This window comes from Pseudophryne corroboree, chromosome 6, assembly GCF_028390025.1.
Source record: "Pseudophryne corroboree isolate aPseCor3 chromosome 6, aPseCor3.hap2, whole genome shotgun sequence".
Taxonomy (NCBI): domain Eukaryota; kingdom Metazoa; phylum Chordata; class Amphibia; order Anura; family Myobatrachidae; genus Pseudophryne; species Pseudophryne corroboree.
In genome coordinates, this window is record NC_086449.1 from 632,679,626 (window position 1) to 632,751,714 (window position 72,089).

Sequence of the window (72,089 nt, forward strand, 5' to 3'; positions counted from 1 at the left end):
CAGCGTTGGCAATGCAGGTGGCAGGTAAACAGGTAACTGGCGCACAATTGAAGCAGGCTGGTTATGGCTTCTAAATAACAGTCTCAGGTAACCAGCGTTAGCAATACAGGTAGCAGGTAAGCAGGTAACTGTTGCACAATTGAAGCAGGCTGGTTATGGCTTCTAAATAATAGTCTCAGGTAACCAGCGTCAGCAATACAGGTAGTAGGTAAGCAGGAACTTGTGCACAATTAAAGCAGGCTGGTTATGGCTTGTTAACAACAGTCTCAGGTAACCAGCGTTCCTTAGTAGCGGATAAATGCATTAACATTAGCTTTCACACTGCTGGACGGAGCTTGCATAAAAAGAACTATCAGTACCAGCATTCCTTAATAGCAGATAAATGCATTAACATTAGCTTTCACACTGCTGGGCGGAGCTTGCATAAAAAGAACTATCAGTACCAGCATTCCTTAATAGCAGATAAATGCATTAACATTAGCTTTCACACTGCTGGGCGGAGCTTGCATAAAAAGAACTATCAGTACCAGCATTCCTTAATAGCAGATAAATGCATTAACATTAGCTTTCACACTGCTGGGCGGAGCTTGCATAAAAAAGAACTATCAGTACCAGCATTCCTTAATAGCGGATAAATGCTTTAACATTAACTTTCACACTGCTGGGCGGAGCTTGCATAAAAAGAACTATCAGTATCAGCAATCCTTAATAGCAGATAAATGTATTAACATTAGCTTTCACACTGCTGGGCGGAGCTTGCATAAAAAAAGAACTATCAGTACCAGCATTCCTTAATAGCAGACAAATGCATTAACATTAGCTTTTACACTGCTGGGCGGAGCTTGCATAAAAAAACTATCAGTATCAGCATTCCTTAATAGCAGATAAATGCATTAACATTAGCTTTCACACTGCTGGGCGGAGCTTGCATAAAAAGAACTATCAGTATCAGCAATCCTTAATAGCAGATAAATGCATTAACATTAGCTTTCACACTGCTGGGCGGAGCTTGCATAAAAAGAACTATCAGTACCAGCATTCCTTAATAGCAGACAAATGCATTAACATTAGCTTTTACACTGCTGGGCGGAGCTTGCATAAAAAGAACTATCAGTACCAGCATTCCTTAATAGCAGACAAATGCATTAACATTAGCTTTCACACTGCTGGGCGGAGCTTGCATAAAAAGAACTATCAGTATCAGCAATCCTTAATAGCAGATAAATGCATTAACATTAGCTTTCACACTGCTGGGCGGAGCTTGCATAAAAAGAACTATCAGTACCAGCATTCCTTAATAGCAGACAAATGCATTAACATTAGCTTTTACACTGCTGGGCGGAGCTTGCATAAAAAGAACTATCAGTACCAGCATTCCTTAATAGCAGATAAATGCATTAACATTAGCTTTCACACTGCTGGACGGAGCTTGCATAAAAAAGAACTATCAGTACCAGCATTCCTTAATAGCAGACAAATGCATTAACATTAGCTTTTACACTGCTGGGCGGAGCTTGCATAAAAAAACTATCAGTATCAGCAATCCTTAATAGCGGATAAATGCTTTAACATTAACTTTCACACTGCTGGGCGGAGCTTGCATAAAAAGAACTATCAGTATCAGCAATCCTTAATAGCAGATAAATGCATTAACATTAGCTTTCACACTGCTGGGCGGAGCTTGCATAAAAAGAACTATCAGTACCAGCATTCCTTAATAGCAGATAAATGCATTAACATTAGCTTTCACACTGCTGGGCGGAGCTTGCATCAAAGAACTATCACCGCAGCACTTACCAAGGGGTGTCTACACTCCTACCCCCTACCAAACAATCCCAGATGTGGGTACCAATATATAAGGGCAGTCTACCCCCTTTTACAACATTCCCAAAACAAATATGCGGGGCACATACAAATGAGGGGAGCGCAACCCCTAATTATCTAAACTTTGCGGGGGTACTATCATGAGGGGAGCACACCCCTTTTATTACATAAGATGTTCCCAATTGCAGAGTTTATGCAGCGGAAGGGGTTAAATATCGGACACAGGGGATCTTAGGGGTGTCTACACCCTTTTTTAAATACTATGTCCCCTATTAGCAGAGTTTTTGCAGCGGAGGGCACAACAGGGGCAGAGTAGGGCAGCGGAAGGGCGATCAGGGTCTCACCACCTGCTGCGGCGCTTCTGCCACCTCCGATGCTCCGCTTCTTCATTCCTTCTGCCGGCGATGTCCTCTTCTGCTCCGGTCCCCGCCGTCCTCTCACTGGTCTCCAGCCGCAGGTCCGCGCCGTCCTCTCACTGGTCTCCAGCCGCAGGTCGCTTTTCTCCGTGCAGCAGGCTCCGGTCCGCGCCGTCATCTCTACGCTGGGGTCTTCTCGGGTCCTCGCCGTACTCCAGCCGCCAGGGGTCCTCGCTGGGGTCTTCTTCCCGGGGTCGTCCTTCGCGGTGCCTGCGCGCTTCTCATCTGCCGCTCCTTGGAATCCAGGGGACGGATGTCATCACTGCTCTGCTGGACGGGCTGCGGTTCCTCCGGCCCAGCGCTCCAGTCTCTCAGCAGCGGCGGCTCTTCTCCGCACTCCATCCCCGCTGGCACTGACGCGGCCAGCTCTTCTCCTCAGGCAGGGTCTCCGGCATTCTTCTGGCACTGGTGCTCCGGTCGCTGGTTCTCCCCTCGGCTTCTTCTCTGCGCAGATGGTCCTCACACACTGGCAGGCGGCTCCTGGGGCTACATGGCGACACCTTCCCCAGGTAATCTTCCCATTCCTCCAGGGCTCCTCTGGCAGCGATCCTCCCAGCGCTGCATACTCCAGTCTTCAGGCTCTGGACACTACATGGCTCCACTTCCCCAGGTACATATTCCCATTCCTCCAGGTCTCTCTCTCCTGTGCTGTGAGGCTTCTTTTAAGGGTCCTGGTGCTCCTCCACCTCCCCTCTCCTCTATGATGACTGGCTCCCGGGGCCCCAGCAACAGACCACCCCCTGGTCACTCTGCCCTACAACCCAGGGGACCCAATCAGCTGGGGACATGTTTCCCAGACTTTTTATGTTGCTGGGTAAGAAGTGACAGGACCAGAGAATTGGCGGCAAAATCCCTGTCCCAATCTGACAGGGTCACATAAAGTTCAGCCCACGATCTACTCTGGGACTTGTAGTTCCACAATGTAAAAAAAAAAAAAAATCACAAGGGGATCTCCATGGTGCAATAGCTTCAGGGTATTACATTCTTCCCCCCTAAAATTATACGTGTCCTCACGTATACACCTTAACACTATACATCGGTTAACATAAGCCTTGAACTGGGTACAGCTCTGTTGGCAACAAGTCATTGTGTCTGGAGCACAGGCCCGCCTGCGATTCTCTGATCCTGTTCGTGACGCCAAAATTCATGTAATGTCCACCCACAAACACATGACATTTACGGTGCCGAAAACTTGAACTAAATTGTGGGGTGCTAGTGTGAATCAGGTTCGGGTGATCAGAGCGGCAGACCTGCTTTACCTCTCAGACACAATGACAACACAAACATAATATAGTATCCAACTCCATTTTATTATCCTAACAAAATTTACAAGAGGCAGGTAAACAGGGAACTGGCGCACAATTGAAGCAGGCTGGTTATGGCTTCTAAATAACAGTCTCAGGTAAACAGCGTCAGCAATACAGGTAGCAGGTAAGCAGGAACTTGTGCACGATTAAAGCAGGCTGGTTATGGCTATTAAACGACAGTCTCAGGTAACCAGCGTTAGCAATACAAGTAGCAGGTAAGCAGGAACTTGTGCACGATTAAAGCAGGCTGGTTATGGCTATTAAACGACAGTCTCAGGTAACCAGCGTCAGCAATACAGGTAGCAGGTAAGCAGGAACTTGTGCACGATTAAAGCAGGCTGGTTATGGCTATTAAACGACAGTCTCAGGTAACCAGCGTTAGCAATACAAGTAGCAGGTAAGCAGGTAACTTGTGCGCAATTAAAGCAGGCTGGTTATGGCTACTAAACAACAGTCTCAGGTAACCAGCGTCAGCAATACAGGTAGCAGGTAAGCAGGAACTTGTGCACGATTAAAGCAGGCTGGTTATGGCTATTAAACGACAGTCTCAGGTAACCAGCGTTAGCAATACAAGTAGCAGGTAAGCAGGAACTTGTGCACGATTAAAGCAGGCTGGTTATGGCTACTAAACAACAGTCTCAGGTAACCAGCGTCAGCAATACAGGTAGCAGGTAAGCAGGAACTTGTGCACGATTAAAGCAGGCTGGTTATGGCTATTAAACGACAGTCTCAGGTAACCAGCGTTAGCAATACAAGTAGCAGGTAAGCAGGTAACTTGTGCACAATTAAAGCAGGCTGGTTATGGCTTCTAAATAATAGTCTCAGGTAACCAGCGTTGGCAATGCAGGTGGCAGGTAAACAGGTAACTGGCGCACAATTGAAGCAGGCTGGTTATGGCTTCTAAATAACAGTCTCAGGTAACCAGCGTTAGCAATACAGGTAGCAGGTAAGCAGGTAACTGTTGCACAATTGAAGCAGGCTGGTTATGGCTTCTAAATAATAGTCTCAGGTAACCAGCGTCAGCAATACAGGTAGTAGGTAAGCAGGAACTTGTGCACAATTAAAGCAGGCTGGTTATGGCTTGTTAACAACAGTCTCAGGTAACCAGCGTTCCTTAGTAGCGGATAAATGCATTAACATTAGCTTTCACACTGCTGGACGGAGCTTGCATAAAAAGAACTATCAGTACCAGCATTCCTTAATAGCAGATAAATGCATTAACATTAGCTTTCACACTGCTGGGCGGAGCTTGCATAAAAAGAACTATCAGTACCAGCATTCCTTAATAGCAGATAAATGCATTAACATTAGCTTTCACACTGCTGGGCGGAGCTTGCATAAAAAGAACTATCAGTACCAGCATTCCTTAATAGCAGATAAATGCATTAACATTAGCTTTCACACTGCTGGGCGGAGCTTGCATAAAAAAGAACTATCAGTACCAGCATTCCTTAATAGCGGATAAATGCTTTAACATTAACTTTCACACTGCTGGGCGGAGCTTGCATAAAAAGAACTATCAGTATCAGCAATCCTTAATAGCAGATAAATGTATTAACATTAGCTTTCACACTGCTGGGCGGAGCTTGCATAAAAAAAGAACTATCAGTACCAGCATTCCTTAATAGCAGACAAATGCATTAACATTAGCTTTTACACTGCTGGGCGGAGCTTGCATAAAAAAACTATCAGTATCAGCATTCCTTAATAGCAGATAAATGCATTAACATTAGCTTTCACACTGCTGGGCGGAGCTTGCATAAAAAGAACTATCAGTATCAGCAATCCTTAATAGCAGATAAATGCATTAACATTAGCTTTCACACTGCTGGGCGGAGCTTGCATAAAAAGAACTATCAGTACCAGCATTCCTTAATAGCAGACAAATGCATTAACATTAGCTTTTACACTGCTGGGCGGAGCTTGCATAAAAAGAACTATCAGTACCAGCATTCCTTAATAGCAGACAAATGCATTAACATTAGCTTTCACACTGCTGGGCGGAGCTTGCATAAAAAGAACTATCAGTATCAGCAATCCTTAATAGCAGATAAATGCATTAACATTAGCTTTCACACTGCTGGGCGGAGCTTGCATAAAAAGAACTATCAGTACCAGCATTCCTTAATAGCAGACAAATGCATTAACATTAGCTTTTACACTGCTGGGCGGAGCTTGCATAAAAAGAACTATCAGTACCAGCATTCCTTAATAGCAGATAAATGCATTAACATTAGCTTTCACACTGCTGGGCGGAGCTTGCATAAAAAGAACTATCAGTACCAGCATTCCTTAATAGCAGATAAATGCATTAACATTAGCTTTCACACTGCTGGACGGAGCTTGCATAAAAAAGAACTATCAGTACCAGCATTCCTTAATAGCAGACAAATGCATTAACATTAGCTTTTACACTGCTGGGCGGAGCTTGCATAAAAAAACTATCAGTATCAGCAATTCTTAATAGCGGATAAATGCTTTAACATTAACTTTCACACTGCTGGGCGGAGCTTGCATAAAAAGAACTATCAGTATCAGCAATCCTTAATAGCAGATAAATGCATTAACATTAGCTTTCACACTGCTGGGCGGAGCTTGCATAAAAAGAACTATCAGTACCAGCATTCCTTAATAGCAGATAAATGCATTAACATTAGCTTTCACACTGCTGGGCGGAGCTTGCATCAAAGAACTATCACCGCAGCACTTACCAAGGGGTGTCTACACTCCTACCCCCTACCAAACAATCCCAGATGTGGGTACCAATATATAAGGGCAGTCTACCCCCTTTTACAACATTCCCAAAACAAATATGCGGGGCACATACAAATGAGGGGAGCGCAACCCCTAATTATCTAAACTTTGCGGGGGTACTATCATGAGGGGAGCACACCCCTTTTATTACATAAGATGTTCCCAATTGCAGAGTTTATGCAGCGGAAGGGGTTAAATATCGGACACAGGGGATCTTAGGGGTGTCTACACCCTTTTTTAAATACTATGTCCCCTATTAGCAGAGTTTTTTGCAGCGGAGGGCACAACAGGGGCAGAGTAGGGCAGCGGAAGGGCGATCAGGGTCTCACCACCTGCTGCGGCGCTTCTGCCACCTCCGATGCTCCGCTTCTTCATTCCTTCTGCCGGCGATGTCCTCTTCTGCTCCGGTCCCCGCCGTCCTCTCACTGGTCTCCAGCCGCAGGTCCGCGCCGTCCTCTCACTGGTCTCCAGCCGCAGGTCGCTTTTCTCCGTGCAGCAGGCTCCGGTACGCGCCGTCATCTCTACGCTGGGGTCTTCTCGGGTCCTCGCCGTACTCCAGCCGCCAGGGGTCCTCGCTGGGGTCTTCTTCCCGGGGTCGTCCTTCGCGGTGCCTGCGCGCTTCTCATCTGCCGCTCCTTGGAATCCAGGGAACGGATGTCATCACTGCTCTGCTGGACGGGCTGCGGTTCCTCCGGCCCAGCGCTCCAGTCTCTCAGCAGCAGCGGCTCTTCTCCGCACTCCATCCCCGCTGGCACTGACGCGGCCAGCTCTTCTCCTCAGGCAGGGTCTCCGGCATTCTTCTGGCACTGGTGCTCCGGTCGCTGGTTCTCCCCTCGGCTTCTTCTCTGCGCAGATGGTCCTCACACACTGGCAGGCGGCTCCTGGGGCTACATGGCGACACCTTCCCCAGGTAATCTTCCCATTCCTCCAGGGGTCCTCTGGCAGCGATCCTCCCAGCGCTGCATACTCCAGTCTTCAGGCTCTGGACACTACATGGCTCCACTTCCCCAGGTACATATTCCCATTCCTCCAGGTCTCTCTCTCCTGTGCTGTGAGGCTTCTTTTAAGGGTCCTGGTGCTCCTCCACCTCCCCTCTCCTCTATGATGACTGGCTCCCGGGGCCCCAGCAACAGACCACCCCCTGGTCACTCTGCCCTACAACCCAGGGGACCCAATCAGCTGGGGACATGTTTCCCAGACTTTTTATGTTGCTGGGTAAGAAGTGACAGGACCAGAGAATTGGCGGCAAAATCCCTGTCCCAATCTGACAGGGTCACATAAAGTTCAGCCCACGATCTACTCTGGGACTTGTAGTTCCACAATGTAAACAAAACAAAAAATCACAAGGGGATCTCCATGGTGCAATAGCTTCAGGGTATTACACATCCAAGTTGGTTAAATTTGTGTAACTAATTTTTATGACCAACAGGTTTTGTTCGTTTTCCAGTGTTTGGGAGAAATGGTCGATTGCCATTTGCTCTCATCCATTGCCAAATTTTCATTCCAACCATCTACAGTAAATCTGGCAGGTTATCTGCCAGATAATTGTATAGTGTGTACCTAGCTCAAGATTTGGGTGGGGTGTGTTCAAACTGAAATCTAATTTGCAGTGTAACAATAAAGCAGCCAGTATTTACCCTGCACAGAAACAATATAACCCACCCAAATCTAACTCTCTCTGCACATGTTATATTTGCTCCACGTGCAGTGCACATGGTTTTGCCCATTAGAGAAAGATTTTGCTTTGGCGATCAGGTCTGAATTACGTGGGTAATTCCGAGTTGATCGCAGCAGCAAATTTTTTAGCAGTTGGGCAAAACCATTTGCACTGCAGGTGTGGCAGATATAACATTTGCAGAGAGAGTTAGATTTGGGTGGGGTGTGTTCAAACTGAAATCTAAATTGCAGTGTAAAAAATAAAGCAGCCAGTATTTACCCTGCACAGAAACAAAATAACCCACCCAAATCTAACTCTCTCTGCACATGTTAAATCTGCCTCCCCTGCAGTGCACATGGTTTTGCCCAACAGCTAACAAAGGGGGTAATTCTGAGTTGATCGCAGCAGGAACTTTGTTAGCAGTTGGGCAAAACCATGTGCACTGCAGGGGAGGCAGATATAACATGTGCAGGGAGAGTTAGATTTGGGTGGGGTGTATTCAAACTGAAATCTAAATTGCAGTGTAAAAATAAAGCAGCCAGTATTTACCCTGCACAGAAACAAAATAGCAAAAAACACCTGCGCTCTGTTGCTATTAAAAGGGGTATATTCCCCCTAGTAGATTAAGTAAAAAATTAATTAATAATCAATATGAAGGACGGTAGGTTTAAGTTGAATTAATATATAATCAATTTAATTAGAATAATGTCTAAAAACATAAGATGTCTTTCACATAAAATCACCTCAATAAATGAATTCATAGGTCAAAGAACATTCACCAAACCCCTTAGGAGAAATATATATATCATACCCCAGGCTAGGATTCCCTCCAGAACATAGGCCCTCATTCCGAGTTGTTCGCTCGGTATTTTTCATCGCATCGCAGTGAAAATACGCTTAGTACGCATGCGCAATGTTCGCACTGCGACTGCGCCAAGTAACTTTACTATGAAGAAAGTATTTTTACTCACGGCTTTTTCTTCGCTCCGGCGATCGTAATGTGATTGACAGGAAATGGGTGTTACTGGGCGGAAACACGGCGTTTCAGGGGCGTGTGGCTGAAAACGCTACCGTTTCCGGAAAAAACGCAGGAGTGGCCGGAGAAACGGTGGGAGTGCCTGGGCGAACGCTGGGTGTGTTTGTGACGTCAACCAGGAACGACAAGCACTGAACTGATCGCACAGGCAGAGTAAGTCTGGAGCTACTCTGAAACTGCTAAGTAGTTAGTAATCGCAATATTGCGAATACATCGGTCGCAAATTTAAGAAGCTAAGATTCACTCCCAGTAGGCGGCGGCTTAGCGTGTGTAACTCTGCTAAATTCGCCTTGCGACCGATCAACTCGGAATGAGGGCCATAGTCCACACTGACGGATATAATTGCAAGTGAGTGGTAGAGTTCAATAAGTCCCTTTTAAGCACAAAGTGCAAGCTTTTCCATGCAGGTTCTCTCCCTAATATAAAGTTTGTTGTTTAACAATATGTTTAGGAATCTATATAGTAGAATGAATATTCCCTCTATACAGCTTAGAGGATGCTTTGTTTAAGCCAAATGCTTATGATTAATGTATTGGGGCATTTAATACTTCCCACCGATGAGATCACTAAACACTGTTTCTTTCATATAACGGAGATTGTACTAATGTATATCTAATTTTTAATGTTCTCCTCTTGTGTATTAAGATTGATTGGGAAGTGCCCATCATGTGAAATTATTAATAATTATGCACTGATTAGATTCATTAATACACATGTAAAATCTTAGGGTTTTTTCTCTATTTACGGGCTTTGTGGCCGATGCGCATGCGCCGGCCCGAGGCTGACTGTGCCGTTGTTATGCCCCGAGCCGCGTTACCATAGTGCGGCGTCTGCGAGCCGATCACGTGCCGAGTCACGTGTATCGGCGCCGTGGGCCGCGCGATGACGCAACGCCCGGACGCCGGTCGTGCGTCAGGTGATGCCGATTGGCGCCGTGGACCGCGCATCAGGGGGCGTGGCTACAGGTGCGTTTCCATGGCGCTGTCTTGCCTACGGCTGGTGCCGGCGCTCCCGCCCCACTCCCTGTTTACTTCAGGTCAGATTGGCCATCTGACCTGTATACTCCAATGGGCTCAATAGAATACGGTCATGTGATGAGGAAGAATCACATGACCGGACTGTGTGTATTTAACTAGATTAAACATATTAGTTAGTTTTTTACCATCTCTCAGATTTCGTTTTTGATTAGGAATATAAGCATCCATATGTGAGACCAAATCTTAGGCTAATGTGATATATCATTTACCATTTTTATTAGGACGGTTAGGTTGTTGAATTAATTGATTCACAGGTGTCTTCAGTTTTATTAATTGTATAGGATATATAAGGAGTCCTGGGTCAGACTCCATCATTCACTCCTGAGGAAGCTGGCTGTCAACACCAGCGAAACGCGTTGAGACGATATTGCTGGACATTTCACAAATCATCCCCTCTTTGGAACTGGAGAATCTTCATTTAAATTTTACCCGGACGGCACCAATTGGACTCTCTCCTCTGGACACTACCACCTACGGTGAGATTAGAGACATCCCTACCTGCATGGAAAAGCTTGCACTTTGTGCTTAAAAGGGACTTATTGAACTCTACCACTCACTTGCAATTATATCCGTCAGTGTGGACTATGTTCTGGAGGGAATCCTAGCCTGGGGTATGATATATATATATTTCTCCTAAGGGATTTGGTGAATGTTCTTTGACCTATGAATTCATTTATTGAGGTGATTTTATGTGAAAGACATCTTATGTTTTTAGACATTATTCTAATTAAATTGATTATATATTAATTCAACTTAAACCTACCGTCCTTCATATTGATTATTAATTAATTTTTTACTTAATCTACTAGGGGGATATACCCCTTTTAATAGCAACAGAGCGCAGGTGTTTTTTGCTTTTTTGTGTTTCCACTTATTGGGGACTACCACCCCCTGCACCAGCGGCTATTGACAGCGCCCTCCATTCTATTCTTCTGTACAGAAACAAACTAACCCACCCAAATCTAACTCTCTCTGCAAATGAGAAGCAGAAAATAGCTACAGATGTTATATCTGCCCCCCCCCCCCCCCACCCCCCTGCAGTGCACATGGTTTTACCCTACTGCTAACAAATTTGATGCTGCGATCAACTCGGAATTACCCCCTAGACCATTAGGTCCTAAGTGTTTCATTTTACAACCACTCCTACAACACACCCAATTGATGGATTACTTTAAACATGGGTTTAGCCACCTCCCAGTCACTGCCTAAGAACACCAAATACATGCCAGAGTCAATGCGGCTCATCATACACCATGCGTGTGGGACTTTTTCTCAACAAAAGCTCGCCATATACCTACAGATTTATTGTAAGATCTGGCTGGTTGGAATAAAAATGTGGTAATGGATGAGAGCAAATGACAACTGACCATCTGCTCCCAAACACTGGAAAACAGACAAAAATTGGCAATCAGACAAATTGGTTACATCCACGTCCGTTTTTGTCAGTTTTACGGCATTTATGAGCAAATGGCCAACTGTCATTTGCGCTCAGACATTACAAGGTTTTCATTCCAACCGTCCAGATCTGACAATAAATCTTTAGGTGTATGGGTATGCATTAGACACATGTGCAGTCCCAAAAATCGCTAGTTACAGCACTGCATTCATCTTAGAATCAGCCCCTCATGTGTAAGTTTGTGCCCATTAGGAAAGCATGTGTATTATACAGAGATTAGCGGTTTCGGTTCCCTGAGAACCGAACCCTACCAAACATCACGTCCCGAGCCCGGAGCCGAGTCCGGCTTGGGACTTCACGCCAGACTCGGAAACCAGAACGAGGCAAAACGTCATCATCCCGCTGTCAGATTCTCAAAGGATTTGGATTTCATATAAGGTGCTGCACGTCTCCGCCATTTTCACTCCGACATTGGAGAGTGTAGTGAGATAACGTGTCTCCGTCCTTACTCAGTGTCTGTGCGGGAAAGTGGGGTGGTGATTCCAGTGCTGTCTTGTGCTGCTCAGTCCAGTGTAGTGGCTTATGCTGCATCAGTCCAGTCACAGTGGTGGTGTCCTCTGTTGCCATATGTCCAATGTAGCTGTATAAGTCCAGTCCAGTGGTGCTGTTTTGTTCTGCATCAGTACAGTGTTAGTGTCTTGTGCTGCATCAGTCCAGTTACAGTGGTGGTGTCCTCTGCTTCCATATGTCCAGTGCTGCTGTATAAGTCCAGTCCAGTGGTGCTGTGTTGTGCTGCATCAGTCGAGTGGTGCTGTGTTGTCCTGCATCAGTCTAGTGGTGGTGTCCCTGTGCTGTTGTATAAGTCCAGTGGTACTGCCATATAAATCCAGTGATATTGCTGCATATGTCCAGTGGTACTGCCATATAATTCCAGTGATACTGCCGTATATGTCCAGTGGTACTGCCATATATATCCAGTGATACTGACGTATATGTCCAGTGGTACTTCTGTATAAATTCAGTGGTACTGCTGTATAAATCCAGTCCATTGATACAGCTGTATAAGTCCAGTTGTACTGCCATATAATTCCAGTGATCCTGCCATATATGTCTCCAGTGGTACTGCTGTATAAAACCAGTCCAGTGATACTTCCGTATATGTCCAGTGGTACTGCCATATAAATCCAGTGCTACTGCAATATAAATCTAGTCCAGTGGTACTACCGTATAATTACAGTGGTACTGCCATATAATTACAGTGGTACTGCCGTATAAATCAAGTGGTACTGCCGTATAAATCCAGTGGTACTGCCGTATAAATCCAGTCCAGTAGTACTGCCATATAAGTCCAGGGGTACTGCTGTATAAGTCCAGAGGTACTGACGTATAAATCCAGTGATACTGCCGTATATGTCCAGTGGTACTGCCGTATAAATTCAGTGATACTGCCGTATATGTCTAGTCCAGTGGTACTGCCGTATAAGTCCAGAGGTACTGCCATATAATTCCAGTGATACTGCCGTATATGTCCAGTGGTACAGCCGCATAAATTCAGTGATACTGCCATATATGTCTAGTCCAGTGGTACTGCCGTATAAGTCCAGTGGTACTGCCGTATAAATCCAGTGGTACTGCCGTATAATCCAGTCCAGTAGTACTGCCATATAAGTCCAGGGGTACTGCTGTATAAGTCCAGAGGTACTGACGTATAAATCCAGTGATACTGCCGTATATGTCCAGTGGTACAGCCAAATAAATCCAGTGATACTGCCGTATATGTCTAGTCCAGTGGTACTGCCGTATAAGTCCAGAGGTACTGCCATATAATTCCAGTGATACTGCCTTATATGTCCAGTGGTACAGCCGCATAAATTCAGTGATACTGCCATATATGTCTAGTCCAGTGGTACTGCCGTATAAGTCCAGTGGTACTGCCGTATAAATCCAGTGGTACTGCCGTATAATCCAGTCCAGTAGTACTGCCATATAAGTCCAGGGGTACTGCTGTATAAGTCCAGAGGTACTGACGTATAAATCCAGTGATACTGCCGTATATGTCCAGTGGTACAGCCGAATAAATCCAGTGATACTGCCGTATATGTCTAGTCCAGTGGTACTGCCGTATAAGTCCAGAGGTACTGCCATATAATTCCAGTGATACTGCCGTATATGTCCAGTGGTACTGCCGCATAAATCCAGTGATACTGCCATATATGTCTAGTCCAGTGGTACTGCCGTATAAGTCCAGTGGTACTGCCGTATATGTCCAGTGATACTGCCGTATATGTCCAGTGATACTGCCGTATAAATCCAGTGGTACTGCCATATAAATCCAGTCCAGTGGTACTGCCGTACAAGTCCAGTCCAGTGGTACTTCTGTATTAGTCCAGTCCAGTGGTGCTGCCATATAAGTTCAGTGATGCTGTCCTGTGCTGTATATTATTTACTCCAAATAAAGGGGTTATTAATATTTAATGGTGTAGAGGTGCGCTCTCCTGTGTTGCATTTTGTTATATAACTCCGAAAAAATAATGGAGAACAAAAATTAGGAGGACAAAGATCAAGAACCACTTCCTCCTACTGCTGCTGCTGCTGCCGCTGCTGTATTTGCTGCTGGGAGTCGATCGTAATCCCAGAGGGGAAGTCGTAAGACCACTTGTACTACTTCAACTAAGCAAATGACTGTCCAACAGTCCTTTGCGAGGAAGATTAAATATGACAGCAGTCATCCTGTTGCAAAGCGGATAACTGAGGCCCTGACAGCTATGTTGGTGTTAGACGTGCGTCCGGTATCCGCCATTAGTGCAGTGAGACTGCAGTGCCAACCCAAGATGGGCCAGGTGTTTGTGCCGCACAGTTGTGTCGCTTAGCTTAGTCATACAGCTACCTCATTGCACCTCTTTTACTTCTTTGCATGATGTGCTGTTTGGGGACTAGTTTTTTTTTAAGTGCTAAGTGCCATCCTGTCTGCCACTGCAGTGCCACTCCTAGATGGGCCAGGTGTTTGTGCCGCACAGTTGTGTCACTTAGCTTAGTCATACAGCTACCTCATTGCACCTCTTTTACTTCTTTGCATGATGTGCTGTTTGGGCCTAGTTTTTTTAAGTGCCATCCTGCCTGCAACTGCAGTGCCACTCGTAGATGGGCCAGGTGTTTGTGCTGCACACTTGTGTCACTTAACTTAGTCATACAGCCACCTCTGTGCAACTTTTAGGCCTAAAAACAATAATGGCCCTCATTCCGAGTTGTTCGCTCGCAATGCAACTTTTAGGCCTAAAAACAATAATGGCCCTCATTCCGAGTTGTTCGCTCGCAAGCTGCTTTTAGCAGCTTTGCACACGCTAAGCTGCCGCCTACTGTGAGTGAATCTTAGCTTATCAAAATTGCGAACGAAAGATTCGCAATATTGCGAAAAGACTTCTCTGTGCAGTTTCTGAGTAGCTCGAGACTTACTCTACCAGTGCGATCAGTTCAGTGCTTGTCGTTCCTGGTTTGACGTCACAAACACACCCAGCGTTCGCTCAGACACTCCTCCGTTTCTCCAGCCACTCCCGCGTTTTTTCCAGAAACGGTAGCGTTTTTTTCACACACTCCCATAAAACGGCCAGTTTCCGCCCAGAAACACCCACTTCCTGTCAATCACATTACGATCACCAGAACGAAGAAAAAACCTCGTAATGCCGTGAGTAAAATACCTAACTGCATAGCAAATTTACTTGGCGCAGTCGCACTGCGGACATTGCGCATGCGCATTAGCAACTAATCGCTCCGTTGCGAGAAAAAAATAACGAGCGAACAACTCAGAATGACCACCATTGTGAGGTGTTCAGAATAGACTGGAAATTACTGGAAATGAATGTTATTGAGGTTAATAATACGGTAGGATCAAAATTACCCCCACATTCTGTGATTTTAGCTATTTTTATGGGGGGGGGGGTTTAAAAAATCATCCAGATCCAAAACCAAAACATGAGCGAGGATCCAGATCCAAAACCAAAACACAAAACACGAAAAGTGCTCGCCGCACATCTCTAATGTATTCCCGTACTGTAACCACTGCTTCTATAAGATGTCACGTGGCATCCTGTAACCATTTATACAGGTCACAGAAATCCTTAAAACCTAAATTAGGAAGTACACAGAATTATCTCACTATGCATTTCATTATTTCCATTATTTGATCCTAAAGAATGAGATGCACCAAATGCATGCTTTTTGGCTCCCTCACAATGTATGTGGTGTGCTGAGGCCGTACTTGAGGCCCAGATTTGTCAAGCTTTGGAGAGTGATAAATTGCATGGTGATAAAGTACCAACCAATCAGCTACTGTAATTTTTACTCCGCCTGTAATATGACAGTTAGGAAGGAGCTGATTGGCTGGTACTTTATCACCGTGCAATTTATCACTCTCCAGGCTTGATAAATTTGGGCCCGAAGCTATGATTATGGACTCCATTGGTTATCAGACTGTCCGGTCACATCTCTAGCTGCATTACCGGCCAACATGACAGTGCTTGCAGCAGTTTGGACTTTAACACACACTGGATAATGCTTGTTAAATGGAATACGTGAATAAGCCAGTGTTTGTCTAACTGACTGTGTGGTTAAAAATAGAAAAGAAATGGTATTAAAAGAGGCTAGATGCTGACTTGGTTTGCTTACCATTATTTGCCCGTGGCAATCTGCAGGAGCTGTCAGCAAAGGATACTAAACTAGATTGTTACACACATGACCTAATCATTTGTGAGATAAACCTGATATTGTACTGTACAAAATTGTGCTGTAAATAGCTCATCATCCTGCCAGAAGATCATTTTTATATAGACTTGAATAATAGCACAAATGAATTAAATCATCTTGCTCAAAATAGGGCCTGCTTCTGGGTCGTATGCGGTGCCGATGTCCACGCAGTTGTGCGATATTCCCTTAAGACTCGTACCATGCATGTGTTATGCTATGTGTGAGCCCAGAGACTGAGACATACTGTATTAGAAATGTATTGGAAATGTGCTGGTCATTCCTAGGCGGTAACTGGGAAATGGTCTGTCTTATGGGCATCTTACGAGCATATCTCTGGTGTGTCGCTGAAGTGTTAACACACACAGAACCATAATCATGCACATGAGAGGCCGTACTCAGACAGATAATCTGCACCTACCATTGGGCTAGATCAAGTTTGGATGGTGTGACCAATGGTGGTATTACAGCATCTACTGGTGCTCAAAATGGGAATCTCAGTCCTTGTGCATTCAGACATGCGCTTGTACACCAAGGGAGGGACTTGGTGTACAAGCGCACGTCTTGTACAACAAGTCCCTTAACATATAGTCACAGACGCACGCTTGTACACCAAGGGAGGGACTTACACTAGCATTAACATATAGTCACAGACGCGCGCTTGTACACCAAGGGAGGGGCTTACACTAGCATTAACGTATAGTCACAGATGCACGCTTGTACACCAAGGGAGAGCTTATACTAGCATTAACATATAGTCACAGACGCACGCTTGTACACCAAGGGAGGGGCTTATACTAGCATTAACATATAGTCACAGACGCGCGCTTGTACACCAAGGGAGGGGCTTATACTAGCATTAACGTATAGTCACAGATGCACGCTTGTACACCAAGGGAGGGCTTATACTAGCATTAACATATAGTCACAGACGCACGCTTGTACACCAAGGGAGGGGCTTATACTAGCATTAACATACAGTCACAGACGCACAGTTGTACACCAAGGGAGGGGCTTATACTAGCATTAACATATAGTCACAGACGCACGCTTGTACACCAAGGGAGGGGCTTATAGTAGCATTAGCATATAGTCACAGACGCACGCTTGTACACCAAGGGAGGAGCTTATACTAGCATTAGCATATAGTCACAGATGCACGCTTGTACACCAAGGGAGGGGCTTATACTAGCATTACCATATAGTCACAGACGCACGCTTGTACACCAAGGGAGGGGCTTATACTGGCATTAGCATATAGTCACAGATGCACACTTGTACACCAAGGGAGGGGCTTATACTAGCATTAGCATATAGTCACAGATGTATGCTAGTATTCCAAGGGAGGGGCTCATACTTGCATTAGCATTTAGTCACAGATGCACACTTGTACGCCAAGGGAAGGATTGACACCAGCATTAGCATATAGTCACAGACGCACGCTTGTACACAAAGGGAGGGGCTTATACTTGCATTAGCATACAGATGTGACTAAGGCAGTGGGTCACTAACACAGTCCCAGTGGCGTAACTACTGCCCCCGCAGTCCTCGCGGTGGCTTGGGGGCGAGGGGCTGCGGGGGCGCCACTGATTTACAGCAGACTGACATGCGGACGAGCGTCCGCATGTCAGTCTGCAGTCTCCTTCCCTCCGCCGCTTGTTGGAGGGACACGGAGGAACAGCGCGCCTCCCTGTGTCCCTCCTGCTGCATCATCTCCTGGGGTCGAGGGTCTAATAGGGGGAAGTGCCGTCCGTGAGCTCTAATTGGCTCACGAACCGGCACTTCCCCCTATTAGACCCGCGGCCGCCGGAGATGATGCAGCAGGAGGGACACAGGAGAGACGAGCTGTGCCCTCCGTGTCCCTCCAAAAAGCGGGGGGGGGGGGGAGGAGAGGAGAGGAATATCTGGCACTGGGGCATTTCTGGCACTGGGGGGAATGTCTGGCACTGGGGGCATATCTGGCACTGGGGGGGGGTATCTGGCACTGGGGCATATATGGCACTGGGGGGGAATATCTGGCACTGGGGGCATATATGGCACTGGGGGGGGATATCTGGCACTGGGGGCATATATGGCACGGGGGGCATATATGGCACTGGGGGGAATATCTGGCACTGGGGGCATATATGGCACTGGGGGGGGGATATCTGGCACTGGGGCATATATGGCACTGGGGGGAATATCTGGCACTGGGGGGGGGGATATCTGGCACTGGGGCATATATGGCACTGGGGGGAATATCTGGCACTGGGGGGGGGATATCTGGCACTGGGGGGAATATCTGGCACTGGGGGCATATATGGCACTGGGGGGGATATCTGGCACTGGGGGCATATATGGCACGGGGGGAATATCTGGCACTGGGGGGGAATATCTGGCACTGGGCTCATATATGGCACGGGGGGGAATATCTGGCACTGGGGGGGAATATCTGGCACTGGGGGCATATTTGGCACTGGGGGGGAATATATGGCACTGGGGGCATATCTGGCACTGGGGGCATATGTGGCACTGGGGGGGAATATCTGGCACTGGGGGCATATGTGGCACTGGGGGGGTATATGTGTACCTGGCACATGGGGACGACGACTATATTTGGCACTGGGGCATGTAAGTACACTGGGGACATATGTGGCACTGGGAGCACAGCCCTAGCAACAAGGACTACCTCCTAGCAACGAGCATGACACCCAGTGCATGAAACACCTGGCAACGAGCATGACACCCAGTGCATGAAACACCTGGCAACGAGCATGACACCCAGTGCATGAAACCCCTGGCAACGAGCATGACACCCTGAGCATGAAAACCCCTGGCACCGTGCATGGAACCAAGAGCATGAAACCCCTGGCAACGAGCATGACACCCAGTGCATGAAACCCCTGACAACGAGCAGGTAATTGAAAAGTAATTAGAAGCCTTACTGTAGGACTTAATGTGTAATGGGCATTACGGTGTGTGGCATAATGTATCACGGACATTGCGGTGTGTGTCATAATGTGTCACAGGCATTACGGTGTATGGTATACTATATCGCGGGCATTGTGATATGTGGTATAATGTCTCAGGGTCATTGCAGTGTGTGGCATAATGTATCACGGACATTGCGGTGTGTGTCATAATGTGTCAGGCATTACGGTGTGTGGTATACTATATCACGGGCATTGTGGTATGTGGTATAATGTCTCAGGGTCATTGCAGTGTGGCATAATACATAACGGGCATTGCGATGTGTGGCATAGGGTATAACGGGCAGGGCATTGCGGTATGTGTCACAGGCATTACGGTGTATGGTATACTATATCACGGGCATTGTGGTATAATGTCTCAAGGTCATTGTAGTGTGTGGCATAATGTGTCACAGGCATTGTATGTGCTATAATGTATCGGGCATTGCAGTGTGTGGCATAATGTATCACGGACATTGCGGTGTGTGTCATAATGTGTCACAGACATTGTATGTGCTATAATGTATCAGGGGCATTGCAGTGTGTAGCATAATGTATAACGGGCATTGCGATTCCTGTCATAATGTGTCACAGGCATTACGGTGTGTGTCATAATGTGTCACAGGCATTACGGTGTGTGGCATAATGTGTCGGGGGCATTACAGTGTGTGCATATTGTGTCGTGCATTATTGTGTGCGGCATAATGTCTAAGGGCCATTGCAGTATGTGGAATAATGTATACTGGGCATTACTATAAGGAGGAAAAATGACAAATAATGTAAGGGGCATGAATCAGGATTATTTCTCTAACGTCCTAGTGGATGCTGGGACTCCGTCAGGACCATGGGGAATAGCGGGCTCCGCAGGAGACAGGGCACATCTAAAAAAGCTTTTAGGTCACATGGTGCGTACTGGCTCCTCCCCCTATGACCCTCCTCCAAGCCTCAGTTAGGTTTTTGTGCCCGTCCGAGAGGGTGCAATCTAGGTGGCTCTCCTAAAGAGCTGTTTAGAAAAGTTTTTTTTTAGGTTTCAATCTCAGTGATTCCTGCTGGCAACAGGATCACTGCATCGAGGGACTTAGGGGAGAGATTTCCAACTCACCTGCGTGCAGGATGGATTGGAGTCTTAGGCTACTGGACACTTAGCTCCAGAGGGAGTCGGAACACAGGTCAGCCTGGGGTTCGTCCCGGAGCCGCGCCGCCGATCCCCCTTACAGACGCTGAAGAGACGGCAGAACGGAGGTCCGGAAAGCAGGCGGCAGAAGACTCCTCAGTCTTCTTGAAGGTAGCGCACAGCACGGCAGCTGTGCGCCATTGTTGTCACACGGCTCACTGACTCAGTCACGGAGGGTGCAGGGCGCTGCTGGGGGCGCCCTGGGCAGCAATATAATTACCTTTAGTGGCAAAATAAATACATCACATATAGCCATTAAGGCTATATGTATGTATTTTAACCCAGGCCAGTTTCTTAAAAACCGGGGAAAAGCCCGCCGAAAAAGGGGCGGAGCTTATTCTCCTCAGCACTCAGCGCCATTTTCCTGCTCAGCTCCGCTGGTGAGGAAGGCTCCCAGGTCTCTCCCCTGCACTGCACTACAGAAACAGGGTAACAAAGAGAAGGGGGGCATAAATTGGCGATATTTATATATTAAGAGCGCATATATAGTAAACAACACCTTCTAGGGTTGTTTATATACATTTATAGCGCTTTTGGTGTGTGCTGGCAAACTCTCCCTCTGTCTCCCCAAAGGGCTAGGGGGTCCTGTCTTCGATTAGAGCATTCCCTGTGTGGCTGCTGTGTGTCGGTACGTGTGTGTCGACATGTATGAGGACGATGTTGGTGTGGAGACAGAGCAATTGCCGATGATGGTAATGTCACCCCCTAGGGAGTCGACACCGGAATGGATGGCTTTAGTTATGGAATTACGTGATAATGTCAGCACATTACAAAAGTCAGTTGACGAAATAAGACGCCCGGCAAACCAGTTAGTACCGGTTCAGGCGTCTCAGACACCGTCAGGGGCTGTAAAACGTCCTTTACCTCAGTCAGTCGACACGGGTACCGACACAGATGAATCTAGTGTCGACGGTGAAGAAACAAACGTATTTTCCAATAGGGCCACACGTTATATGATCACGGCAATGAAGGAGGCTTTGCAGATCTCTGATACTGCTGGTACCTCAAAAAGGGGTATTATGTGGGGGGTGAAAAAACTACCTGTATTTTTTCCAGAATCAGAGGAATTGAATGACGTGTGTGATGAAGCGTGGGTTAACCCCGATAGAAAACTGCTAATTTCCAAGAAGTTATTGGCATTATACCCTTTCCCACCAGAGGTTAGGGCGCGCTGGGAAACACCCCCTAGGGTGGATAAGGCGCTCACACGTTTATCAAAGCAAGTGGCGTTGCCGTCTCCTGATACGGCCGCCCTCAAGGATCCAGCAGATAGGAGGCTGAAAACTACACTGAAGAGTATATACACACATACTGGTGTTATACTGCGACCGGCAATAGCCTCAGCCTGGATGTGCAGTGCTGGGGTAGTGTGGTTGGATTCTCTGACTGAAAATATTGATACCCTGGATAGGGACAGTATTTTATTGACTCTAGAGCAATTAAAGGATGCTTTCCTTTATATGCGAGATGCTCAGAGGGATATTTGTACTCTAGCATCAAGAGTAAGCGCGATGTCCATATCTGCCAGAAGAAGTTTATGGACGCGACAGTGGTCAGGTGATGCGGATTCCAAGAGGCATATGGAAGTATTGCCATATAAAGGAGAGGAATTGTTTGGGGTCGGTCTTTCGGACCTGGTGGCCACGGCAACTGCCGGCAAATCCACTTTTTTACCTCAGACCCCCTCCCAACAGAAAAAGACACCGTCTTTTCAGCCGCAGTCCTTTCGCTCCTATAAAAAGCGACCAAAAGGACAGTCTTATCTGCCGCGAGGCAGAGGAAAGGGTAAGAAAGGGCAGCAAGCAGCCCCTGCCCAGGAACAGAAGCCCGCCCCGGCTTCTACAAAGCCATCAGCATGACGCTGGGGCTTTACAAGCGGACTCAGGAACGGTGGGGGGTCGACTCAAGATTTTCAGCAATCAATGGGTTCACTCACAAGTGGACCCGTGGGTCCTGCAGATAGTATCTCAGGGTTACATGCTGGAGTTCGAAAGGTCTCCCCCTCGCCGGTTCCTAAAGTCTGCTTTACCAACGTCTCCCTCAGAAAGGACGTCGGTTTTGGAAGCCATTCACAAGCTGTATTCTCAGCAGGTGATAGTCAAGGTACCCCTCCTACAACAGGGAAAGGGGTATTATTCCACACTATTTGTGGTACCGAAACCGGACGGTTCGGTAAGGCCTATTCTAAATCTGAAATCCTTGAACCTGTACATAAAGAAATTCAAGTTCAAGATGGAGTCACTCAGAGCAGTGATAGCGAATCTGGAAGAAGGAGACTTCATGGTGTCCTTGGACATAAAAGATGCTTATCTACATGTCCCGATTTACCCCTCACACCAAGGGTATCTCAGGTTCGTGATACAAGACTGTCATTATCAGTTTCAAACGCTGCCGTTTGGGTTGTCCACGGCCCCTCGGGTCTTTACCAAGGTAATGACCGAAATGATGGTTCTTCTACGAAGAAAAGGCGTATTAATTATCCCTTACTTGGACGATCTCCTGATAAGGGCAAAGTCCAGAGAACAGCTGGAAGTCGGTGTAGCGCTAACACAAGTAGTGCTTCAGCAACACGGGTGGATTCTAAATCTTCCAAAATCTCAATTGACCCCGACAACACATCTGCTGTTCCTGGGCATGATTCTGGACACGGTTCAGAAAAAGGTATTTCTCCCGGAAGAGAAAGCAAGGGAGTTATCCGAACTTGTCAAGAACCTCCTAAAACCAGGAACTGTGTCAGTACATCAATGCACAAGAGTCCTGGGAAAGATGGTGGCTTCGTACGAAGCGATTCCATTCGGCAGATTCCATGCACGAACATTTCAGTGGGATCTGCTGGACAAATGGTCCGGATCGCATCTGCACATGCATCAGCGGATAACACTGTCACCGAGAACAAGGTTGTCTCTCCTGTGGTGGTTGCAGACTGCCCATCTGTTAGTGGGCCGCAGATTCGGCATACAGGACTGGGTCCTGGTGACTACGGATGCCAGCCTACGAGGTTGGGGAGCAGTCACAAAGGGAAGAAACTTCCAGGGCGTGTGGTCAAACCTGGAGACGTCTCTTCACATAAATATACTGGAGCTAAGAGCGATCTACAATGCTCTAAGCCTGGCAAAATCGCTGCTTCAGGGTCAGCCGGTGTTGATCCAGTCCGACAACATCACGGCAGTCGCCCACGTAAACCGACAAGGCGGCACGAGAAGCAGGAGTGCAATGGCAGAAGCTGCAAGGATTCTGCGCTGGGCGGAGAATCATGTCGTAGCACTGTCAGCAGTGTTCATCCCGGGAGTGGACAACTGGGAAGCAGATTTCCTCAGCAGACACGACCTTCACCCGGGAGAGTGGGGACTTCATCCAGAAGTTTTCCACATGATTGTGAACCGTTGGGAAAAACCAAAGGTGGACATGATGGCGTCTCGCCTCAACAAAAAATTGGACAGGTATTGCGCCAGGTCAAGAGACCCTCAGGCAATAGCTGTGGACGCTCTGGTAACACCGTGGGTGTACCAGTCAGTGTATGTGTTCCCTCCTCTGCCTCTCATACCAAAGGTACTGAGAATTATACGGAAAAGAGGAGTAAGAACAATACTGGTAGCTCCGGACTGGCCAAGAAGAACTTGGTATCCGGAACTTCAAGAGATGCTCACGGAGGATCCGTGGCCTCTACCTCTAAGAAGGGATCTGCTTCAGCAGGGACCTTGTATGTTCCAAGACTTACCGCGGCTGCGTTTGACGGCATGGCGGTTGAACGCCGGATTCTAAAAGAGAAGGGCATTCCTGAGGAAGTTATTCCTACTTTAATTAAAGCCAGGAAAGAAGTGACCGCACAACATTATCACCGCATTTGGAGAAAATATGTTGCGTGGTGTGAGGCCAAGAAGGCTCCAACGGAAGAATTTCAATTGGGTCGATTCTTACATTTCCTGCAAGCAGGATTGTCTATGGGCCTCAAATTGGGGTCCATTAAAGTTCAAATTTCGGCCTTATCAATTTTCTTCCAGAAGGAATTGGCGTCAGTGCCTGAAGTACAAACTTTTGTCAAAGGTGTACTACATATACAACCCCCAATAGTGCCTCCAGTGGCACCGTGGGATTTGAACGTGGTTCTAAATTTTCTCAAATCTCATTGGTTTGAGCCTTTAAAATCGGTAGATTTAAAATACCTTACATGGAAGGTAACCATGCTGTTGGCCCTGGCTTCAGCCAGGAGAGTTTCGGAGTTGGCAGCTTTGTCATACAAAAGCCCATATCTGATATTCCATTCGGACAGGGCAGAATTGAGGACACGTCCTCAATTTCTCCCTAAGGTGGTTTCGGCATTTCACTTGAACCAGCCTATTGTGGTGCCTGCGGTTACTAGCGACTTGGAGGACTCCAAGTTACTGGACGTTGTCAGAGCATTAAAAATATATATTTCAAGGACAGCTGGAGTCAGAAAATCTGACTCGTTGTTTACATTGTATGCACCCAACAAGTTGGGTGCTCCTGCGTCTAAACAGACGATTGCACGTTGGATATGTAGTACAATCCAACTTGCACATTCTGTGGCAGGCCTGCCACAGCCTAAATCTGTAAAGGCCCATTCCACAAGGAAAGTGGGCTCATCCTGGGCGGCTGCCCGAGGAGTCTCGGCATTACAACTTTGCCGAGCAGCTACGTGGTCAGGGGAGAACACGTTTGTAAAATTTTACAAATTTGATACTCTGGCTAAAGAGGACCTGGAGTTCTCTCATTCGGTGCTGCAGAGTCATCCGCACTCTCCCGCCCGTTTGGGAGCTTTGGTATAATCCCCATGGTCCTGACGGAGTCCCAGCATCCACTAGGACGTTAGAGAAAATAAGAATTTACTTACCGATAATTCTATTTCTCATAGTCCGTAGTGGATGCTGGGCGCCCATCCCAAGTGCGGATTGTCTGCAATGCTTGTACATAGTTATTGTTACAAAAATCGGGTTATTACTGTTGTTGTGAGCCATCTGTTCAGAGGCTACTTCGTTTGTGTTATCATACTGTTAACTGGGTTCAGATCACAAGTTGTACGGTGTGATTGGTGTGGCTGGTATGAGTCTTACCCGGGATTCAAGATCCTTCCTTATTGTGTACGCTCGTCCGGGCACAGTACCTAACTGAGGCTTGGAGGAGGGTCATAGGGGGAGGAGCCAGTACGCACCATGTGACCTAAAAGCTTTTTTAGATGTGCCCTGTCTCCTGCGGAGCCCGCTATTCCCCATGGTCCTGACGGAGTCCCAGCATCCACTACGGACTATGAGAAATAGAATTATCGGTAAGTAAATTCTTATTTTTTCTTTCCTGTGGTGGCCAACGTATGGGCGTGCAGGTTGCAAAACTGGGGTATAAGGTAGTCTTATCCTGCAATACCACGCCCCTTTATGCGAAACCACGCCCACCCCAACAAAACCACGCCCCTTTTTTGGCGCGCGCGCCGAAGGCGCGTGCATATTTATCCCTTTCTTGCTCCCAATTATGGAGCATGAAGGGGGGGGGGAGCGCCAGAGACTTTTTTGGCTTGGGGGAGAAAAATTTCTAGTTACGCCACTGCACAGTCCTCATGGCATTCCAACAGTTGCAGGTTTTAGGTGTATATATATAGGTGCAGTGACGTGCGGTGAGGTCAGGGGCTGGGGAGGTACTGCAGCTAAACCCCCCCCCCCCAGGAAAAAAAATGCAGTCCCCCCACAACGCTAAAACCAGCACCAGGCAGAACCAGCTAGGGGGGGTAATGCCATAGCAGGGGAGACACTCAGTGTGGGGTCCCCCTGCCATGCCATTAAACACCCCCCAAACCAGTCAGCCCAGGGCTGGTATTCCTCGGAAAGTGGGGCCCCCAAAAAATTAAAATGGGGTCCCCCCTCCCGAGCAATAACCAGCACTGGCCTGATAGCCCAGTGCTATGCCCAGCACCCCTGGTGGCGGTGGATGCGGGGTTCATTGTATGCTAATACTGTTCTTTACAGGTGGCCTACAGGTCCCAGCAAGCCTGCCCCAGCATGCTGGCACTTGGAGAACCACAAGTGCCAGCATGCCCGGACATAAATGGCCCACTGGCACCTGTAGTCCACCTGTAAAGAATAGTAATATTGTTCTTTACAGGTGGCCTACAGGTCCCAGCAAGCCTGCCCCAGCATGCTGGCACTTGGAGAACCACAAGTACCAGCATGCCCGAACATAAAGGGCCCGCTGGCACCTGTAGTCCACCTGTAAAGAAAATATTTAAAAAAAAACCACTACACGTACTTTAAAAAAAAACTTTATTAAACAGGGTCTTCACCTGGGGGCGGCGGCCTTAAAGCTCTTTTGCGTGGCCGCCGCCTTCCCAGGGCTTCTGGCGTCTTCACCTGGGGGGTCGCCACCTCCCCAGGGCTTCTGGCGTCTTCCTCCGGCGTCTTCACCTGGGAGGCGGCGGCCTTTAAGCTCTTTTGCATGGTCGCCGCCTTCCCAGGACTTCCAGCATCTTCACCTGGTGGGCGGCGGCTGCTAAGCTCTTTTGCATAGCCGCCGCCCATCCAGGACTTCCGGCGTCTTCGGTCTTCAGGAGCTCTTCTCAGCTCCTCCTCCGCCGTCTGACTGACAGCCGCTGCCTCGTGCTGACTTATATAAGTCAGCGGAGGGGTCGGGGCGATGACGCGGCGAGCCATGATTGGCTCGCGGCGGCCATCTTGAATTTCAAAAATGACGCTGAGGCGCCATTTTTGAAATGGGTACCGCTTCCGCTGCCAAACTCTGCTGAACTGTCCGTACTACCGCGTCCCGCTACCGCCGCCCGCATCTCCGCCGCCAGCACCTCCGCCACCCGGCCCACCGCATCCCGCACCTCCGCCGCCCGCACCTCCGCCGCCACCGACGCCCACACAGTGATTGACAGCGGATCCAGTGACTGATCCGCTGGCCAATCACTGTGGCCTCACTGACAGGGAACGTGCTTTCATAGGTTGAAAGCACGTCCCTGTAGGAAAGCGGCACCTCTAATGGTGCCGCTTTCCCATGCAATTTCAATGGGCTTTTCCTGCCCATTGCTAGGCCCCGCCCGCGCCCGCCCCCTGCTCCCATATCTTTTATCAATCACTACAGGAGGCACCACGATCGGTGCCTCCCAAACTAATTTTACACACTTTAATCATGAGTAAAATAATAAAGAAGACACTTATGTGTCATAAGTATCTTCTTTGTATTATTTTACTCATTAATGACAGGGGAGGCACTGCCTCCCCTGACTGCACGTCCCTGCATAGGTGACTTAATTAGTACCTCAGTCAGTTTGATTATACCATCTATGCACAAGCAGAGACATCCCTAAAACTAGGACTGTTGCCTTGAGGACCGTGTTTGGGAACTACTGGACTATGGTAAAAGACGCTAAAGTGGTTGCAGGAGCGTGCAACTCAGAATCAGACCCTAACAAGAAAAGGGAAGGATTTGTTGTGGAGCAATCAGATAGCAGCATAAGATGCCTTTTTCTGTCTAATGTCCTATTAAGATGTCTTAGATGTAGTCTGTGAGTGCCTATATTCCTGGCTATGTATACCCACAATCTGCATTTAAGCCTGGCAGGGCAATGCAGTCTAATTTCCCCTCACATATTCCACTTTACGTATTTTGCATTTTTAACTAAATATTCAAACTGGAAGAAATCAACATTGCACTGAGCAGAGGAAATTGCAGCACTACTGTGTGATGGCACTAGGCACTAGTTTTACACTTCTTGATGCGTATTAATGTACAGTTATGCAATGCTGTCCTGCCCAGCTGCTTACCATCATGCAGATAATACTTTTGTCCTCAAAACCTTATGAAATGTGTGATCCTTTTGTGAAAAGTGCATGATGGGGTTATTCAGAGATGAACGCAGATGGCTGCATACAATTAGATTGCGGAAGCATTGGATCTAAGGTTGACCCCCGGCAGCACAGCCTGACTGCACTTTCAGGCAGTTAGCTGAGTTTTTTATTTTCAGAGCAGCTGCGTGTGATGTCATGCTTCCCCCCCGAAAATTCTCCTCTTTCGATACATTAAAGTGCCCCAGTTCTTATTATGTAACATTATAGTGCCCTCCAAATTATAATGAGCAGATCAGATTATGACACATTACAGTGCCCTGCAGTTCATACTGTGCAAACTCCAGTTGAAATTATGCCACATTACAGTGCCCCTTACCATTATAACAACTACTACACACTCCTCTCACTAAAAATTTAATTTCACACAATCCAGACTGGATCAGACCCAACTGCTTAGCAAGCAAATCTGTGAAATTGGATCTAGGCCCCCCTAAGCCCCATAGCAATGGCACCCCAGGCACCCTCCGGAGATATGACAGCTATCAGCTCTACCACCTGCCTTCCACGGGTGGTCTTCAGTATACCGGCTGGCGGGATCCCAGCGCACAGTATACCGGCGCCGGAATCCCGACAGCCGGCATACCGACACTTGTTCTCCCTCGTGGGGGTCCACGACCCCCCTGGAGGGAGAATAAAATAGCGTGGCGCGTGTAGCGCGCCACCGTGCCCGCAAGGGGCTCATTTGCGCTCGCCACACTGTCGGTAAGCCGGCGGTCGGGCTCCCGGCGCCGGTATGCTGGTCGCCGGGAGCCCGACCGCCGGCATACCATACCACACCCGCCTTCCACACATGAGCTCTCTGCAATGAGAGGCACCAATATATTCTAAGCCCCTCCCCTTTCACTCAACTGAAAAGTGCAGCCTGGAACTGCTCCAGTATGTTGCCTATCCAGAGGCCAAAGACATTTTTTTCTGAAAATTATTTTTTACAGGCTTTTTTTCAGAAATAGAACATTAGCTAGTGAGCAACTAATAAAGTATTTCCTGAATATAGTCTATATCGATATAGCGAAACACAAACAATTTTGACTCGAAATGGGCTGCATGCAACTACTAGTCAAACATTTGCGGAGCAAATCCATTCAGGTAAGCTAATACTGCATGATTTCCCTCCACAATAACGTGTCACTGATTAGGAATAATAATGACCTTTATACTGGAACTTGTCCCTTCATATGCATACTTGGAAACAAGAGATAGTTGCAGATGCATGAAATGTGGAGATGTTGTACAGATACAGAAAAACGTATTATATACACTGAGCACTGGAAAGAATTGCCTTGATACAATGTAATCCATAAACAAGGCAAATGAGACATGTGCAGTAAGAGTTATGTAATGTCTCTTATCTGCCGCCTTTTGTCTTTCTGTAAGTCATGTAGACTTTTCTTAGCTTCCAAGGGCTTGCATGCAAATGATAATGCTATCACCATGGTGGAAGTCAGGAGTTAAATGATACACCCATCATACAGTAGCTAATGGAAATATCCTGCGTGTTACTTTATGTTTTCTATTATATACTATAATATTTTTGGTTCACATGATCGCATTTTAATGACCCATGGCCACAGTTTCCATGCTCTTAACTGTTGTAAAGATGACTTTTCATGTTTTCCTGGTATTGTTAATACAGCAATCTGTGTCAAAAAGAAGTTTGTTTCATTTAAGGCTTTACTATCACTTTCTTGAATATACTGGAAATGATCATTGTAGAAAGGGACCCCAACTGATGTTTTTTCAGTTAAATGAAAAAGGTATTAAAATGTAATGTAATATACTGAAATGACTCCTACCTGCTCTCCAACCTCTCACTGGTACAAGACCAGTAGCTAACATTGCATATCCAGTTAGTTCAGAATTTGCACTAATTCGTAGCAAGTGGCTTTTTTCCCCCATTTAATAACTTGTATTCAGTAGGTTGGTTGCTATTACTCAGTGCAAATATGGCACCTAAATTCTGTGCTAATAACAGAATCTCTGGGGGTTAGATAATAGGTTCCGAGATTAGGGAACTGACATGATTTTGGCGAGAGCACTTCTAAATTTAAAGTGCCAATCAGTTATAAGGCCGGTTATGATTTATAACTGGTTGCTATTTTAAATTTAATGACAAACTCCACAAACTCATGCTAGTTCCCAAATCTCAGAACCTATTACCTAACTCAGTGGTTCCCAAACTTTTTTGAATCACGGCACCCTAGAGCATCAGACTTTTATTCACGGCCCCCTAAGACAATAGTTTCTTACTGAAAAATTTAGAAAGAAATATAAAATAAAGTAAATTGTCTTTATATGTCATCCTTAGGGTAACTTATGTGGTGAAAGACAAGATTTGCTTCTGATTGTCAATATCTTTTTTGATTGGCAGCCAACAACACTGGTTTTGCTTTTTACATTGACCATGCATAATTTTAATTTGTTCTGGACCACCTACCCGAGGCACCCCTGAAAGTGTCCCGAGGCACCCCAGGGTGCCATGGCACACAGTTTGGGAACCACTGACCTAACCCATTGTGTTGTATTCTGTGTGATGCATTTGTATCGCCAATGTGCATTAATGTTTGTGTACCATGCAGTATTAAGGTGACCCCAAGCAAAATCTCCACCTTTTAACCACCTGCTCCCAAAGCTACCTTTCCCTACCTGTAAACTAAAAAATGAAAAAAATTAAATAAAATCGAACTTAGTCACACCTCCATCATTTCAACTGGGGGAAATCTATCAAAGTTTGAAGAGGTAACATGGCAGGAGCTAATTGGTTAGTACTGTATCTTTCCCTAAACTTTTATAAAGTTAGAATTTAAATAATCCCATAATCACCAGGCCACTCCTATTTTGGCAATCAGAAAAAACATGATGGTTACTGGATAATAATGTGTTAAGACACTATTTAATCAATGCAAAAATATGTAGTTATGGTAGACTTAACGTCGATAACTCTATTTCTCCTAAGTCCACATTATCCACAGGATAAACATTGGGATATGAGGTAGCATCAGTGGATTGGCACCAACGAACAAAGCTTTCGGCCTCCCAGAATGCAACGAGCCAGTCCCCTATATCTCCGCCTCCTGGCTCAGGCAATTCAGTTGTTTTCCAAAGCTCAAGGCAGGAGCATCATAGAGAGCCCTAATCAGGCAAGAAGAACGCACATGCACACCCTTTCCGTACAAGAAGAAAAAGGTTAGTAGGTGAAAGGATCCTCAAATCAGGTGCATCAGGGTGGGATCCCTGTGGTAACTGTGGACTTAGGAGAAATGGAGTTTTCGACGGTAAGTCTACCATAACTACATATGTCTCCTGCAGGGTCCACAGGTAATCCACAGGATAAACACTGGGATGTCCCAAAGCAATTTAGTGGTGGGGACACTCCTGATTCAACAGGAGAATCCTTCGCCCGAATTCAGCCTCCTGAGAGGCAAAGGTATCAAAGGCATAATGTCTAATGAAGTTGTTAATGGAAGACCATGTGGCTGCCTTACATATCTGTTCAGCTGAAGCACCACGTTGTGCTGCCCATGATGGACCTACATTACAAGTAGAGTGGGCAGACACATTAGCCGGAATAGGGAGATCAGCTTGAGAATATGCTTCTGAAATCGTCCTCCGAAACCACCTCGCCAGTGTCTGCTTGTCAGCAGGCCATCATCTCTTGTGAAATCCGTAGAGAGCGAAGAGAGTGTCTGTCTTTCTGATGGCACTGGTATGATCCACGTATATTCTTAAGGCACAGACTACGTCCAATGATGTTTCTCTGCAGAAAGGTCCGGCCCTTGGAAAGCCGGAACTACAATTTCTCTTACGTCCTAGGGGATAAAGGGAATCCATTTAGTACCATGGGGTATAGACGGGTCCACTAGGAGCCATGGGCACTATAGAAGTTTGATAACGTGTGTTGGCTCCTCCCTCTATGCCCCTCCTACCAGACTCAGTTTAGAAAATGTGCCCGGAGGAGCTGGTCACGTGTCTGGAAGCTCCTCAAGAGTTTTCTACATTTATTTTTTAAAAGTTTGTTTTCAGGCTGGACTGGATAGAACCAGCCTGCCTGCTTTGTGGGACTTAGCAGGGGGGAACGGCCCAACCCAACTAAGGTTTAATGGTCCCGTTCCCTGCTGACATGACTCTAGCTCCGAAGGGAACTATTCACAAGCCCCAGCACGGCGAGCGTACATTCCCGCAGCACGCCGCCACCCCTAACAGAGCCAGAAGAGTGGTGAGTACTAAGCCGGCATCCCAGTTAGCAGGTCGCCGGCCATTATGATGGCATGAGGGTATGGCTTCTACGCGGGGTGGACTGAGTTTCCTGACTAAGAACACTGTAGTGTACACAGTACCCAGACTTGCACTACAGCCATAAAAGTGGAATGTTTCCATTTTTATGCACACAGACACATAAGCCAGTATAAAGAAGAGCGAGAAGACCGCGCACCATTGAAGGGGTGGGGCTTCACTATGAGCGGATCCAGCAGCTCACATGTGCCACCTTCCCTACTGCAGCTGACACAGACGCTGACTGACAGGGACGCGCAGCTCCTCCGGAAAGCCTCCAGTTTACCTCAGCGATACCAGGGGGTTATAGCAGGGGGGAGTGGTTTAGTAGTGTACTAAATCCCCAATCTAGGTACTTAGTCTGTGACCCGGCTAAGCTTGGCATTAGCGATAAGGGCGCCGTGTGCTGGTTCCATACTCTCTCTGTGTCTCTCTGGAAGGGCTCTATGTGGGTTAATTGTGCTTTTAACCTTTTCCTGTGTGTGTGCTGTCACTACTGCAGTATTTCAGGCAAAGAGTGTGTTGGTTCATGTAAGGCACAGTGTTCCTCTTCTCCAGGGGGTTCACTAGTGTGTACTCAGTGTAGTATCCCTTCTCAGGCTAGTGGGGCAGAACCAGCATGGCTGGACTCCATCTCTACAAAATTATCTCGTAATGAGAAAGAGATGCAATACTTAAGGCAGTCTATGGATGAGTTAATGAAAAAGGACTCCATACCCAGAGCAGTGTCTCAGTCCTGTACCATTTGTCCGCAAAAACGTACTTTGGCACATATCCTGCATTCTGACTCTGATAATGAAGGGTCAGAAATGGAGGAAGGTGAGGTGGACACAGAGGTTGGGGAGGGTGCTCTGTCACAGGGTGTAGAGGCTCTCATAGATGCTATCAGAGAAATTCTAAATATCCCTGATAAGGTGACAGAGAAGAGTGAGGAACCTTACTTTAATATTAAGAAAAAGTCCTCAGCCATGTTTCCTGTGTCAAAGGAACTAAATACCCTGTTTAAAGAACCATGGGTTAATCCAGATCCTAGGCGGTTGTTATCTTTTTCTTTTTCTCCTGAGGATAGGAAAAAATGGGAAAATCCACCGATAGTGGATGCATCAGTCTCCAGGCTCTCACGTAAAATTGTATTACCTGTCCCTGGTGCAGCCTTCCTAAAAGTGACTGATCGCAATATTGAGACTACACTCAACTCTTTGTATACTGCTGCCGGGGTGGCCCAGAGACCCACTATATATGAGGGCGGATTACAAGAGCCATTGCTAAATGGTTAGGTAATGTGAGGGGTTAGACACCTTACCTCCAGAGGAAATTGTGTTGCTCCTACAACATATACAAGACTCAGTGAACTTTATGGTGGAAGCCATAAAAGGAATAGGTTTGCTTAACGCACGCACTACAGCTATGGCAGTTTCGGCTCGCAGAGTATTATGGCTACGTCAGTGAACTGCTGATGCGGACTCCAAGAAAGGAGTGGAAGGACTACGTTTCACAGGGGAGGCCTTAGTTGGAGATGAACTCGACAAATGGATCTCCCGAGCGACTGCAGGTAAGTCCACATACCTACCTTCTGCAGCTCCGCCAGCAAGGAAGGCCTACTCAGGACCTAATCTACAGTCCTTTCAGACTGCCAAGTTTAGGGCAAGACCAGAGGTTCTTCTACTGCCATCAGAGGTGCTAGAGGTAAACCACGCAAACCAGCGACTGCTGGTTAACAGGAACAGGGCTCAGTTTCTGCTTCCTCAAAATGAGGCCTCCACCCGGAGGTGTTCCGGTGGTTAACACGTCGGTGGGGGTATCCACAAATCGACATGATGGCCTCTCAACTCAACAAGAAGCTCAAGCGGTATTGTTCCAGGTCGAGGGACCCATGAAGGGTTCTGGATAGGCCACGAAGGGCCTGGTATGCAGATCTTCTACTAGAGATGCTGATCGAAGATCCTTGGCCTATGCCTCTTTGAGAGGATCTTCTGCAGCAGGGCCCATTCATCTATCAAGACTTACCATGGCTATGTTTAACGGCATGGAAGTTGAAGGGTTGATTCTAGCCAGGAGAGGGATTCCTGACAAGGTCATCCCAACTATGATCCAAGCCAGAAAGGGGGTAACGTCTAAACATTGCCATCGTATCTGGAAGAAATATGTCTCTTGGTGTGAGAACAGACAATATTCTGTGGTGGAGTTTCATCTGGGACGTTTCCTGCTTTTTCTGCAGTCGGGAGTGAATGTGGGCCTACGCCCTGGCACCCATTAAAGTTCAGATTTTGACCTTGTCTGTTTTCTTTCAGAAACAACTGGCTTCTCTCTCAGAGGTCTAGACGTTCTTGAAAGGTGTTCCGCACTTACAACCTCCCTTTGTGCCTCCTACGGCACTTTGGGATCTCAATTTGGTACTGCAGTTCCTTCAATCGGACTGGTTTGAACCGTTGCAGGAGGTAGACGTAAAGTACCTTACATGGAAGACTGTCACACTGTTGGCCTTGGCTTCAGCAACACGTGTGTCGGAACTGGGGGCATTGTCTCACAAGAGCCCCTACTTAATTTTCCATGAGGACAGAGCTGAACTCAGTACTCGTCAGCAATTTCTTCCTAAGGTGGTGTCCGCGTTTCACATCATCCAACATATTGTGGTTCCGGCTGTTATGGACCCCTCTGCTACTTCAAAGTCTTTGGATGTCGTAAGGGCTTTGAAGGTCTATGTGAAGAGAACAGCTCTTCACAGGAAATCGGACTCGCTGTTCGTTCTTTATGATACCAATAAAATTGGGTGTCCTGCTTCAAAGCAGTCCATTGCACGCTGGATCAGGCTCACTATCCAGCATGGTTATTCCACGGCAGGTTTGCAGATTCCGAAATCTGTTCAAGCCCACTTTACTAGGTCGGCGGGATCCTCTTGGGCGGCTGTCCGGGGGGTGTCTCGGCTTTACAGCTCTGCCAAGCAGCTACTTGGTCGGGTTCGTAAACGTTTGCTAAGTTTTACAAGTACGATACTTTGGCCTCTGAGGACCTTCAGTTATGTCAATCAGTTCTGCAGGAACCTCAGAACCACCCGGTTTAGGAGCTTTGGTACTTCCCCATGGTACTAAATGGATTCCCAGTATCCCCTAGGATGTAAGAGAAAATATGATTTTAATTACCTACCGATATATCCTTTTCTCGTAGTCCGTAAGGTAAACTGGACGCCCCGCCCGGTGCTTCGTTCTTACTGATCTGATACTTGGTTAAGTAATGTTGTTTGGTTCAGCTGGTGCTGTCCCTGTTTGCAAGTTTGGTTAGCATGGCTTTCCTCTTTGTTCTGGTTTTGTTGGTTCGAATTCTCACCCCTTTCTTTTTCTTTGTCCTTCTCTCAAAGTATGTCTGTCTCCTCGGGCACAGTTTCCTAGACTGAGTCTGGTAGGAGGAGCATAGAGGGAGGAGCCAGCACACATAATCAAACTTCTATAGTGCCCATGGCTCCTAGTGGACCCGTCTATACCCCATGGTACTAAATAGATTCCCAGTATCCCCTATGGACTACGAGAAAAGGATTTGCTGGTAGGTAATTACAGTCCTATTTTCTTCAAATTTAGACACCACCTTAGGAATTTAGACACCACCTTAGGAAGATAACCAGATTTGGTTCTGAGAACCGCTCTATCTGAATGAAAAATCAGAAAAGGAAGGCGACATAACAATGCCCCTAAATCTGAAACTCTTCTAGCTGAAGCAATAGCCAGTAGAAAGAGAACTTTAGCTGTCAGCCATTTAAGATCCACTTGCTTCAGTGGTTCAAATTGGGCAACTTTAGGACTAAACTTAAATCTCAAGGCACAGTAGGAGGAACGAAAGGAGGTTGGATGTGAAGCATTCCCTGGAAAAAACTGCAAACATTCTGTAGGTTAGCAATTTATTTTGGAACCATGCAGTCAATGCTGACACCTGCACTCTCAAAGAAGCCACTCTTAGACCTTTGTCCATTCCTGACTGAAGGAATGCTAGGATAAATGCGAGCCAAAGATGGTTTCCTTGCTCTGAGCATTGTTTGAATTGCCTGTTGCGAAAATCCTCTTGCTTTCAGGATGGAAGTCTCAAGAGCCATGCCGTCAAAGACAGTCGATCCAGGTGCTTGTAATAGCAAGGACCCCGAAACAGTAGATCTGGATGTTGAGGGAGTAGAAATGGAGCATCCACCGACAGCCTCTGTTGATCTGTGTACCAATGTCTTCTGTGCCAAGCCGGTGCTATAAGTATCACGGCGCCCTTTCCTTATTTTACCTTTCGCATCACCCTGGGCAACAGGGCGATCGGTGGAAACACATAGGCCAGACAAAAGTCCCATCTTACTGCCAGGGCATCCACAAAGGTCATTTTGGGATCCTTTGTTCTTGACCCATATGCAGGAACTTTGTTGTTCTGACGGGACACCATGAGATCTATCTCCGATAACCCCCACTTTTCTATCAGATTCTGGAAGACCTCAGGGTGTAAAGCCCATTCTTTTGCATGAATGGTGCGTCGACTGAGAAAATCCGCTTCCCAGTTTAGGACTCCCGGAATGAACACTGCGGACAACGCCGGATGATGAAGTTCTGCCCACCTTAACATGTGGCTTACCTCCTTTATTGCTTTTTGGCTGTGAGTTCCTACCTGATGATTGAGGTACGCAACTGCCGTTGCACTGTCCAAGCGAATTTGGACTGGTTTCCCCTGAAGGATGTCCTTTGCCTGAATGAGTGTCATATATATGGCCCGAAGTTCCAATATATTTATTGGCAGGAAACTTTCTTCCTTGGTCCACTGCCCTTGGAAGCAACTTCTTCCTGACACCCCAGCCCTGAAGACTGGCATCCGTTGTCAGAATTTCCCAATCTGATATCCAAAAGGGTCTCCCTTTGTCCAGGTGGGATGTCTGTAGCCACCAGGCTAATGACCTCCTTACTTCCAGAGGAAGGACCATAGTCTGCGGTTTTATTGTCTGATGTAACCCATTCCATTTGGAAGGGATCATACGTTGTAGAGGCCTCGAGTGGAATTGAGCATACTCCACCATGTCGAATGTCGACACCATAGATCTCATCACATGCATTGCTGCGTGAATGGATACCCTCTGACTGTGTAGCAGCTCCTGGATCCTCGACTGAATTTTGGATATTTTGTTCAGAGAAAGAATTACTCTCTGAAGACCCGAATCCAACACAGCCCCCAAATGAGTCATCCGTTATGATGGAACCAGAGATGACTTTGCCCAATTTATGAGCCAAACGTGTCTCTGTAAACAAGCTATTGCAGATGATACTGTAGCAATTCCTCAGATTGTGTCAGGATTAATAAATCGTCGAGGTATGGAAAAATCCTTATCCCCTGTTGACGGAGATAAGCCGCCATTACCACCATAACTTTGGTGAACACTCTGGGAGCTGTGGCCAGTCAAAATGGTAGGGCCTGAAACTGAAAATGTTGCTGGAGGATAGCAAACCTGAGATAGCGCTGATGGGACAGTGCTTTAGGAACATGTAGGTAAGCATCCTGCATATCCAGGGATACCATAAAATCCTCCAGCTCCATGGCCAAAATAATGGAACTTAAAGTCTTCATATTAAAACGAGGCACCCAAATGTACTTGTTCAGCACCTTGAAATTTAGTATAGGCCGGAATGACCTATTTGGCTCCTGGACTAAAAACAGGTTGGAATAAAAACCTTGTCCTCATTGTGCAGGAGGAACTGGAATTATCACTCCTGACTGAAGCAACTTCTGAACTGCCTCTTGCAAAGCCCAGGCCTTCGTTTCCACTGAAGACGGGCTGGTACAAAAAACCTTTGAGGAGGGTGTTTCTTGAAGGCAAACGCATAACCGTGAGTTGCTTCAGCCAGGAGTGATACTGTTTCTTGCAACGAGGCATCTGTGGTGGACTGCTGCCAGATCTTTGCAAAATGAAGAAGTCGGCCTCCTACCCTGGGATCCTCCAGGTGGAGACCCGCACCATCAGGCTACTGGCTTATCTTCTGGCTTGGAATCCGGCCCTCTGGTAGCCCAATGCTTTTTAGTTTTACCAGAGTTGTCAGATTGAGACTGTTTGCCATAACCCTTTCCTTTTGCTTTTCCCCGAGTCCAAAAGGGCAGAAAAGCTGGAAATATAGGCTTGGATTTGTGTGTGGAAGGAAACTTCACTTTCTTGGAGTATGCTTCTGACTCCAAACTACTGTTTAATTCTTTACCAAAAAGAATATCTCCAGTAAAAGACAGACTCCAGAAACTGTTGGGATTCTGAGTCAGCTTTCCATGTACGTAGCCAAACTGCTCTGCGAACTGCTACTGCTGAGGCTGATGCTTGAGAGGCAATTGTACCCATATCCAAGGCTGCTTCTTCCATAAAAATAGCCGCCTGTTCAGATGTGTCCACTTACATCTTTGCTTTTTTACAAATTTGGCACAACATGCAAAACACTGCTAAGCTGTTTTTCAGGTATGTGCAATATGGGATTTTTGCTCTCTAGATGACAATGAAAGATCATCCTCCAATGTATCGGCCCAGGCTGCCACTGCTTTTGCAATCCAGGCTGAAGCCATGGCTGTCCTTATGATTGCCTCAGACAAGGAGAAAATGTTTTTTAACCACTTGCCTGGCATGGCCGCATCAGATGCGATCATGCCTGCAAGTGCTTTTTCTGACCTGGTGGCACAGGATGCGACCAGTCAGATAAACTGTGCGAGCAGCGACAGGGAAGGGAAACTTCCCTCCGCTGCTGCTGTCAGAGGGACCGGAAGGTCCCTCTGCCTCCCAGCACTCTCCCCTACTGATTGCCGTGCTGCCGATCACTGCTGATCGGTCAGCACGGCAGGATCCCCCCCTCCAGCAGCTGCAGACAATGGCAGCCACTGGGGAGTGTAATTTAACCCTCCAAAGCCACCCCCAGACCCCCCCTGTACACCCGGAGGCTGTCCCGGCTGTCAAAATAAAAGCTGCGATGGTCGCGATGTTTCCGATGTTCCGATGGCTACGATATTCCCGATCGATGTTTGAGAGAAAATATTTAAAAGTATTTTTTTTTTTAAATCTTTTTTTTTTAACTAAATCATTTTGGATAGGGTTAAATTCATTAACCTTTTAGGCATAAAAAGGAGAGCTTAGAAAAAGGGAGCATGAAAACAGGGGGGGTATAATAAGAGGGGGGCATAAATATCATATAAAAAAGAAAGTGCTTAGTGGCATATTATTATAAAAACCATTTGATCTCAAAATCTGAATTTAACCCCCCTGGTTTCAATATTCCTAATTTGAAGATTCATTTCATTTCAGCCTTTGCTAGCTGGGTGGCTAGATCTCTTTGTCGACAATGTCCTGATACCCATTTTAAGCCATAGACAAACTTCTATATATGTATTTTATGTGGAGCTAAAGATTGTGCTTTTAAATGGTTATTGATTAAAAGTGTAAAAATTGTACTTCACTATACAATTTTTTCCCCTCTTTTATATTACCTTTCTGGTTATCTGGAGTAAAAACCACTTAAGAGAAAAGCAGACCAGGATAATTCATATAGGACACCATCCAGACAACAGCGCCGATAAGTCATACCCAATTTCTTTTGTTGCATATTGTGGTGAAGTTTGGAGGAATCCTCCTTTTTGTGGTACTAGACAAATGTGGCTGCATATTGGGGGTAATTCTGAGTTGATCACAGCAGGAACTTTGTTAGCAGTTGGGCAAAACCATGTGCACTGCAGGTGTGGCAGATATAACATGTGCAGAGAGAGTTAGATTTGGGTGGGTTATTTTGTTTCTGTGCAGGGTAAATACTGGCTGCTTTATATTTACACTGCAATTTAGATTGCAGATTGAACACACTACACCCAAATCTAACTCTCTCTGCACATGATTTTGCCCAACTGCTAACAAAGTTCCTGCTGCGATCAACTCAGAATTACCCCTATTGTTAATTGAGCACACTTGGGTTCAGTTTCAGGTTTTGCCTTTTCTAGTATCAGGGTTAAATTCATGTTCTTCACCTAATTCACTCATAAAAAAACCCCGACAATTTCGGAGAGGTTTTTGGCAAAATAAATAGTTAAGTGGTTAAAAAAAGCACCTATACGTGACATCATTTAATGCTGTTGAAGGCAGAGGTAATGTACATTTTTGCACCAATAGAATGACATGCGTCACCTCCCATTTTAAACAGTCACCAGCTGGAAGAGGATATTGGGAATTCCATTTATTTGGAATTCTAAACTTCTTACTGGGTGTTACCCAAGCCTCTTGCATAATTTTAGTCAGCTGTTCTGACCCAGGAAATACAGTCCTGACTGTTTTGGGATGTTTAAACACGGGTGCCTTAGATTTTAACAAAGGCTCTGCTGCTACCTCTAAGGATAGAATTACTTCCATAGCACTAATTAGCTCAGGTATGTCCACTGCGCTGAGACCTTCATCCTCATCTCTGTATGCAGACTCAGAGTGTGATGAGTCCCCATCTGAAACATGTGTAGACTGTGAAGATGTTGTTTCATGTCTATGTGATTTACTTTCCAATGACCTTTCAGCCTGTTTTTGTTGAAAGGCCGCAAATTCCTGGACTGGATGTGATAAGCCCCATGGGAAATGTTGCATGTAAGGGTTAATAGGGTAACCTATCCTTGGTATAGGAGCTGGCATTATCCACTCAGCTATACTGGATGTCTGTGCAAAAGTAGCCCATGGGGGTTCAACTTGAACATGTGCCTGCCTTTGATTATTCAGGAGGCTTTGGTGAAAGCTAAAACAGTTTGCACATAATCCATTTTGAACCAGATCCTGAGAGGTTAACCCAGCATTGCAAGACAAACATGAAATGAGTATTGGCGCTGCTGTGGAGAGTGTATCATCTTCTCCCTTGCCTCTCTTAGACATGATAAACAAATCACACACCTGTACAGTGTTAACTACACAATTTGTGACTGAAATCACTTTAAAACTTATTAAAGTGACATACAATCTGATCCCTCCCTGCTTTGCACCAGCATTGAGGATCAGAATACACAGAAACTGACAGAAATAGTAAAGTCAGCAATCACACTAGCAATCAGTCACAGGTTATACATTAGTATAATAAGCAATATGAGCACATATTCAACTACAGATACATTTCAAGTATGTTGGAGAAACATATTACTGCATTACCTTATATAGGACTTTTAAATGTATTCAGTCGCACAGTGAAATAAACAGCAATAGCTTACAGACTCATATGCATCAGGCACTTATCCAACTACTCTTACTTAATAGTAGGTAGAGACTTAGGGAGTCATTCCGAGTTGTTCGCTCGTTGCCGATTTTCGCAACGGAGCGATTAAGGGAAAAATTAGCATGGTTCGCAGTGCGCATGCGGTTAGTATTTTAGCTCAAAACTTAGTAGATTTACTAATGTCCGAATGAAGATTTTTCATCGTTGAAGTGATCGGAGTGTGATTGACAGGAAGTGGGTGTTTCTGGGCGGAAACTGGCCGTTTTCTGGGAGTGTGCGGAAAAACGCAGGCGTGTCAGGGAAAAACGCGGGAATGTCTGGAGAAACGGGGGAGTGGCTGGCCGAACGCTGGGCGTGTGTGTGACGTCAAACTAGGAACGAAAACGGACTGACTGATCGCTATTTGTAAGTCTTGAGCTACTCAGAAACTGCTAAGAAATTTCTATTCACAATTCTGCTAATCTTTCGTTTGCAATTCTGCTAAGCTAAGATACACTCCCAGAGGGCGGCGGCTTAGCGTGTGCAATGCTGCTAAAAGCAGCTAGCAAGCGAACAACTTGGAATCACCCCCTTAGTGCTGTATCACCCGGCTCAGGAGAGTGGGATACAGGGAGATTTCACCCTGCTTCCAGGATTGATCAATATGTTAGTGAATGCTGAGTGGATCCAGATGCTAATAGTGTACACAAATGCCCAGTGAACCTACAGTGAACACAGACGCCCAAGTGAACACCAACGCACCAGTCACACAGCCGCCTATGCTCCGACTGGGTCCTTTTTAGATACACAGCATCTCAGACGGAAGCGGGAAATCAGTTCATGGTGGGAAACTCAGAGTAAACTGGTCATGAACCGGGGGAGGGGTGACCAGGGGAGCGTCTTACTCCTCACTGCTGACATCAACTCAGGGATCGTGGTCTCACACTAATCCCTGGTTCCTATGATCCCTGTGGCCTAGCGCTGGTGTACCCAAGGTGGCAGCCGCATCAGCTACTGTTTGGTAGTCTCCTCCTGAAAACAGTGCGGCTGTGACTTGTGTCTCCCCCAATAAGCAGAAACGACGCCTTACCTTCTCCCCGTGCTCCGGCCACAGCCTGGTAACGTCCGCTGGACTTGCTAGCACATCCGGCACAGACACCTGCTGAAACAGCACTGTACACGTGGGTAAGTGTTGTTGCAACCTGGCGGAGAGTTGTTGGAGTGACTCTTTCTAAGGTGCATGTAAGACGCTTTTTAGAAAACTCACTCAAAAAACAAGGCTATAAAAATAAATTAAATAACAAGCTTATGGCTGCCAAAATCAGCAGTCCAAAGATCGTGGTCTGGCTCCTGCCGCACCAACAAAAAAACTGAATTGCCTGAGCCAGAAGGCAGGGATATAGGGGACTGGCCCGTTGCATTCTGGGAGGCTGAAAGCTTTGATCATTGGTGCCAATCCACGGACGCTACCTCATATCCCGAAGTTTATCCTGTGAATAACCTGTAGACCCTGCAGGATAAAATACTATTAAATAAAAATACATATTTTGTGAAAATAAGAATGTGCTATCGATATGGTACAAAACAGGCTTTCATCTCAGTTTGGTAAATACTGGGAGTTGTTATGTGCAGTCATCTCAATGGCAATTTATGGCGACCCTATGGATATCTGCATTGAACAAATTCTGATCCTCAGTCATGATGGTGTCTGTAGTTGTTGTGATTGTATTCCACCATCTCGCTGCTGGTCTTCCCCTTTTTCATTGTCCTTCAACTTTTGTAAGCATAAAGTCTTTCTCTAGGAATCCTGTTCAGGTGTAGTCTTTGTCATTTGTGCTTCTAGGGAGAGCTTAGGTTTTATCTTATCTATTAGCAACTGATTTGTTCTTCAGGCAGTCCATGGTATAATATTCGTCTCCTGCACTATAAATCAAAAGTCAATAAATCTTCCTAGTTTCTTGACTGTGCAGCTTTCACACCCATATAATGTTATTGGAAAACACCAAAAGGGCAGAGGTGGATTTAGACCTCATGGGGCCCTAAGCAAGATACAGATTTAGGGCCCTCCTTCCTCAAACAATCCAATGCACAGCAATCATTCCTGATTTATGCCCCTTACATTATTTGCTGTTTTTACTCCTTATATTCTATTACAGTATATTACTTTCCGCTTGATTGCACCATGTCCCCTCATATCTTACTACCATTATTACACCACTAATACCCCTTTCACACCGCACAATCTGAGATTATCTCATCTCCCAGCTCTGCACCCCCCCCCCTCCCCCGCTGCTATGGCAACTTGCCCTGCATATTGCCGGGTTGGGGAAGCCAGCAGCAGCGTCCAATGCCGGATCCCACCCGGGAAGGACCCGTTTCCAATTCCCGGGTGGGATCCGGCGTTGGCGGTGTGAAAGGGGGATAAGTAAGTGCATTTTATAACCCCTCACTGAATGTAGCAGGTCCCCATGCCCCATTATTACACCCTCACTGACTGCACTGCATATGAGTGGCCCAGGCTTACTGATTGTAGCAAGTCCCATCGCCTAAAATATTCATTATTATCTTCCCTCACCACATTTAAATCAGCATTTTATATACCCATTATTACACTCTTCAGTCAGTGTCACTGTATTGATTATATATCAGTGCCCCAACAATTGTAGCAGGCAGGCCCTCATTGCCTATACGGAGTAGTACTTAAAATAGAGTATAATAGCATATTGATTTATCAGGCAGTCCCCCCAAGCCCTGTAGCAGGCGAATGTTATAAACTTTACTTAAAATAACACTGTTCACCCGGGATCCGGTCTGAAGATCGACACTGTCTAGTTCGACAATGTTTAGGTCGACATGTTCTAGGTTGACAGGTCAAAAGGTCGACATGACTTTTTTTTAAAAAAATCTTATTTTTTTGAACTTTTTCATACTTAACGATCCACGTGGACAACGATTGGAATGGTAATCTGTGCCGAGTGAAGCGGCAGCGGAGCAAGGCACCTTGCCTGAAGCATGGCGAGTAAAGCGAGCCATGCAAGGGGACACAGGTCACTAATTGGATTTCCCGGTCACTGTACGGAGAAAACGACACAACCCCCCCCATGAAATACTCATGTCGACATTTTGACCTGTCGACCTAGAACCCCTGTCGACTTTCCAACCCTGTCGACCTAGTGCCTGTCGACCTATAGTGGTCGACTCAAACATTGTCGACCTAGAAACTGTCGATGCAATAATCCACACCCATCCATCCCCCACGCCGCCTGATTGGTTTTAGGCAGATGTTATACAAATTAACAAAAACAATGTAGTAAAGTACACCTGGAAGACCTCCCGGCTCCTCTCTCTGTGCATGTGATGTCATACACACGTGTGTCATGACGTGTCACACGCACAATACTGTAAGACTGGAGAAACAGGCGTGTGCTGGAGCCAGCATTCAACAGCTGTTTGATCACTGGCAGCCTGCCGGGAGTATTCAGACAGCCCAGCGCTCTGACATTTCTAGCGGAGGTCACAGTCCGCCAGAAATTCCCTCCATACAGCCTTATCGGCGGGCCCCATGAGACCCACAGGGCCCTAAGCAGCCCCATTGGTTGTCTTGTGGTTCTCTATTGCTAAAAGGGGGAATGTAATATGGTGTGCGAATCAGAAAGTGAGATATTTTGTGAGAGGTCTCCTGTTTTTTTTTAAAGTGACAATCATTTACATAGCAAAGCCAGGTTGATTTTGCTATGCAATTGATAGCTACATAAAAAAAGAGAACTTTCACAAAGGGGGTCATTCTGACCCGATCGCTCGCTGCAGTTTATCGCAGCGCAACGATCGGGTCAGAACTACACATGCGCCAGTGCCGCAGTGCGCCGGCGCATGGCAGAGGCGCCGGCGCGAGGCAGAGGCGGTCGCTGGTTGGGAGGGGGCTGGACGGCGGAATTAAGCCGCCGTTTAGGGGGAGACCTTAAAAATTTAATCTTGGAGGGAATTAACCTTATCTTAACAAATAACTTTTTTGGTTCGAGGATTCTATTTACATGCAAATTAGGGGGACTGCCATGGGCACCACGTTCACCCCAAGTTATGCAAATTTGTTTATGGCCTACTGGGAGAAATTTGCAGTATACGAAGGACATAACTTTGCGGCGAATCTGGTGTCCTGGACACATTACATCAATGACATCCTTTTTATTTGGAGAGGGGATCGTTCAACCCTTGAAGAATTTTCTACATATCTCAACAATGAGAAAAACATTGAACTTTCATTTCAAGTTATTGATCAATCAGTGAATTTTTTGGACCTTACTATCTTTATAGAGGAAAATAACATCATTACTAGAACCTATAATAAACCAACAGACTGTAATTCGTACATTAATTTTGACAGTAACCACAATCGGAATTGGCAGACATCAATCTCTAGCGGCCAATTTAATAGATTAAGATTTAACTGTACGAAGTTGGACGATTATTTGGAACAAGGAACAGAATAAAAAAAAAACAATTCATACAAAAAGGTTATGATAAAAATCAGATTAAAGGTTTACAAAAATTTAGGAACTACGAGAGGAAAATGGTGAAAGTTAATCCAGAAAAATAAAAAAAATTAAAAAAGGATCTTGGGATACCTTTTATCTTGAAGTATATTAGTCAATACAGGGACCTGGAAAAGATTATAAATAAACAATGGAAAATCCTGTTGAAGGACCCCAGCATTAAGGAGTATATAAAAGAAAACCCTACATTTATATATTGGAGATCTGACAACATAAGGAACCATTTAGTAAGGAGTGCCCCTCAAGAGGTTGGGATCCAAAAAAAATTTAAATCAAAAGGATTCTACCGCTGTGGATCATGCGCAATGTGTAAAAATTGTAAAATAACAATCACTAAATATAAGTCAACATGTAAAAATAAGGAATACACTATTAAGGATTTTATTACGTGCCATAGCAGAAACATAGTTTATTTACTTGAATGTTCGTGCCATAAATAATATGTGAGGACAGGAAGGTAATTAAAATAAAGGATGGTGGAACATCTTCGTAATATACGAAAAGGATTAGCTACCCATAATGTATCTGCACATTTTAAAAATATCCATGAATGCCAACCCTCAGACCTGATATCTTTTTGTAGTATCCATATGGTTAAGGGCAGCTGGAGGAAAAACAATCTAGATGAAACACTCACCAGTACAGAAATGAGGGCTATTTTTAATTTGGGTACATTACAGCCAGGGGATTTAAACCTGGATTTTGAGACAAAGTGGTTTTTGTAAGACATTTGATTAGTCCTTCCTTTTACTCTTTGTTCAGCTTGCTTTGAAATGTGTTGTGTGTGATAGATAGGCTTTATGTACATTATATTTTGTTGAGATTTTTTAGTTTTTAGATTTTTTTATTTTTAGTAATGAGTTCTGTATTCACACTATACGTTACTCTTTGCAATGTGATTTACTATATTATATATGAGAATGGTATTATTTGATAATTCTGTATAAATCACAGCTGTTATTGTGGAATACTCATCCCATTTTAATTTTTCTTTGCGCAGCTGTCGTAGATAGCCCTTTTCTTAGAGTAATGCAGTAGTACCCATGTCACTTGCGTTGGGAGTGAGATGCGGTTCACGAGTGGTGGAATGCACACTCATTGTGGCATTTCCGGCAGTAGCCTTAGTGGATGTGATCCGCCTTGGGCATTTTCATTAATATAAAATGTACATTTTATATAGTATGTTATTTCTGAGTCAACGACTGTCTCTATTCTCATTTATACCATTGTGACGATTCCTGCGAAAGTGCTATGCGTTTCAAGGACAGTGGAACGCATATCCGCCTATCAGCACTGCCAGACTGCATCCCTTCCAGCGGAAGTTAGGTGCATTCCATGGATGGTAGAATGCACACCCGTTTTTAGTATTTAGATGAATTTTTAAGTCAGTTTGATGGATGTTTATTATATTCATTACTGGTGTACCGGTGTATGTATTTAAATTGTATAATATTTGATTATGAGTTAATTAATGACCTAGAGGATAATTACTAAACCACTCCCCCAAATAAGGAGGGATCAATAGGGGTATAAATATGATTCTTTAGTAATTTCTCTCTTACACCCTGAGGAAGCCACATCGTCGAAACGCGTTGGTGAAGAGGGTGATGTACCTATTGTTCAACCCTATTGGAGACTTGTTACTTACCATCTTGGGACGAAGTCTGTATGCCCCTTAGCAGGTCAGGTGCTTGTGGAATTTTTGTTTACATCCTTGTCCTTACACCGGGTTGTAATACTAGAGATATATCACAAACAGCATTTTATTCTTTTTAAGCCAAATATATTTTTGTGTACAATAAAACAAGTTGTTTGGAAGCCTGATAGTGATTGGGATCTTCCTTTATTCCTATTATCTATATGCGAGTCCTGAAAAAGTGATTCTTTGAGGCACGCTACATGAGAAAAGAAACCTTGATGTGCAGGTCACAGCGAAATCTTGCTGTAAGTTGGGTACGCCACCCACGTTTGATATCTAAGAGCACTGTCTGGGAACCTTGTAGAAAAGAGAGTAGTCTGTGAAAAACTTTTATTGTGGTGGAATTTAAAAGAAACCTTTATATGTGGTTCCTAATACACTTAGGTGTGAATACGGTACGCCAATCTATTTGAACCTACTAGTGGTAAAGGAAAAGTCCCATATAAATCACAGTCTCCTACCTTGTTGCACTAATTGTACTTCTACACTATATGGTGTCTTTCTTCTTTTTTTGAGGATGCCCTCTTCTGGAATGTTTATGGACCTATGGTACTCTTAGTGAAGATTGAAAAGTTCCTTGTATCTCCAAAAACATTGAGATTAAGGACTTTAATTGAAGTACTATATATTTAAGTTTTGTCCATAGTGAGCGCGAAATCATTTTACTGTGTTCCTATTATCTACAATTGTCCTATCTGTATGTTGGGTGTACATACTTCATAGTTAAGCATTTGCAGCTCCTAGCGTGCGCAGTAATAGATCCCCATTTCTTATTCATTGTCTTACTCTTAGTGTTTTTTATGTTTTGGTTGGAGCCAGGCAGGGTTTAGGCTGCATTATGTTATAGAACTGAACATGGTTATTGGCACCAAATCTCCTGGCTCGTGTTCCCTGTCTACCTCAGGAAATATAGAAATTCTATTTTATTGGCAAGAGTAAATTTTTCCTGGCAGAATCACTTTTTGTTCTATAACCACTGAATAAACGTATAGTCATATATTATTTTCTACAGAGAACCTTATCTTTATCCATTTTCATTTATTAAAAATGAGAACTGCTGATTTAGCAGACAGGAAGGATAAAGATGCCTCCAGCTTTCTTTGTCCATGTTGATCCAGGATGTAGTTATGTGACCGGGGGTAGCAACGGGGGGTAGCAACCTCAAATGAAGATCTCGCGCCCACCGGCAGCAACATTTGAATAGCTGACAGCGCATGCGGGGACCCACGATAACATTTGAATTCCCCCCAATGGATCTTTTGCTATTTTCTTTTGCATTGATACCTCTAATTTTGCCAGATAATGATGTGACTTTTTGAATTTGCATGCACTGACACTTTGGAGGAATTCAAATAGCAGCATTAACCCATTTACAGGGGTTAATGCAGATAAATACAGCTTCATGCTGCAAGCTTCAAGTTTTTTGCTATTCGATTAGCCACTCAAATTAAGCCATGTTACCTTTCCATAGGATATAACGTGGCATCACATCCCATGAACCAATTAAGAGTTTGTAAAAATCCCTATATTAAGGTGAAGATGTCAGGACTTGGTTCAGAACCCATGGAATGCCCAGCTTCTCCTATGAGTAATTAGGCACTTAGAAGTTTTTAATTAGCTGACTTTGAGCAATAATGACATGCCATTTTGGAGTGATATTCTACAAAATGCAAAATAATGGGTTAATTGATACTGGACAGGTATATGGGGGTGTTGTCTTGAAAGGACATCGGTTTTTAGGCTTTCAGGTGGGCGTTATAGGGTGGTGGTGTTTTTTTAAACAAAATTTTAAAAGTGGCTTGACTGACAAAAAAATAAATGAATAAATTAATCTAACAGCAAGCATATTTCTCCACCCCAAATTAATCTAGAGTATTTAATTTGCTGTTTTGTATATTTTTTTTTCAAGGTTACTAAAAAAATGCAAAAATCAGCCATTGCACACCTTTTAAGAGCCCCATTACTTTGCTTTTGGCTACTAATCTACTTCTCTTCTGTTATCCAATACAGTGGTTGAAGTGGGAATTTTGAAGTGGGGGTATGGATAATAACACACATACAGACCCCCCCAGGAAAACACACACACACACACACACACACACACACACACACACACACACACACACACACACACACACACACACACACAAAGACAGACACCAAAAGGAAAAACACAGAAATACAGGCACCCACGTAAAAAAACAAAACCACATTGGCCCCCACAGCAGAAAACCACACACACACACACACACACACACACACACACACACACACACACACACACACACACACACACACACACACACACAAAAAACAAACAAACACTGTCCCCCAATGGGTAAAAACGTACACATAGGCATCGATAGGGAAAAACACACACACACACACACACACACACACACACAGGTCCTCACAGCAAAAAAAAAACCCCACACAACTAGGCTCCCAAATGACAAAAAAAAACCAAAAACCATACACTTAGGCACTGATAGGAAGAAACACAGATACATAGGCACCCACAGAAAAAATATGCATAGGCCTATACAAAAAAACAATAACACATATAGGATCCCATAGGAAACACACACACACACACACACACACACACACACACACACACACACACACAGGATAAAAACACAAATCTAGGCACCTACAGGAAAAACACTCACACACACACCATAGGCACTCTGGATGGTATTACTCACCAGTGGCTTCTGTAACCAGTCAGCAAAGCTGAGAAGACATTATCAAGATCAGCAGGGGTAATCAGGGGCCATCCAGCCACCAGCCCTGAGAGTAGCAGATCTTCTGGCAGGACGCAACATTATATAGGGAGCAGTGGCGGATCTTGCCACGGGCAAGCAGGACTTTTGCCCGGAGGGCGCCGGCGCCATCCGGAGGGCGTCGCACCATGGCAAGATCCTCCACTGTCAGTGTGCGCCGCAGCAGTGTCCCCCCGCTGTGCCCCCCCTCCCGCTGTGAGAAGGGAACCAGACGCTATGCGTCTGGTTTCCCTTCGTGGCGCTGGTCCTCCCCCGCTCTGAAGGGAATCAGACGCTAAGCGTCTAGTTTCCCTTCATGGAGAGGACCTTTGGTGTGCGGTGCGCGATGACGTCATCGCGCACCGCACAGCATTGTGGCATAGACGCTAGGGGTCATAATTGACCTCTAGCGCTTATGCTGTGCTATGGGAGAGACGTCATGACTGACGTCTCTCCCATAGATCCGAGGAGAAGAGCTGCGCCGGTCTGCAGGGTCTGGAAACAGGAGCGGGGTACAGTAAGTATACTTTTTTTTTTCTTTCCTTTCAGCGGCGCTACAAATGGGGGGCGTGACTGACCACGCCCCCATATTAAGCCACGCCCCTAACTTTTGCCCGGGGCGCCGCAAGGGCAAGAACCGGCCCTGATAGGGAGGCAGCACAGCAGGGCTCCAGAACGGGTCCTGTGTAATCATCCGCAGTCCCCCCAATAGCCGCAGCATGAGTGACATTCTGCAACATTTGAAATGGGCAGTGTCACCCCCATTTTGTAGGTGTGGCGAGCCCAGCAGAGGAGTTCTGATAGCCACAACGGTGATCAGTTGCTGTGTCTTTAGAACACAGCACTCGGATCACAGATTCTGGCAGGAGACGTCTTTTTCCTATAGATGCCTTTAGCAGGATTAAAATATTTGTTGTATGGTATTGCACAGCTGCTTCCCTGTGGCTATACAATACTAACCACATTGGAATCAGGCCCAGTTGGCATAATGAAAAGGAGGCATAGCCCAGTGACGTGCGGTGAGCTAAATGGCTCAGGAGGCACTAGCTAGCACCAGAGACAGATATAAACGTAATATATTTTCCAAAGGGTACATCTGGGCATTATACACAGGTGCAGCAGTATAAACCCCTGGAAATTTTGTAAGTTTTGATCTGAGAGGTGCGGAAAAGATTGCAAGGTGAGGCACTGCCTCACCTGCCATAGACTTTTTACTGCAGAGTTTTGGCTTAAAAAATGATTAGAATAACACAAAAAAGATATTTCAAACATATTCTTTGTATTTTACATATACTTAATACAGTAAAAACTCTGGTGCAAACGTTAGTATGAAAGGAAAGGCTCTGCCTCACCTGCCTCACCCCACCACACGTCACTGGCATAGCCACATGGAAAGCCTAGCAGTGGGGATGAGTGAAAGGAGGAAGGTGAGAGAGCTTCTGATAGCTGGTCCAAAGGGAGTGGCCAGCCTCCGTGAATATGAAGCAACCACAGCAATGCTGGTGCCCGCACAGCTCTCCCAGACCAGGGCCCCATGTCACACACAACTGTCCTTGCTACTGTAAATCTGAGGTCCCACTCAGAATGAGTAAGGGACTCAGCAGAATATGAGGAAATAAATGGTGATCTGGAGCATTGGTGCTGCTGGGGCCTCCCTGCCAGCCAGGACCCCTTACAGGTATACGGTTTGTACTCCAGAGTACAGGTGCTGGCGCTGTCTGGAGAAGGTGTCAAAGGGCTACACTGCCCTACTCAGCTCCATGTGTAATCTGTGCACTGCAGTCATCCACACTGTATGGATGGCTATTGGTTGGGTTAACCCTTGATGGTGTACGAAATAGTCAATGGTGGCCCATTATTAGTTTGCACCCATCGATGGCCATCCCTGCTGGGAGGCACGGCGGGCCTTCCAGGGGCCATAGCAGACTGACAGGAGGTGGGGCTAAACATAAAGAAAATTGGATTTTAATTTCCTACCGGTAAATCCTTTTCTCGTAGTCCGTAGAGGATGCTGGGGTCCACATTAGGACCATGGGGTATAGATGGGTCCACCAGGAGCCATTTGCACTTTAAGAGTTTGAGAGTGTGGGCTGGCTCCTTCATCTATGCCCCTCCTACCAGACTCAGTCTAGAAACTGTGCCCGAGGAGACGGACATCTTCGAGAGAAGGATTATACACAGATAGTGGCGAGATTCATACCAGCTCACACATACAAGGCACATCAAGCTAACGAGCTTGAAAAACTTCAGCAACAGCTGAAACATTACTTACCTAGTAATAATGCAGTATATAACTAACAACAAAGTTGTACTGAACCAGATAACAACTGCAGGAAAACGAAGTGCTGGGCGGGCACGCAGCATCCTATACGGACTACGAGAAAAGGATTTACCGGTAGGTAATTAAAATCCTATTCTCTCTTACATCCTAGAGGATGCTGGGGTCCACATTAGTACCATGGGGATGTACCAAAGTCCCAGAACGGGAGGGAGAGCGCGGAGGCTCCTGCAAAACTGATTGACTGAACTTCAGATCATCAGAGGCCAAAGTATTGAACTTGTAGTACTTTGCAAACGTATTCGAGACCAAGTTGCTGCTCGGCAAAGTTGTAATGCCGAGACACCCCGGGCTGCCGCTCAGGAAGACCCCACCTTACGAGTAAAGTGGGCCTTAACAGACTTAGGACACGGCAATCCCGCCGTAGAATACGCATGCTGGATAGTGAACCTGATCCAGCGAGAGATAGTCTGCTTAGAAGCAGGACACCCAATTTTCTTGGGATCATATAGGACAAAGAGAGAGTCCGATTTTCTGTGAGGAGCAGTCCTCTTCACATAGATCTTCAGAGCCCTTACCACATCTAAGGACTTAGATGAAACTGAGGAGTCAGTAGCAACTGGCACCACAATAGGTTGGTTGATATGAAATGCCGACACAACCTTCGGAATAAACTGCTGACGTGTCCGGAGCTCAGCTCTATCTTCATGGAAGATCAAGTAGGGGCTCTTACAAGACAAAGCCCCCAACTGACACACGTCTAGCAGATGCTAAGGCCAACAAAGTGACAGCCTTCCACGTTAGAAACTTGACCTCTACCTCTTGCAGAGGTTCAAACCAGTTAGACTGGAGAAACTGCAACAGCACGTTAAGATCCCATGGCGCCGTAGGCAGTACAAAGAGAGGCTGGATGTGCAGAACTCCCTTCAAAAAGGTCTGAACCTCAGGGAGGGCAGCCAATTGTTTCTGGAAGAAAATGGATAGGGCCGAAATCTGGACCTTCACAGATCCCAACCTCAGGCCCATATACACTCCTGCCTGCAGGAAGAGGAGAAACCGTCCCAGTTGAAACTCCACCGTAGGAAACCTCTTGGACTCACACCAAGACACATTTTTTTCAAATATGATGGTAATGTTTAGACGTTACTCCTTTCCTAGCCTGTATCAGGGTAGAAATAACTTTGTTCAGAATGCCCTTCTGAGCTAGTATCAGGCGGTCAACCTCCATGCCGTCAAACGTAGCCATGGTAAGTCCTGATAGGCGAACGGCCCCTGCTGCAGCAGGTCCTCTCTAAGAGGAAGGGGCCTCGGCTCTTCTTGTAGTAGATCCAGAAGGTCCACGTACCAAGCCCTTCTCGGCCAGTCTGGAGCAATGAGATCACTTGAACCCTTGTTCTCCTTATGAGCTTGAGGATTCTTGGGAGTAGTGGAAACACGTACACCGACTGGAACACCCACGGAGACACCAGGGCGTCCACTGCCACTGCCTGTGGCTCCCTCGACCTGGAACAATAATGCTGAAGCTTCTTGTTGAGACGAGAGGCCATCATGTCTATTTGGGGTAATGCCCAAAGGTCTGTTATGTCTTTGAACACCTCCGGATGGAGACCCCACTCCCCCGGATGGAGATCGTGTCTGCTGAGGAAGTTTGCTTCCCAGTTGTCTACTCCCGGAATGAAGATTGCTGACCGCGCCAACGCGTGTTTTTCTGCCCAAAGGAGAATTCTTGTTACCGCCACCATGGCAGCTCTGCTCTTCGTTCCACCCTGTCGGTTTATGTAAGCCACTGTTATTACGTTGTCCGACTGCACTTGAATGGCCCGATTTCTTAAAAGATGGACTGCCTGAAGAAGACCATTGTATACGGCTCTAAGTTCCAGAATGTTGATTGGAAGGCCGACTTCCAGAATTGACCACCTTCCTTGGAAGGTCTCCCCTTGAGTGACTGCACCCCAGCACCAGAGGCTTGCATCCGTGGTTAGAAGGATCCAGTCCTGAATCCCGAACCTGCGGCCCTCCAGAAGGTGAGTTAGTTGAAGCCACCAGAGGAGCTAAATCCTTGCCTTTGGCAACAGACGAATTCTCAGGTGCATGTGCAGATGAGATCCTAACCACTTGTCCAGGAGATCCAGTTGGAAGGACCAAGCATGAAACCTTCCATACTGAAGAGCCTCGTAAGAGACCACCATCTTTCCCAGAAGGCGAATGCATCCATAGTTTGTATCACCAACGCTTTTTACTCTGGAAGAAACACCCTCTGCACTTCCGTGTCGAGGATCATCCCCAGAAAGGACAACCTCCTGGTTGGTTCCAAGTGTGATTTTGGAAGGTTCAGAATCCAACCGTGGGACACTGAGAAGATCGGTCGTGATAGTTTCTCCCTGGACGATGCCTTTATCAGCAGATCGTCCAGATATGGAATGATGTTCACCCCCTGTCTGCGAAGGAGAACCATCATCTCTGCCATCACCTTGGTGAATACCCTCAGTGCCGTTGAGAGGCCGAATGGCAGGGCCTGGAACTGGAAATGACAGTCCAACAAGGCAAAGCGGAGATACGCCTGATGCGGCAGCCAGATCGGAATGTGGAGAACGCATCCTTGATATCCAGGGATACCAGGAATTCCCCCTCTTCCAGACTTGATATCATCGCTCTTAGAGACTCAATTTTGAACTTGAACTCCTTCAGAAAGAGGTTTAGTGACTAGGTTCAGAATGAGCCTGACCGTACCATCCGGTTTCGGTACCACGAAAAAGTTTGAATAGTAACCCTTGTTGCGCATATGAGGTGGTACGGGCACAATGACTTGTGACTCTACCAACTTCTGGACGGCGGCTTGTAGGACCATCCTGTCTGCCAGCAGAGCTGGTAAACCTGATTTGAAAAATCGGTGAGGGGGGAGATTCTGAAACTCCAGCCTGTTCCCCTGGGACACAACATCTTGCAGCCAGGAATCCAGGCCGGACGACACCCAGACGTGACTGAACTGCCTGAGTCTCGCTCCCACCGGCCCCACCTCCGGGACCAGCAGTCCACCGTCATGCGGAGGACTTTGGTGTACCTGAAATAGGTTTCTGTTCCTGGGAACCTGCCGTAGTGGGTCTCTTGGACTTGGGCCTACCTCCCCGAAAGAAGGTGTTGGATGGCTTGGCCTTTCTGGGCTTCGTAGGCCGAAAGGGCTGTGATGTAGGTGAAGAAAACTGTTTCTTCGGAGCAGGAGCAGCTGAGGGAAGAAAAGGAGACTTACCCGCTGTAGCTGTGGAAATCCACGCATCTAGCGCTTCCCCAAAGAGAGCCTGGCCTGTATACGGTAGGGACTCCACACTTTTCCTGGATTCTGTGTCGGCAGACCATTGACGTAGCCACAGTCCTCGCCACGCTGAAACCGACATGGAAGAAATTCCTGCAGCCATGGAACCCAAATCTTTCATGGATTCCACCAGAAATCCTGCTGAATCCTGAATGTTGCACAAAAATAAGCCAACATCATCCTTATCCATAGTATCCAAATCTTCAAGTAAGGTGCCAGATCACTTTACTATAGCTTTGGCAATCCAAGCACTGGCAATAGTGGGACGCAGTATAGCCCCTGAAGCCGTGTACATGGATTTGAGCGTATTATCAATCTTACGATCAGCCAGCTCCTTCAAGGCGGTAGATCCCGGAACAGGCAACACCACCTTTTTTGAAAGTCTGGATAATGATGCGTCAACAATAGGCGGGTTTTCCCATTTTTTCCTATCCACAATAGGGAAAGGAAATGCCACCTGAACCCTCTTAGGGTTCTGGAATTTTTTCTCAGGGTTTTCCCAAGCCTTTTCAAAAATAGCATTTCATTCTTTTGACGCAGGGAAGGTTAGCAAGGCTTTCTTATTCTCAGTGAAGTAAGCCTCCTCAACCTGCTCAGGTGGTGTATCATTAATATTCAACACATCCCTAATAGCCTCTATCATCAACTGCACCCCTTTAGCAAGAGATGCTGTCCCCCGTACCCCATCATCACCGTCAGAATCTGTATCGGTGTCATCCTGCATAATTTGTGTTAAAAGACGCTTATGGGAGTACACAGTGGGGGGACCTGAGGTAACAGAACTGGGCCAGACTGCCATATTCTGCAGCACATGGGTAGCAGATTCATTTTGTGCAACCCTCTGTGAAATCTGAGAAATCATATTTTTGATAGAGGATAACCATTCCGGTTCCCTTGCTGGAATCTGTGCTAAATCAGTGCAATCCTGATTACATGGAATGGGATCATCTTTAGAGGACAAATCCTCTGCAGCATATGACACAGAGTCCCTGGACATTGCTATTGGTGACCACAAACACTCCACACACACACAGGGGATACAGAGTTTCTCCCCAAAAATGGCAAGAGTGACACAGAGATTGGAGCCAGCCCACACACAGCGCTTTTATACATATAAGGGAGCGCTTATTAGCGCTGGCTGTGTACCTTAATAGGTTACACAGCCGTTTTGCAGCCTCCCCCCCATTCTACAACCCCCTGGTACCGTGAGATAGCTGAAGATTGCTGTGGAGGGACTTGCTTCTTTCCTGGACAGCGCTGTGCAGGCAGGAAAATGGCGCTGAACGCTGCTGGTTCTGCTCTGAGAAGCTCCGCCCCCAAAATGGCGCTGTCTTAACGCACTTCATAGGATTATACTGGCCTGAGGACTGATGCTGGTTGAGATCCGGGGACCCCAACAGGCTGAGTGACCAGTGTAGGGTGCAGGCGCTGGCTCAGGGCGCCCCTCACAGCGCCGCACAATGGGGGTCATTCCGAGTTGTTCGCTCGTTATTTTTTTGTCGCAACGGAGCGATTAGTCGCTAATGCGCATGCGCAATGTCCGCAGTGCGACTGCGCCAAGTAAATTTGCTATGCAGTTAGGAATTTTACTCACGGCATTAAGAGGTTTTTTCTTCGTTCTGGTGATCGTAATGTGATTGACAGGAAGTGGGTGTTTCTGGGCGGAAACTGTCCGTTTTATGGGAGTGTGTGAAAAAACGCTACCGTTTCTGGGAAAAACGCGGGAGTGGCTGGAGAAACGGAGGAGTGTCTGGGCGAACGCTGGGTGTGTTTGTGACGTCAAACCAGGAACGACAAGCACTGTACTGATCGCACTGGCAGAGTAAGTCTCGAGCTACTCAGAAACTGCACAGAGAAGTCTTTTCGCAATATTGCGAATCTTTCGTTCGCAATTTTGATAAGCTAAGATTCACTCCCAGTAGGCGGCGGCTTAGCGTGTGCAAAGCTGCTAAAAGCAGCTTGCGAGCGAACAACTCGGAATGACCCCCAATGTACCGCTGAGCCTCCCGGAGCGCAGTTAATACTGCACTCCTACCCTGATGCCGCCATCTTCACACCGGCACCCCGCTTGCTAGGGGGGGTCGGTGTCTCACTCGCCACAATCTTCAGCTCTGCAAGGGGGTGGCGGCATGCTGCTGGGGTGAGCGATCCCCTGTGGCGGGGAACAATCTATCCCCTCTGGAGCTCAGTGTCCAGTCAGCGGAGACAGTGGCTCAGACCCCGCAGGGCATACACTGCTCCCCCCCCAAGTCCCTTGCTGCAGGGAGGCTGTTGCCAGCAGCCTCCCTGTAAAACAATAAACTCTAAAAAATAACTTTTACTAAGGAAACTCTGGAGAGCTCCACTAGCTGTGACCGGCTCCTCCGGGCACATTTTCTAAACTGAGTCTGGTAGGAGGGGCATAGAGGGAGGAGCCAGCCCACACTCTCAAACTCTTAAAGTGTCAATGGCTCCTGGTGGACAGTCTATACCCCATGGTACTAATGTGGACCCCAGCATCTTCTAGGACGTAAGAGAAAATGAAAACATCACCACTTTCCCTGCCATCGATGTCAGAGAAATTAATGGTCGATGGCCATCTGTACAACACTGCACACAGGTACTGATTCACCCCCATGTTGGGTAAGCATATTCAATAGTTATATATAATCGTTATGGTAGACTTACCGTTGATAACTTTATTTCTCCTAAGTCCACAGGATAACATTGGGATATGAGGTAGCGACAGCGGATTGGCACCAAACGATCAAAGTTTTCGGCCTCCAGGAATGTTATGGGCCCGTCCCTATATCCCCACCTCTTGGCTCAGGCAATTCAGAGGCTTTCCAAAGCTCAAAGCAGAAGCATCATAGAGAGCCCTAATCAGGTGAGAAGAACACACATGTACAACCTTCTATACAAGAAGGAAGAGGTTAGTAAGTGAAAGGATCCTCAAATCAAGTGCGTCAGGGTGGGATCCCTGTGGACTTAGGAGAAATAGAGTTATCAACGGGAAGTCTGCAAAAACGATTATTTCTCCTGCAGGGTCCACAGGTTATCTGTAGGAAAACATTTGGATGTCCCAAAGCAATTTAGTGGTGGGGACGCTGCTGATTGGACAGGAGAATCCTTCGCCCCAAATTCAGCGTCCTGAGAGGCAAAGGTATCAAAGGCAAAACGTCTAATGAATGTGTTAAGGGAAGACCATGTGGCTGCCTTACATATCTGTTCTGCTGAAGCACCACGTTGTGCTACCCATGATGGACCTACCTTATGAGAAGAGTGAGCAGAGACATTGGGGGTCATTCAGAGTTGATCGCTAGCTGCATTTGTTCGCAGCGCAGCGATCAGGCTAAAAAACCGCAGTTCTGCGCCTGAGTATGCGGCGCAATACGCACGCGCGTCGTACGGGCACAACAAATGATGTAGTTTTGCACAGGGTATAGCGATGCATTTCAGTCGCACTGGTTGCCGCAGAGTGAGTGACATGAAGTGGGCGTTTCTGGGTGGCAACTGACCGTTTTAAGGGAGTGTTTGGGAAAACGCAGGCGTGCCAGAAAAAATGCAGGCATGGCTGGGTGAACGCTGGGCGGGTGTTTGACGTCAAATCTGGTACTGAATAGGCTGAAGTGATCGCAAGCGCTGCTGAGTAGGTTTTGAGCTACTCTGAAACTACACACATTTATTTTGCATGCGCTCTGCGATACATTCGTTCGCACTTCTGCTAAGCTAAAATACACTCCCAGTGGGCGGCGGCATAGCGTTTGCATGGCTGCTAAAAACTGCTAGCAAGCGATCAACTCGGAATGACCCCCATTAGCCGGAATAGGGAGATCAGCTTGAGAATATGCTTCTGAAATGGTCATTCAAAGCTACCTCGCCAGTGTCTGCTTGTCAGCAGGCCATCCTCTCTTTCCTCTCTTGTGATATCCGTAGAGAAAGTATAGAGTGTCTGTTTTTCTGATGGCACTGGTATGATTCACGTAGATCCTTAAAGCACGGACTACGTCCAACAATGCATTCCTGCAGAAAGGTCCGGCCCTACAATTACTTTGTTAAGGTGGAATTTAGACACCACCTTAAGAAGATGCCCAGATTTTTGTTCTGAGAACCGCTCTATCTGGATTAAAAAAAAAAAAGTCAGAAAAGGAGGGCGACATAACAATGCCCCTAAATCTGAGACTCTTCTAGCTGAAGCAATAGCCAGTAGAAAGAGAACTTTAGCCGTCAACCATTTAAAATCCACTTGTTTTAGTGGTTCAAATGGGGCAACTTGAAGGGCTTTAGAACTAAACTTAAGTCTCAAGGCACTGTAGGAGAAACAAAAAGAGGTTGAAAGTGCGCACATCCTGTAGGTTAGTAATTTTCTTTGGGAACCATACAGTCAATTCTGACACTTGCACTCTCAAGGAAGCCAGCCTTAGACCTTTGTCCATTCCTGACTGAAGGAATGCGAGGATTCTGGAAACTCTGAAAGACTTAGGATCAAATTTCCGGTCACTGCACCATTGAATATAGGCTTGCCATATTCGGTGATAAATACGAGCTGTGGAAGGTTTCCTTGCTCTGAGCATTGTTTGAATTACCTGTTGTGAGAATCCTCTTGCTTTCAGGATGGAAGTCTCAAGAGCCACACCGTCAAAGACAGTCAATCCAGGTGCTTGTGATAGAAAGGATCCCGAGACAGTAGATCTGGACATTGAGGGAGTCGGAATGGAGCATCCATCGACAGCCTCTGCAGATCTGTGTACCAACGTTTTCTGGGCCAAGCCGGAGCTTTTAGTATCGCCCTTTCCTTCCTTTACCTTTCGCATCACCCTGGGTAACATGGCGATTGGTGGAAACACATAGGCCGGATGAAAGTCCCATCTCACTGACAGGGCATCTACAAAGAACACTTTGGGATGCTTTATTCTTGACCCGTATGCGGGAACTTTGTTGTTCTGACGGGACGCCATGGGATCTATCTCCGGTAACCCCCACTTTTCTACCAGGATTTGGAAGACCTCGGGCTGTAAAGCGCATTTGTTTGCATGAATGGCGTTTTGACTGAGAAAATCTGCTTCCCAGTTTAGGACTCCCGGAATGAACACTGCGGACAAGGGAGGTCAATCCGAGTTGATCGCACGCTGCCGATTTTCGCTGCAATCAGGTCTCGACTGCGCATGCACCGCAATGCGCAGGCGCGTCGTTCGGGTACAATGTGGATAGTTGCCGAGCCATGGATTTAGAATCCATACGCAGAGCCGATCGCAAGAAGATTGACAGAAAGAGGGCGTTTACGTGTGGCAACTGACCGTTTTCTGGGAGTGGTAGGGAAAATGCAGGCAGGTCCGGGCGCTTGGAGGGCGGGTGTGTGACGTCATTTCCGGCACCAAAAAGACTGAAGTGATCGCAAGGGCAGTATGGATTGTGTAATGGTTAGCATTACTGCCTCACATTACTGAGATCATGGGTTCGATTCCCACCATGGCCCTAACTGTGTGGAGTTTGTATATTCTCCCCGTACTTGCGTGGGTTTCCTCCGGGTACTCCGGTTTCCTCCCACAATCCAAAAATATACTGGTAGGTTAATTGGATCCCAACAAAATTAACCCTAGCCTGTATGTGTGTGCGTGTACATGTGGTAGGGAAAAATAGATTGTAAGCTCCACTGGGGCAGGGACTGATGTGAATGGCCAAATATTCTCTGTAAAGCGCTGCGGAATATGTATGCGCTATATAAATAACTGGTAATAAATAAATAAATAATAATAATAATAATAATAATAATAAAAGGGATGAGTAAGTTCAGACCTACTCTGAAACTGCACAAAATGTTTTTGTAGTGCTCGGCTGCACAGGCATTCGCACACTTGCAAAACAAAAAATACACTCCCCCGTAGGCGGCGACTATGTATTTGCACGGCTGCTAAAAACAGCTAGCGTGCGATCAACTCGGAATGGCCCCCAAGGCTTGATGATGAAGTTCTGCCCACTTTAACGTGTGACTTACCTCCTTCATTGCGTTTTGGCTGCGAGTTCCTCCCTGATGGTTGAGGCACGCTACTGCCGTTGCATTGTCCGAGCAGATTTGGACTGGTTTCCCCTGGAGGATGTCCATTGCCTGAATAAGTGCCATATATATGGCCTGAAGATTCAATATATTTATTGGCAGACAACTTTCTTCCTTGGTCTACTGCCCTTGGAACATACTTGCCTACCTGACCCTCTCCATGAGGGAGAAAATGCTCTGTTCCTGGACTTTCCTGGTAATGTATGATTGCCATCACCTGTGGTGAAACACTTTTCTTATCAATTAACTAGCTCACCACAGATGATGGCAATCATACATTACCAGGAAAGTCCAGGAACAGAGCATTTTCTCCCTCATGGAGAGGGTCAGGTAGGCAAGTATGCCTTGGAAGCAACTCCTTCCTGACACCGCTCCCCAGCTCTGCAGGCTGGCATCCGTTGTCAGAATTTCCCAATCTGATATCCAAAGGGTCCTGAATACTTGACTGAATTTTGGATATTTTGTTAAGAGGTAAAATTACTCTCTGAAAACTCGAATCCAACACAGCCCCCAAGTGAGTCATCCGTTTTGACGGAACCAGGGACAACTTTGCCCAATTTATGAGCCAACCGTGTCTCTGCAAACAAGCTGTTGTCTGTCGCAGATGACACTGAAGCAATTCATGAGATGGGAGGCATTTGATATGCCGGCTGTCGGGATCCTGGCGCTCACCATACCGGTGCCAGCATCCCAACAGCCGGCATACCGACAACTATTCTTGGGGTGTCCACGACCGCCTTAGAGGGAGAATAAATAGCATGGCACGAGTAGCATGCCACCGTGCCCGCAGCGTGGTGAGCCCACAAGGGCCTCTTCCACGCTCACCCCACTGCCTGCATGCCGGCGCTGGCATAACATACTAGACCCCCTTTTGATTGTGTCAGGGTTAATAAGTCGTCGAGGTATGGAAAAATCCTTATCACCTGCTGACAGAGATAAGATGCCATCACCATCATCATAATTTTGGTGAACACTCTGGGAGCTGTGCCCAGTCCAAATAGTAGGTCCTGAAACTGAAAATGTTGCTGGATGATAGCAAACCTGAGATAGCACTGATGGGACAGTGCTATAGGAACATGAAGGTAAACATCCTGGATATCCAGGGATACCATAAAATCCTCCGGCTCCATAGCCAAAATAATGGAACGTAAAGTCGCCATATGAAACCGAGGCACCCAAATGTACTTGTTCAGTACTTTGAGATTGAGTATGGGCTGGAACGACCCATTTGGCTTCTGGACTAGAAACAGGTTGGAATAAAAACCTTGTCCTCATTGTGCAGGAGGAACTGGAATTATCACTTCTGACTGAAGCAACTTCTTAACTGCCTTTTGCAAAGTCCAGGCCTTCGTTTCAACTGAAGACTGGCTGGTACAAAAAAACCTTTGAGGAGGGTGTTTCTTGAAAGCATAACTGATATACCGCTTTTTGCACCCAGGCATCTGTGGTGGACTGCTGCCAGATCTGTGTAAACTGAAGAAGTCGGCCTCCCACCCTGGGGTCCCCCAGGTGGAGGCCCGCACCATCAGGCTGATGGCTTATCTTCGGATTTGGTAGCCGGCCCTCTGGTAGCCCAATGCTTTTTAGTCTTACCAGACTTGTCAGATTGAGACTGTTTGCCAGAACCTTTTCCTTGAGTCCAAAAGGGCCGAAAAGTTGGAAATCTAGGCTTGGATTTGTGTGTGGAAGGAAACTTCACTTTCTTGGAGTCTGCTTCTGACTCCAAAATACTGTAATTCTTTACCAAATAAAATATGTCCAGTAAAAGGCAAAGACTTCAGAAGCTTCTCGGATTCTGAGTCAGCTTTCCATGTACGTTGCCAAACCGTTCTGCGAGCTGCTACCTGAGAGGCAATTGTACCCATATCCAAGGCTGCTTCTTCCATTAAAATAGATGCCTGTTTGATATGTGCAATATGGAATTTTTGCTCCCTAGATGCCATTGAAAGGTCATCCTCCAATGCATCAGCCCAGGCTGCTACTGCTTTTGCCATCCAGGCTGAAGCCATGGCTGGCCTTATGATTCCCCAGACAAGGAGAAAATGGTTGTAAGAAAACCATCTACAGATGGGTCCTCCGTTATATTAGCTGGCTGAGGCATTAGTCGCGATTGGGCATACGCAACGTGCCTGAGCGCAGGGAGGCGTGCCTAGTCGCAGGGAGGCGCACAGAGCGTTTGTCGTTACCTTTAAGTGTAATACCTGCGATCATCCACCAGATGTCGCTTTTTACAATCACCACTGCGCATGCGTGTGGTCTCCAGTAAAATACAATACTGAAATACATAGAACTACTTTACTGGTGCGTCTCATTACACTGCAATATGCTAAAAAAAAAAAACATCTATTTTCCTATCCGTGACATCATTTAATGCTATTGAAGGCAGAGGTAATGTAGATTATAGCATCAGTTGGATGACATGCATATCTACTTTGGGAGCCACCTCCGTTTTTAAACAGACCCCAGCCGGAAGAGGATAATGGGAATTCCATTTCCTTAGAATTCTAAACTTCTTACTGGGTGTAACCCAAGCCTCTTGCATAATTTCTGTCAGCTGTTCTGACCCAGAAAACTCAGTCCCAACTATTTTGGGACGTTTAAACACAGGTACCTTAGATTTTAACAAAGGCTCTGCTGCCTCCTCTAAGTATAGAATGGCTTTCATAGCACTAATTTGCTCACGAATGTCCACTGAGCTGAGGCCTTCCTCCTCGTCTCTGTATGCAGACCCGGAGTGCGATGAGTCCTCATCTGAAACATGTGTAGACTGTGTAGATGTTGTTTCATGTCTATGTGATTTACTTACCACCAGCCTTTCAGCCTGTTTCTGTTTAGAGGCTGCCAATTCCTGTAATGGATATAACCCCCAGGTGGAATGTTGCATGTAAGGGTTAATAGGGTAACCTATCCCTATAGGAGCTGGCATTATCTGCTCAACTATACTGGATAATGTCTGTTCTAAGGTAGCCGATGGGGGTTCAACTTGAACATGTGCCTGCCTCGGATTATTCAAGAGGCTTTGGTGAAAGCTAAAACAATTTGCACATAATCCTTTTTGAACCAGATCCTGAGAGGTTAACACAGCTTTGCAAGACAAACATGATATGAGTGTTGGTGCTGCTGTGGAGAGTGTATCTTCCTCACCCTTTCCTTTCTTAGACATGATAAACAAATCACACAACTGTACAGTGTTAACTACACAAATTGTGACTGCAATCACTTAAAAATTTGTTAAAGTGACATACAATCCGATCCCTCCCTGCTTTGCACCTTCATTGAGGATCGGAATACACAGAAACTGACAAACAGTAAAGTCAGCAATCACACTAGCAATCAGTCACAGGTTATACATTAGTTTAATAAGCAATATGAGCCCATAATCAACTACAAATAAATTTCAAGTATGTAGGAGAAAAATATTACTGCATTACCTTATATATGAGTTTAAACATATTTAGTTGCACAGTGTAAGAAAACAGCAGCAATAGTTTACAGACTCAAATGCATCCGGCACTTACCCAACTATTCATACCAAAGGTAGAGACTTGGGGGGTATTGATCAATCCTGGAAGCGGGGTTAAGTCTCCCTGTATCCCACTCTCCTGAGCCGGGTGATACAGCACTAAAAGCCTAATTCAGATCTGATCGCAGCAGCAAATTTGTTAGCTAATGGGCAAAACCATGTGCACTGCAGGGGGGGGCAGATATAACATGTGCAGAGAGTTAGATTTGGGTGGGTTATAATGTTTCTGTGCAGGGTAAATACTGGATGCTTTATTTTTACACTGCAATTTAGATTTCAGTTTGAACACACCACACCCAAATCTAACGCTCTCTGCACATGTTATATCTACCCCCCCTCCAATGCACATGGTTTTGCCCAACTGCTAACAAATTTGCTGCTGCGATCAAATCTGAATTAGGCCCTGTATCATCCGGCTCAAGAGAGTGGGATACAGGGAGACTTCACCCCGCTTCCAGGATTGATCAATACGTTAGTGAACGCTGAGTGGATCCAGACACCAATAGTGTACACAAATGCCCAGTGAACCTACAGTGAACACAGACACCCACGTGAACACAGATGCACCAGTCATGCAGCCGCCTATGCTGCGAACGGGTCCTTTAAGATACACAGCATCTTAGACGGAAGCAGGAACTCAGTTCATGGCGGGAAACTCGGAGGAAACTGGTCATGAACCGGGGGGAGGGGCGACCAGGGGAGCGTCTTACTCTCCACTACTGACATTAACCCTAAGGATCGCGGCCTCATACTACCCCTGGAGCCTATGATCCCTGAGGCCTAACGCTGGTGCACCAGAGGTGGCAGCTGCATCAGCGACTGTTCAGTAGTCTCCATCCCAAAACAATGCGGCTGTGTCTCGCGTTTCCCCTACTAAGTGGATCTGATGACTTACCTTCTCCCCGTGCTCCGTCCAAAGCCTGGTAACGTCTGCTGGACTTGCTAGTACATCCTACACAGGCGCCCGCCGAAACAGCACTATACACGTGGGTAAGCGTTGTCGGGACCCGGCGGGGAGTTGTTGGAGTGACTCTTTCTAAGGTACATATAAAATGCTTTTTAGAAAGACCGCTCAAAAAAATAGTAAGACTATAAATATAAAATAAAACAGCTTATGGCTGCTAAAAACCAGCAGCTCATTGACTATGTTCCGGCTCCTGCTGCACCAAACAAGAAACTGAATTGCCTGAGCCAGGGATATAGGGACGGGCACATTGCATTCTGGGAGGTCGAAAGCTTTGATCGTTTGGTGCCAATCCGCTGTCGCTACCTCATATCCCAATGTTATCCTGTGGACCGTGCAGGAGAAATTTTAGATTTACATTTTCACCCCACCCTCCTAGAAGAGTTATGATTGCTGTGGAAAAGTAATAATATAAGGGCCTATGTATTAATGATCAGGATTATTCACAATTTCTGTAGCAATGAAATTTGAATGAAAAGATCCCGTTATTTAGTAAACACTGCTGTCTCTGCAAGCGTTTTGGAGGAGTCTTTCAAGTGTGCACAGTGCCAGTTTCCGCTGCTGGTCGGAGACTGCAGGAGAAAGATTGCAATATCTATCTCCTGCTAGTAAGCCTCCAAACGCTTAAAGTGATTTTATCCCAGCAGAAGATGGTGGAAACCAACAGCGAGTTTAGAGGGTTAGTCAGAGTTGTTAGCAACAAAAGAAAGCACGCTAATGGCCAATACCATGTTGCAGTACAGGTGGGGCAGATGTAACATGCAGGGCCGTCTTTTCGTATGGGCTCAATTGGCTCTTGCCCAAGGGCCCCAGGAGTATAAGGGCCCTAGGCTGATAGCTGAGGGTCCCCTCTTTCCAGGGGTACCAGATTTTTGAAAATCGGCCCTGGGGAACTGGAGATATCCAACTTGAAAGCAGGGGTCCCCATCCAAGCCTGTTAATTGCTCTTCCCAGCCAGATATCTCGGGTTCTGTCTGACAGAGTTTTTCTTAGGGTATACTCCAAAAGCTCGGACTCTCCCCTGGCATCTTGTCTCTACTATGTCCAGAACCAGGGATATCAGCCTTCCAGCAGCCGGTCTCTGCTCCAGCTCCACACGCCTGGTATGCAGTTTTAGATTTTAGTTGGTGGATTGCTCTGGCTCCTGAACTCTGATCCCCAAGTCCCCAGAGCCGTCTTAACAGCAGTGTAGGCCCCTGGGCACAGCAATGCATTGGGGCCCCTACCCACCCATCAGCGGTGGGGGGTGCCATCAGCGGTGGGTAGGGTGTGTTCTATCTTTCGCTCAGCATGTAGGACCTGGAGAAATAATTTCTACTAATTACTCCTTTACTGCACAAATGGGGCGGGAAGGAGAACACTAAACTGTAGAAAGGGACATTGTGCGGAATGGAGGGGCCCTGGTACATGACTTCCAGGGTGGTAGAGGGTGTTTAATACACAGGGGAGGGGTGGATAGTGGAGTGGGCTTAATATTCATCATTTTCCGGGGGTCAGGGCTGCTTGCTTTACTGCAGATATCTCCAGTTTCTGGAAATAGATTTCTTAGCTTTAACAGGATAAAAAAAACTAGAGAGTCCCACCTTACAGGAGATACTGGGGATTTGGAGATCAGAGTTCAGGAGCCAGAGCCAGGGCCGGACTGGCCATCTGGCACTTCTGGCAAATGCCAGAAGGGCCGATGGCCACGTGGGCCGGTCCAGCGCTCACTGATACACGCTGCCGCTCAGTCCGGCGGCAGCGTGTCTCAGCTGTCAGGAGAGGAGAGCGCCCGCCAGCGCGGCTGTGTCTGGCGCGGCGGCGTATAGCGGACTTCAAACCAGCTGCCGGTTCGTGAGCCAATCAGAGCTCGCGGACCGGCAGCCAATCAGAAGCCGCCGGTCTGCGAGCTCTGATTGGCTCACGAACCGGCGGCTGGTTTGAACGAAGTCCGCTATACACCGCCGCGCCAGACACAGCCGCGCTGGCGGGCGCTCTCCTCTCCTGACTCACCCGTCCCTCACAGCCGGAGCCCGGAGGAGAAGCAGCAGCAGCAGTGCAGCAGCGGTAAGCAGCTGCAGCACTGGCTGCTGTGAGGGCAATTGTATACCTGGCACTGTGGGGGCAATTGGCTGGCACTGTGGGGCATTTGTATACCTGGCACTGTGGGGGCAATTGTTTACCAGGCACTGTGGGGGCCATTTGTATACCTGTCAGGTATACAATTGTCCCCACAGTGTCAGATCCACAATTGCCCCCACAGTGTCAGATCCACAATTGCCCCACAGTGTCAGGTAATACCTGACACTGTGGGGGCAATTGTGGATCTGACACTGTGGGGGCAATTGTGGATCTGGCACTGTGGGGGCATTTGTATACCTGGCACTGTGGGGGCATTTGTGGATCTGGCACTGTGGGGGCATTTGTGGATCTGGCACTGTGGGGGCATTTGTGGATCTGGCACTGTGGGGCATTTGTATGCCTGGCACTGTGGGGGCATTTGTATACCTGGCACTGTGGGGGCATTTGTATACCTGGCACTGTGGGGGCAATTGTGGATCTGGCACTGCACTATTGGGGGCATATAATGTAAATTTCGGCTCATACCGTGAGCTATAATGTAAATTTCAGCTCATACCGGGTGCTATAATGTGAATTTTGGCTCATACTGTGTGGTATAATGTGAAAGAGGCACCAGTACTAGATAGTATAAGGGGTCCTACTATTGTGGTGCATAATGCGTATAAGGGGTGTATGGTGTGGTAAACTACACTGAAGGCCACGCCCCCTTTTGAGTGGTCACGCCCCCTTTCCTGGAGCGGACGGGCGCTAAATTACAAACTTCACATTTCCATACCCCCACTTAAAAATTTCCACTTCAACCACTGGTTGTGTGTATTTTAATAGAGAATGATGTACACTTGTATGTTGTTAGAATATTAATTATATTTGTAAGAGCATAGACTAATAAGTGGGAGGAGTCAGGAATAGTAAGGGGAGGAGTCAGAGAGGTGGCCCTGTGTGCTTAAAAAATGCCAGGGCCTATTTTTAGTCCCAGTCCGGCCCTGGCCAGAGCAATCCACCAACGAATATATAAAATTGCATACCAGGTGCGTGGAGATGGAGCAGGGACCATCTGCTGGAAGGTTGATATCTCTGGTTCTGGGTATAGTAGAGACAAGCTGCCAGTGTCCACCGAAAGGGAAGGGTCCCGGCTTTTGAATTAAACCATCAGAAATACTCAAAGTCAGAAAGAACCAGAGATATCTGGCTGGGAATAACAATTAACAGGCTTGGATAGGGACCACTGCTTTCAAGTTGGATATCTCCGGTTCCCCAGGGCCGATTTTCAAAAATCTGGTACCCCTGGAAAGAGGGGACCCTCAGCTATCAGCCTAGGGCCCTTACACTACTGGGGCCCTTGGGCAAGAGCCTATTGAGCCCATACGAAAAGACGGCCCTGCCAGTAACTCCTGAAAGGTGGGACTCTAGTTTTTTTTATCCCATTCAAAGCTAAGAAATATATTTATTTTCAGGAACTTGAGATACCTGCAGTCAAGCAAGCTGTCCTCCCACCGGAAAATAAATACAGTATTATTAAGCCCACTCCACTATCTACCCCTACCCTACATATTAAACACCACCTACCACCCTGAAAGTTATGTATCAGGGCCTTTTATTCAGCCCAATGCCACCTTCTACAGTTTAGCACCATCTGTGCAGTAAAGGAGTAATTAGCAGAAATGACTGCACCAGGTCCTACATGCTGAGCGGAAGACAGAACACCCCCTACCGCCCACGGGACATCAAAGCTGCTGCTGATAGCACCCCCCACCCCTACCGCTGGAGGATGGTTAGGGGGCCCAGTGCATTGCTGTGCCCAGGGGCCTACACTGCTGTTAAGACGGCCCTGGTAACATGTGCAGAGAGATTTAGATTTGGGTGGCTTATATTGTTTCTTTGCATGGTAAAAACTGGCTGCTTTATTTTTACACTGCAATTCAGATTTCAGTTTGAACACAACCCACCCAAATCTAAAGGTGGGTACACACGGTGCAATGTGCATATCACACGACACGGACAATACAATGTGGCCGGAGCCCAGTACCACCGTTATAGTCATATATGGATATAGGGGGGTCATTCAGAGTTGATCACTCGCTAGCTAGTTTTAGCAGCCGTGCAAACGCTATGCCGCCGCCCACTGGGAGTGTATTTTAGCTTAGCAGAAGTGCGAACGGTTGTATCGCAGAGCGCCTGCAAAAATAAGATTTTAAACCTACCGGTAAATCTTTTTCTCCCAGTCCGTAGAGGATGCTGGTGACTCCGTAAAGACCATGGGGTATAGACAGGCTCCGCAGGAGACATGGGCACTATAAAGAACTTCAGATGGGTGTGCACTGGCTCCTCCCTCCATGCCCCTCCTCCAGACCTCAGCTAGAGAACTGTGCCCAGAGGAGACGGACAGTACGAGGAAAGGATTTTTGTTAATCTAAGGGCAAGATTCATACCAGCCACACCAATCACACCGTATAACATGGAATAAACGTAACCAGTTAACAGTATGACCAAAACAGCATCAGCCAAAGACTGATCTCAACTGTAACATAACCCTTATATAAGCAATAACTATATACAAGCTTTGCAGAAAAATGTCCGCACTGGGACGGGCGCCCAGCATCCTCTACGGACTAGGAGAAAAAGATTTACCGGTAGGTTTAAAATCTTATTTTCCCTTACGTCCTAGAGGATGCTGGGGACTCCGTAAGGACCATGGGGATTATACCAAAGCTCCAGACCGGGCGGGAGAGTGCGGATGACTCTGCAGCACCGATTGAGCAAACATAAGGTCCTCATCAGCCAGGGTATCAAACTTGTAGAATTTTGCAAGTGTTTGAACCCGACCAAATCGCCGCTCGGCAAAGCTGTAACGCCGAGACGCCTCGGGCAGCCGCCCAAGAAGAGCCCACCTTCCTAGTGGAATGGGCCTTTACCGAATTTGGTAACGGCAATCCAGCCGTAGAATGAGCTTGCTGAATCGTGTTACAGATCCAGCGAGCAATAGTCTGCTTAGAAGCAGGAGCACCAACCTTGTTGGCTGCATACAGCACAAACAGTGCCTCTGTTTTCCTAACCCGAGCCGTCCTGGCTACATAAATTTTTAAGGCCCAGACTATATCCAGGGACTTGGAATCCTCCAAGTCATTCGTAGCCACAGGTACCACAATAGGTTAGTTCATGTGAAACCACCTTAGGCAAAAATTGAGGACGAGTCCTTAATTCTGCTCTATCCACATGGAAAATCAGATAGGGGCTTTTGTGAGACAAAGCCGCCAATTCGGACACCCGCCTTGCAGATGCCAAGGCCAACAACATGACCACCTTCCAAGT